A 72,089-nucleotide genomic window follows, 5' to 3' on the forward strand; every position below is an offset into this window, starting at 1 on the left:
TAGGGAGCCTGGAAAAGCCCCTGTCAGTAAAACATCAACCTGCTGCCAAAGAGAAAGCCACAAAGAAGAGGGGGAGGAAAGGTAAAAGTAATCCGATGGAATTTAAAAAAAGAAATATGGGACTACGCACAATGGCTTCAAGGTATGAGTCTTACAGTTCTGCATTTTTATGTTGAAGATATCCTCGCCATGCACCCTCATTTGAAAAATTTTAAAGCTAAACTACTGTCACACTTGCCCCTTGATATTTTTTTTTTGTCTTGGAAGGTGCTTAGGAAAGACCTACGAAATAGTAAAGGGAAAGGGGAGAAAGTGGAAACAGATGTTTCTATTAAGGTTACGGACAAAAAAAATCAAAGCAAAAAAAATGAACAAATTATTATGATGATAATAATAATAATAATGGAAACAGGGTTGCATGATGGCTTGCTGGGTAGCATTGTTGCCAAACAACAAGAGGATTCTGCACTGGTCTCAGTCCCTCCGTGTCAAGTTTCATGTGCACTAGTCTGACTCCGACAGTCTAAAGACGTGCATGGTAGGTTAACAGGAGACTCTATAACACGAAAATAGCCAAGTGCACATTCAAACCTCAGCAGGGCAGGTGCTGGATCAGGAATGCATAGCAGGCGAGAAAGTTATCCGCACACACAGGAATTAGAGCTCCCGTGTTTTATTCAGCAACATCTCCACCAGTATGGTCTTCGCCAGACAAACCTAATCTTAACCCTAAAGCTGGTTTGCCTGACGAAGACCATATTGGTGAAAAAATTGCTGAATAAAACACGGGCGCTCTAATTCCGGCGTGTGGATAAATTTATCTCCTAACAGGAGACTTTTAATTTTAAACTGGTGACTGACTCCCTACCTTCTGCCAAATGCCTGCTGATCCTGCCCCCTGTGCCCATATATCACGCGGACGTCAGTGTTTGAAAAGCTTGACCATTAAGGTTCCTAAGATATGATTTCCACAGCACTGTGTTCCAGATGGCTGCGCGGCGCTTGCTCGCTGATGACAAATGGATTTAGTTATGACATGTTTATAACCTAGAAAGAACTGTTTACTGTCCAGCCCTTTCAAGCTCAGTGTCTCCCTTCTGACAAGTGGAAAATGATACATCCTCTTTGACCTGTCCTCACAACACAATACTGGCAACACTTATTCCCACAATATACATGCAAAGCGTGCCCGTACACACACACAGACACACACACACACACACACACACATACACACACACACACACACACATTTGTTCCGTTGGCATGTGGACACTGCTTGGCATCCAGTGCATCATGTTCTTCATAAATGTTATGTCCATTATAACTCTGTTATCCACTTTCAATGTTGTATTGTGTAAATTGTGTGAACACAACATCCATTGCACGCTGTCCGTCTTGGGAGAGAGAACCCTCCTCTGTTGCTCTCCCTGCGGTTTCTTCCTATTTTTTCTCCCTGTTAAAGGTTTTTTTTTAGGGAATTGTTCCTTATCCGATGAGAGGGTCTAAGGACAGGATGTTGTGTTGCTGTTAAGCCCACTGAGGCAAATTTGTAATTTGTGATATTGGGCTACACAAATAAAATTGATTTGATTTGATTTGTCTTCCTATATTTGTGGGGCACCCACACTGACGACATTAATTCTCCGGTCCCTAACCTTAAACTTAACCGTCAAAACTACATGCTAAACCTTAACCCTAAATCCAAGCCCCAACCCCAAAAGTAGCACCCCGAAGTCATGGGGAATGACAAAATGTCCTTAGCACAAAGGTCCTCACTTTACTGTATTTTTGTAACTGTGAGTTATAAAAATACCAGAATTTGTGGGGACTTGTGGTTCCCACAAATACAGGAATAAAACACACACACACACACACACACACACACACACACACACACACACACACACACACACACACACACACACACACACACACGATCATCATCAAAAATGTTCATATCCAATTGTAAACACGCATGAATGATCATACACCGATCAAATTCGTATGTTCAAAAGGCTTTATGCACGCATACACAAACACATGTTTGTGCACATACACACACCCTCACACATAATGACGCATACGAGTGTTTAGACTTCATTCTGTGACGGTTTCATTGTTTATGAGAACACACATTGCAGCAATGGACCAGCCTTTGCTTAAAGGAGCGAAAGAGGGAAATTAAAGGGAATGTTTTACAACCTTGCAAAATTACCAACATATGGAGAAGAATGCTTGACCTCCTCTCTCCACTTGGCTCCACTGTTCAAAGACATATTTAGAGAAAGGAGATAGGAGCTTGGGGTGTGTGTGTGGGGGGGGGGGGTATTGGGAGCGTATGTGTGTTTATGCGGTATCATGTGCACATGTGTATGCAGTATGCATTAGTACTCCGTGTTAGTGAGTATTTGCACATGCACATATTCGTTTGTTATGACAGTGTAGAATGGACAGTGGTCCATTCTTTGAACAGAGCATGTCACATTGCGATTGAGCTGGCTAATATATACCAGCAGTGCTCCACTTTCCAGTTTTGGCTCCGCAACCTCGCTCACCTGCTATCCCCTTTCTTCCTCATAGTTCCCATCATCCACTTCCGCATATAATCTAATACAGTTAAAAGTATATTGCTCTCACAGTTATTTTCAAAAAAAGGCACGTTAATTCCACGATGTAAAGCGAATATAGACAGCTGACAGCGAATATAGAGTATAGACAACAGATTTAGGCAAATGGCGGGGTCCGGAGCTCAACTGGATTTGACATCAGCACCGAGCCAAACAGGTTTTTCTAATAATCTTCCCAGTCAAACATAATACACAACCATATACTGTCCGGCCAAGAAGGAAATAGTAAAGTGAAGTGTGAGAGGGATTCAATAGACAACTGGCAAAGGAACAGTGGAAACCCCCCCCCCCCCCAAAATATTGTAAAAATTGATGCATGCACAATAGAACAAAAGTCATTTGTTTTGTGCATTAACCTTATCTTAACGACATCATAGTGACTATTGATCTTCTCACTATTTTGGTAGAAATGAGTGGAAATATTTGCATGGCCTTTCTTCATCATATCCCACCAACCGAGCTGCAAACATTGTCATACATGTTTTTGCTCCATGCTTTGGTAACACAAACGTGATCTAACCACTGCCCCGGGTCCTGAATGTCTTTCTTTTTTTCCTTTTTTTTTGTTTGTTAGATTTCCCCCCCTTTTTTTCTCCACAATTGTACCTGGCCAATTACCCCACTCTTCCGAGCCATCCCAGCCGCTGCTCCACCCCCTCTGCCGATCCGGGGAGGGCTGCAGACTACCACACGCCTCCTCCAAATCATGTGGAGTCGCCAGCCGCTTCTTTTCACCTGACAGTGAGGTGTTTCGCCAGGGGGGACGTAGCACGTGGAAGGATCACACTATTCCCCCCAGTTTCCCCCTGCCCCCCTGAACAGGTGCCCCGACCGACCAGAGGAGGCGCTAGTGCAGCGACCGGGACCATACCCACATCCGGCTTCCCACCCACAGACATGGCCAGTTGTGTCTGTAGGGACACCCGACCAAGCCGGAGGGTAACACAGGCATTCGAACTGGCGATCCCCATGTTGGTAGGCAACGGAATAGACTGATACGCTAACCCGGACGCTGCTGGGGTCCTGAATTTCTGGTTGAGACGAAGCTCTCTCGTGATTTGCACATCTCTCGAACCTTCTCTCTCCAGCAACCAGCAGCGACCCACCAGCGTCATTTGCTTTAAGCACAGAGGCATCTCATCTAACACCTGAACTTGACCATTAAAATATTGACAAGCCCAATCGAGGTCAAACGAGGGCCAATGCTAACAGTTTGAATTGGCTTACCGTGATCCTCTTCAATACACTTTCAAAGCAGGACCGAAATCATTGAAAATATACACAGGCACCCAGTGCTAGGTGAGAACCGAGACTGTATGTGTGCTCTGAAAACACTGATGCTCCTCTCACTTTATTTGGATAGTTTCCTTGCTTATTTTCACTCCTAAGTGGCCCAGAGTAATCAAGATCCCAACTGAAATATTTTCTTTGCCGCCGGTGCCATTCCGCCTGTCGTTTACATTCTGGGGGACCATCTCGTCAGGCCCCAACTCTCTCCCCCAAACCAGGGATTTATGGAAGATTAGGGAAAACTATGTAAATGGACACTGCTCCAGCGGAGACAAGCGGAACGTGAAACCCCGGGAGAGGAAGTTGGGAGTCGGAAGAGAGCTTCATTGAGAGAAAAGAGGGGGGAGGGAGGGGAGAGGAGAACATCCCAGGGACATTCCCTCGGAAATCTGTGGATTATCCTGCTGGTTTTAATGAAAGTTGTCAGGATTAGGTATGCAGGTCCACCAAGGGTGCTGGGTGGGCAGAGAAGGAGGGAAGGAGGGAGGGAGGGCACAGAGGAGTGGGAAAGTGGGTTAGAGCTCAGGGATCTGTTCTATCCTACATCTCCTAATTGGAGGTAAGATCTCCATGGATGCCGAGGAGAAGGGCTTAGTGATGGGGCCTTGAATGAGAGGGAGGGGATGAAAGGATGTGATGACAGATGGGAGAGAGATGAAAGAGAAAGAAGATGATAGACAAAGAGATAAGAAAGACACTCTCATGCATGCAGGTGTAAAAATCATGCGTCCATTAGATTGGTCACTCACCCAATTAGCTCCTAGAGAGAGTATGGAAGGCTTTTTTAGTAACTCTGATTAGTGTAAACATCTCTCATTCTGTCTCCCCAGCTCATATTCTAACTTTATCTCTGTCTTTAAACTTGTTCTGTCTTTATCCTCTTCTCCATCCCTCCCCCTCCCTCCTTCTTCTCCATCCCTCCCCCTCCCTTTCAATCCCCCTTACATTTCCCTTTCGTTTTGCCTCTCCATCTCACTGCATCTTCTCTCTCTCCTCTCTCTCTCTCTCTCTCTCTCTCTCTCTCTCTCTCTCTCTCTCTCTCTCTCTCTCTCTCTCTCTCTCTCTCTCTCTCTCTCTCTCTCTCTCTCTCTCTCTCTCTCTCTCTTTCTCTCTGTGATGAGATGGTCACCTCACTGTCAGTGGTGATGGCTAAGTGGGAGCTTGAGCACTTCCTTAATCAATCTGGTTAATAGAGAGGAGCTTGCTCGCCTGTCTTTCCATACAGACACAATCACACCACACACACACACACACACACACACACACACACACACACACACACACACACACACACACACACACACCACACACACACACACACACACACACACACACACACACACACACACAAACCTGTCAACTGTCATACTCAGTCAGCCTCCCAGTGCAGTCAATGAGCTCTTCAGCACACAACACTGGAGAGGGGAGTAAACAGATTTCACATATTACTGTTGATGAACACACACAGAACGAGAAACCCATAAAAGCTGGGTAAGCATACTTAGGCCTGCACATGTGTAAACGTTTGTGAATGCCGAAGGACATGTACAGGAAATCATATAGCACATATTGACTAAAAGGCAAACACACACAGATACCCACAAACTATCACACAGACATTGTTATAAACACACAGACAGACACACTCACACATACACACACACACACAATCCACTGTCAGTGGAATATAGGGAGACAGCTGGGAATGTCACGCATGCACACTCAACAGGCTATCCAATAAAGAAGAGGACACCGAGGAGGGCGAATACCTTGATAAGCTGTGGTATGCCTTACGTAAACACTCAGGTCTTTTAAAACAGGCCATGCAGAAGATGCCCGTCAATTTATGCAACTCACAACACATGCGGTGTATCGTTTGCTATTGAAGCAGCAAAGGAGCAGGAGGGGCTGCCAAGCAACCAGCTGCTCATCAATATCACTCACAAGCATGGTATGCAGCTGTGTCCTGTTTTCACATTGTGTGTGTGTGTGTGTGTGTGTGTGTGTGTGTGTGAGAGTGTGAGAGTGAGTGTAGAGGCAGTGCTTCAAATGAAGATGTTTCTCCTGACACTTTATCAGCACATTATAAATCTGCTGTCGATATCCGGCCACATCTGCCCACTGTTTTGGATATGTTTTTCTCTTGCTAAGGCCCAACTCCTTGTTAATCTGTCTGCCTTTCTCTTTATCTGTTTGTCTCTCTGGTCAGCTCTCTCTCTCTCTCTCTCTCTCTCTCTCTCTCTCTCTCTCTCTCTCTCTCTCTCTCTCGCTCTCTATTTGCTAGTCGATATCCTTCATTTTCTGTTGCACTGTGAATAGTTTAACCATATGCAAGTAACAAACAGCACCCTTGCCTATGAACTGCGATATGTCTTTCTTTCTTAATTTCTTTCTTCTTTTCATAATTTTTCAAACATCTCTCTCTTCTTGTTATTTGCCCTCATCACTGTTCTCACCGTCTGACCCTCCTCCTCCTCCTCCCCAGCTACCCGTGTGCCATGTGCCACTCTCTCGGTTCCGTTTCAAGGAGGAACTTTCCTTCCTAATCCATCCCAGCTGTGGCACATTGCACGGCCAATTAAAGAAAAACCGTTTGGTTCGTCCCCCCCCCCCCAAACGAGGCGACCACATGTTTAAGTACAACCTCCCCTATGCTTGGCCTTCGCCCCTCGGGACTTCGCTTCTTAAGGCCAGGGGTCACGGCGCGGGAGAAAACCACAGGCTACAGACAAACAGGACAATTAGCCATGACGCTGACCGAGCGTCTGCTTGCAGCCTCCGAGGAGGTCAGCGGGGCCGTGTCCCTGCAAATCTATGGTAGAGGAGAGAGAATGGAGAGGGCAGCTGTCAACAAGGTGATTTAGCATTACTCTAGCCCTCTGCGCTGATGTCGTGTCGGCAAGGGGTGTGGGGGGGTGAAGGTTGAAACCACAGGGAAACCGCAGAGTTGATGGTGTGAATTGGTTTGAATGCTGAGTAGGAGCCATTCTCTAACCATGATGTGCTCATAGAGTTATTGTCTTAGAAGGTTTTGGAAGTTACCCTGAATTGGGACGTCCATAGCTGGGGTACAGCGTTGTAAAATGGAGGTCAGGCATTAGTGAGTGGGGGCGCTCTGTGGCTAGCAAAATGGCATATAAATTCATAATGATGTTGTGCAGTGAGAGGGGTTGCTGCTGAAGGAAAACAAGAGCTGGATAACTTTAGATGCAGGTCAACAGATAGGGGTATTTCCCACTATTGTGCTCTGTATGTCACTGATATGTGTGTAGACATGTCCATGAACAAGTGTGTGTCCATGTTTGCGTCTGTATCCATGTCCTCGACGGTATTTATTTTCCACTCTAAGCCCCATTGGCGTCCGCCTCATTTCAGAGGCATGAAATTGAAGCACAGAGCATTTTCTTCCCATTGCGCATGGCATAAACAGGAAATCTAATCACATTGCCACAGCAATACAAGTCTAAATATTGTTAACACACGCAACCTTGCAGTGTACAGAAAAATCATACATAGGGATCAGGAAAAGTACACCATATAGATTTTCCTCTTTGACACAGTAAAGCGTTCCAAGTCACCGAGGTCTGCACAGCATCATATAGGCTAGTAGAAACAGATGCACTCAACGTCCCCACATTTTATACAACACTTAGATAGTTAACAGTATAGACAAAGCACTGCCGCCAGCACTCCCAATAAACTAGCATATACACAGTGTATGTAAACAGACTGTACAGTACAAACGAATGGACTTAAGGTAGCATTTAGTTAAACAAGGTCAGTTTAACAAAGCCTGAATATACACCAAATCAGAGAAGCCCTCAATTCTAAGTTCCAGCTCATTTGAGCAATCTTGGAACATATCTATCTATCTATCCATCTATCTATCTATCTATCTATAAAACTTTGTTAAATGAAACACTCAGCGGTAGGGAAAGTGCTCAACAGATAAGGAGCAAAATAATCCAGTGATTCAAGTAAATTCTTTAATGGACAGCACAAGCCTGTTTCCTGCCATAAGCAATTATCAGCTGTTGTATAAACACACACACACACACACACACACACACACACACACACACACACACACACACACACACACACACACACACACACACACACACATACACACACATCAGCCACTGAGGATGCACAAGTCAGTGCATTCTTAGTGCTGGTCCCAAGCCCAGATAAATGGGGAGGGCTGCGTCAGTAAGGGCATGTGTGTGTGTGTGTGTGTGTGTGTGTGTGTGTGTGTGTGTGTGTGTGTGTGTGTGTGTGTATATATATATATAAAAACACAGATACAGGAAAAAAGTTTTAATGCATAGCAGTACAGGCCTGTTTTGTGCATCATGCACTCATCAGCTGCTAAGCTAATGAGTGCTATATATATATAGCTACCCTTTATCCAAGCCACTTATCCTGCTCTCAGGGTCGTGGGGATGCTGGGGCCTATCCCAGCAGTCATTGGGCGGCAGGCAGAGAGACACCCTGGACAGGCCGCCAGGCCATCACACAGGGCCAACACATGCACACACATTCACACCTAGGGACAATTTAGTATGGCCGATTTACCTGACCTACATGTCTTTGGACTGTGGGAGGAAACCGGAGACCCCGGAGGAAACCCATGCAGACACGGGGAGAACATGCAAACTCCACACAATGGATGACCTCCAAGGTTGGACTACGATGGGCTCGAACCCAGGACCTTCTTGCTGTGAGGCAACCGCATTAACCACTGTGTCACCATAGATAGATAGATAGATAGATAGATAGATAGATAGATAGATAGATAGACAGATAGACAGACAGATAGATAGATAGATAGATAGATAGATAGATAGATAGATAGATAGATAGATAGATAGATAGATAGATAGATAGATAGATAGATAGATAGATAGATAGATAGATAGATAGATAGATAGATAGATAGATAGATAGATAGATAGATAGATAGATAGATAGATAGATAGATAGATGGGAGAAGGCACCAAAGGTGGTTGAGAATGGCAGCGCTAAGATCCTGTGGGACTTCAAGTTCTAGACTGACAAGCAGGTGCTGGCTAACCAACCAGACTTTATGGTGGTCGACAAGGAACAGAAGACAACAGTAGTGGTCAATGTAGCAATCCCGAGTGATGGCACCATCAGGATGAAAAAGCCTGAGAAGCTAGAGAAATACCAATGGCTAAAGGAAGAACTAGATGGGATGGGGAAGGTGAAATCCATAGTAGTCCCAGTGGCAATAGGAGCACTAGGGGTTGTGAAGCCACTCTCTAAACTGGGAGACTGGCTCCTGCAGATTCCAGGAACAACATCTGAGGTCTCTGTCCAGAAGAGTCCGGTCCGGCGCCGAACCCTCAAACTCCCAGGCCTCTGATAGAGGACCTGAGCTTGAGGAAGATACACATCACCTGACAGCTGATGATAGCTTATGGCATGAAACAGGCTTGTACTGTCTCATAAAGAATTTACTTAACTCACTGGATTATTTTGCTCCTTACTTGTTAAGTACTTTCCCTACCGTTGAGTGTTTCTTTTCAACAAAGTAATATATATATATATATATATAGTGTCTGTGAATGTAAAGCTGCTGGCCAGACACAAGTTGCAGGCCGACAGCTAGTGTTAGCATGTCCTTGCTATAAATATATGATTGGCTGCACTGGAAAATATCAAGCAAGAGTCTATTTCTTGTAATGTCAGAAATGTAAAAAAAAAGATGTCTGAAACAAACTCTGTGCTGGAACAGAAGATAGAGGGGGGGGGCGGTAGCTAAGTTCACATACAGACAGAACCACCCAAAAACAAACGGACAGTGTTGCTTTTCCCATTACCTTTTCAAAATTTGATAAGAACCAGAAGGAGAGTGGTGGAAACTATATCAAACCCAGATCTTTGTTCCTCCCTCACTCATGCAGTCAACTGTGTAATAACTAAATGGATATGAATGAAATATACAGGCTTTCTCCACTGTAACTGTCCTTCTGTTAAATCTCGAATAAAAATGAGAACCGTTTGTTGGACCCTTGCAGAAAACTGGTTAAGCTGTGGGCCAGCTGGTTGACAAGCCTGATTTAACATACTCTCAAACTGGAAAATGCTACATCTCCACACAAATGTCAACGCTGTCCCAACAGCTCCTCTTGCCGATCTTCCCTCTCATTTCTTTCCCTCTGAACCCGTTTTCAATTCCACGTGTATGTTGACAGACGTTCTCATGTGGACGACCTTGGGTTATTTCCTGTCTCCAGTTGTGGGGGTTAGGGGAGGGGGTGAAAGGTGAAAGGTCAGCCTTATACCTAGTGCTGTCTCGGCCTGTCAACACAACCTCTGCTCCACAACACCATTTCCCCCGGATCATAGTAAGTAAAAAAAAAAAAGGAGGGGGGGAGTAGTCAAGAGAGTCAATTATCTGTACCTGACATTCCACATAGTGATTACACATGACTATTACACATGACTATTACACCACTAGAAAAAAATGGATTTCTCTCTCCCCTCTCTCTCTCTTTGTCTATCTCTCTCCTTTCTCTCTCTCTCTCTCTCACTCTCTCTCTCGCTCTCTCCTCTCTCTCTCAAATTCAAATTGCTTTATTGGCATGATCATAACAAAATACAGTATTGCCAAAGCATTGTACAAAAACAAATGTTAACAAATACACATACAGAAAGAAGACAATAATATGTACGTATAATACATAAATAAAAACGAAGGTAACTTAAAACTGAGGCCTGGAGTAGATCAGCAGGTCATTTTGATTCCCTCATGTGGCGGCAGGCAGAGATACACTGTCCTGCAAGAACACAACTTTCTTTCATTTCCCCCCAGTATAATTGTTAGTTTTTCGTTACCTGATTTCATAAATTGTGGGTGTTTATTGCTGAATTTTTGGGGAAAAATTATTCCCTGATAAGTTGAAATTTTGGGCACTGTGTGAGGAAGTTCTCTCGTTCTCTTGCACTCTTTTTCTCTGTCTCTCGCCCCTCTCTCTCTCTCGCACTTTCTCTCTCTCTCTCTCTCTCTCTCTCTCTCTCTCTCTCTCTCTCTCTCTCTCTCTCTCTCTCTCTCTCTCTCTCTCTCTCGCACTTTTTCTCTCCATCTCCCCTGTCTCTCTCTTGCACTCCTTTTCTCTCTCTCCTCTCTCCCTCACTCTCTCGCTTGTTCTTTCTCCTCTCCCTCTCTCTCCTTTCCCTACTTCAAGCATTTCTTCCTATATGTCCATCGCACAATATGTCAAAAACATTGAGCGTTCCATCACAAGCACCCGCTGATAGGAACTACAGCAAATGTGCAGCAGCTGACCCGCCAGAGGATTTCAAAAGGTTCTTGCATTCCTGAAATCTCCTATCGCCGCGGGTTTGACTTTTCACCTCCAAGTCGGGTTCACCTAGGGCGAGATCTAAAAACTCCCTTTTGCTCCCCCCATGTTTTTTTAATGAAACATCAAAAAGGCCATAGGTAGGATGAGGTCTTAACACATCCTAACCATGCACTCTTGACCTCAATGCTCATTCCAGGCTTTTTTATGCTTTGTTCAATAGATGGTGATCAATGTCGTTTTACTGTTTGACAAAGGACCTTCCTCTGTAAGGTCAAAGGTGACAGTGATTATGACTAAGTCATGAAGCAAAGTGACCTGCCCCTCTGAGAACCTCCTCCCCTACTTTTAATGCTGTCCATCCAAATATCTTACTAGTCTCAATTTGATTGATTGCTCCCTAAATATAGCAGGGTCCAATCAGATGCCGGTTCCCATGGTTACTCACATTAGGGTTTGTGTGTGTTTGTCTACGTGTCTGTGGTCCTTATTAAGGTTGGCCTTTCTCAAATACAAAAAGTCTCACCCCACACAGATCAGCAAACCAAAATATTGGTCCGCTTGTGTGTGTGTGTGTGTGTGTGTGTGTGTGTGTGCACGCGCGCGAATTGTGGGGCTTGGTGAGTGGGTGTCAGTGCATGCATGTTCGTGCACGAGTCTCTGTGGCTCGGCGTTTGAGAATGGCGAACTAGGTCTCAGCTATAAGCGACAGAAAGGGATATGTTTTCTTTTCCATTGCCATGAGAATGGAAAAATATGGGGTGTAATGACTCTCCGTGAAATGGGAGTTAAACCATAATAATCATTACAGGCAACCACGCGCACACACACACTTGCACACAAAGGCACACATAGACATGGCCCCACATCAGCTGTGTCCTTATTGCCACCATATTTCCTCTGTGAAAACGATTGACTTAGCTTGTTCACGCACTCAACACAAGCACGCTTGCACTCGTTCACCCACAGTGATATGGACGCAAACAAACACATAGTTATGGATCCAAAGCAGCGAGTGTAAGTGGGTGCAAATATCACACATAAATCATGATGAATATCCAACTTACCACTGCAGTGTACACACAAAGCCTACAAGGAGAGGTACATATATTGGAAGAGAAACCTAGTATTTCTGTTGTGTTCATGCACGTGCATATATGCATGCATACCTGTGTGCAAATATGTATGCTGGTTCATGTTAAGGCGTCCCCCAGTACCGTTCATTCAGTGTCTTTGTCCACATCTGCGTCTAAGTTTTGCCTTCGTTTGATGGCTGGGAGAGGTGGTGCTGAATCGGCTGGGAGAGGTTGGTCTGCTGCATCCTGTGGGCCCAGGGACCACGGCCCTGCCTGGAGTTGCGTCCGAGGAGGACACACCGAGGGTGGTCTGACAGGATGCAGAAGCGGGGCAGGCTAAGCTAACTGCTAGCCCATGCAGACTGGCAGTTCCAACAGTCACCCTGGCTGGCGTTTGTTCCCTTGGACAGTGATTTTTTTTTGTTTAGTTCGGATATATGTGTTCTTGTAGTTTTTGGATGTGTTGCACTGCTGTGGGCTGGGGGAAACGACAAATAAGTGGTCCTGATTCCTGAGGTTTTATTGCAATAGCAATGCATTTACTGTTTACTGTGACACCGAGGACAGCAGAATTTGGACAGGGCAAGGAAGTGATGCTAATGGCCTTAGAGTAGTTTCCTGAAAACCTGCCATCGGCTGGGATTCCTGAAGTGACCACCGAGCCACCATCCTGACAGTTGTCAACATGGAAATAAGATTACCATACCATCCAACTCGGGTACCTGGACATCTTTTCTCTCTTTCTGTCTTAGGGCTGTCTCTTACCTGTATATATTCTGGTCGGCATTAATCAGAGATAGTGCACATGAGATTTGCTGGGTATGAAAAAAAGGAAGAAAAAAAAAGAAATGAAAAAAAAGACCATAGGTTTCTCTGTCATTTGTCCTTTTCATTCCGTCTCTCTTTAATCTCGTTTCATTGCTGCTGTCCAACCTTTCATCCTCTCCTCTGTACCCTTAACTCCTGCCCTCGCTTTGTCTATTCCACTGCTTCCTTTTCCATCTGTCAGTCCAGCCCTCACTCCCTCTGTCTCTGCCTGTCTGTCACCCCACCCCCCAACCCACAACCACCCCGCCATCTCTCTTTCATCATAGCTCTGTTTTTCTGCCGAGGTGAGTGTTGATAGCTCCCATATTGTCTCCGAGCGCGTCCCAGCTCTCTCCTCTTCTCTCCATTCCTCCCCTCTCATCCAATCCCATATCTTCCTCTGCCCTATGGATCTCCAGATCATCTGGTCCACATCAGACACATCACGGCCAAATGTGGAGCAAATAGAGTTCTCATCGTGACACTGCACATCGTCATATCAGGGCTGTTTTTCTTTTCTTTCTTTTTACTCTGCAGCTCACTTATTGCGATCCCCCCACCAGTTTAACTCATCTTCAATTTTGATTGAACTTTTTTCTTTTCTTTTTTTTCCCGTCCCGTGTGCATAGGTTTTAATATTCATATGCACTATTATAAATCAATGACACGAGGATTCCCCTGCACATTAAATTAAAACAATTGGACCAGCCGACACGGGCTGTTTATTTAGACAGGCATGTCCAGGGCAGCCCCCCGCCGATCCGCCAACTTCACTACATGGCTTTATACATGACTGTGAACATCCATCACAGCCATAGGTTGAAGGGGTTGCACCATGCGCAGACAATATCCCTCTACCAGGGTTTCTCTCTTGCCACACTGTCCGCGGTCGTGTTTCCCAGGATCCCCGGGAGCTCTGTCAACAGGGCGTCCAAGCGAGAGAGCACATGTGCCCGCATCTGTCTGCCTATGCAAGAGCTTGAGTTACACTTCCCTCTGCCAAAGACAGCCAGGAAAAACAAATGACATCCTTTTTTGAATTTTTTGAATCCAGGAAAGGTCTTTTTTTTTTCCTCCCTCCCCTCCTCTCCTCCCTGCTTCGACTGTGATAGATCCATCAACGTCGGCTTCCCGGTTTGAGCCAATTGTTCAGCCTTGCCATGGCTTGAAATGTTCCATATGAGTGGGTATCCTCTTTTATTACAACGGTAACTGCAATCAGGGTCGGTGTGCGAACGATGGCTGACATCCTGCCATAAAGTGCATTGGCCCATATGCTTGCAAGCCCTGGCACGTATAAAGAATAAAAGCAGACACACACGCCTACGTGTGGCGGCGCACGCGCGCACACACACACACACACACATATATCTATACTCATGCTTCTCAAGTATTGCACTTAAATAACAATTTCAGAATTTGTAAAAGTATGCACATCCATACATCCTGTTCGAACAGAGTTTATAGACTCAACCATAAAACACACCCACACACCCACCCACACACACATACACACATACACACACACACACACACACACACACTGTCCATACAGTGTGCTCCTATTCTATTAGTGGTGCCATTCTTCATCTTATATCATGGGTTTGGCGTCAGAGGGGATTTTAGCCCTCAGGAAGGGGATAGTTTTGGAGAAAGCGTTCAACGGTGAGGTAAAATGGTCCTGTCATTCCCAATCTGGGCTCAAATCCATCAGTGCAGCCATTCTTCTCAGCACAAGAAACCGTGGCTGCTGGGAGAATGACGACCACTACCTTGGCTGGTATCGGCTTCAGATATTTTGGGGAAATGTGAGGAGCCCGGGACCCTTCCAGTGAAGTTTCTTCAACAGCGTGATGTCGAAAAAGTAACTCGCAAGCAGAAAACTTTAAAAAAAGCAGAATGAAAACAGCAGAGCTCACTGTTAAATAAAACCAGTTTAAAAAAAAATAATTTTTTTTTGGCTAAGGCCAAACCATGCTAGCCCTCAAAGAGAGGTCATTCGTGTATTGTCTAGAAACCAAGATAAAAAACTTTTTTTTTCTCACAACGAACAATTTTATTAAAGTTTTTCAAGGAGAAAGACAGGACAAAAAAGGAAATAATAATAATAATAATAATAATTAAATAAATAAATAAAACTACCCCTCAAATTTCAGTAACAATACCACATACCGCATTCAATGCACAATTCCACCTCTATGTCCTTGCTGACCAAGCCACAAATGGGCCCCCAGGTAAGCTCAGACTGGCCCATCTTTTCCAAATAAAAAACAATTCTACTCACAAGCACATAAGTAGAAGCACTGGGGAGAGGAAAAAAATACAATTTTGACACGATTCTTAGGAAAGTCAGAATTCGCTTGCTCTGGGCTTCAAATAGTCCCCAACATCATTAAAGGGGTTCCTGTAAATAATTAACTCACTAAATAGATAAGGTAAATATTAGGAGTTCAGTAAGAGTTCTGTTTGGGTGGGTTGACCCGAGGGTCTGTGATAGGGGCTGTCGAATATCCCTCACACACAGCTGAATCTGGGTCATTATCACACACTAACTCACAAACTCATAAATCTTCCTCATGACTCAGATGTTAGCCGTTGTCTGTACACATACACACGCACACACACACAAACACGCACGCACGCACACACGTATGCATGCACACACACATGCATGCACACACACATGTACACATGCACACACATACACACACACAAATGCACATACACATGCACACATAGTGTTAATTGCAACTGAGGCAAGATATTTCACAGTATTCATTTCAATACTTCGCCAATGCCAAAGTTTGGGGCCCTTTGAAGTTGGACTAGAAGAGCAGCAGAGAACTAGTTTAATTTAACTTAGCTTAAAGCGTGCCAAGGTCCAACAGCGCTTTCGAAAATAGTCAGACAGCCACTTAATAAAACCCCATTAACAAAAACAAAAATTTGAAAAAGCAGCGAAAATATTTGCACATGTTCACGACTGCACTAAAAACGTGAGGCGAAACGTGAGCGTTCATGGGTCGGATTGTATTTCAGCACATTTTTTTTTGCATCTGCACCAGGAACATAAAAGTGTATTGATCTGTTTACCATACATATGAGGCTATAACATAACTCAGTGTCGTGTGTGCATAGAATACTTTGACAGGTGTGTGTATCAAAGAAACCCTTGGGACAAAGAGATACAACATATCACGGCGCAAAATACAGTGTGTGTCTCAAATCTATTGTGGATGCAACTATTTCCAATATCTGTGAAATAAAGGGCAATAAAGCTATACAGTGAGATACTGAGAAATGTTGAGTGAAGACATAGAGCATAAAAGGAAATAAATGAAACGTATACGGAGCCTTGAAAACATGAGGGTAGCATTGCACTTAAAGCCAACATCTGTAACTTGTGAGAGGAGTATTTAGAAAGACTCATACTCCGGCTGGCGTAGCGGTCTATTCCGTTGCCTACCAACACGGGGGGATTGGCAGTTCGAATCCCTGTGTTACCTCCGGCTTGGTCGGGTGTCCCTACAGACACAATTGGCCGTGTCTGCGGGTGGGAAGCCGGATGTGGGTATGTGTCCTGGTCGTTGCACTAGCGCCTCCTCGGGTCGGTCAGGGTGCCTGTTCAGGGGGGTAGGGAAAACTGGGGGGAATAGTGTGATCCTCCCACATGCTCTGTCCCCCTGGTGAAACTCCTCACTGTCAGGTGAAAAGCAGCAGCTGGCAACTCCACATGTATTGGAGGAGGCATGCGGTAGTCTGCAGCCCTCCCCGCATTGGCAGAGGGGGTGGAGCAGTGACCGCAACAGCTCGGAAGAGTGGGATAACTGGCCGAGTACAATTGGGGAGAAAAAGGGGGGGAATCCAAAAAAAAAAAAAAAAACAACTCATATTGCAATACATATTTTACTAATATAATCACACATATGATGACACCTGATGACACCTGATGACTGTGGGTGACATGACTCAGGAGGTAGAGCGGATGGTCTAGTTATCAGAAAGTCGCTGGTTTGATCTTGGGCTCCTCCACAGAGCATGCCGAGGTGTCCTTTAGCAAGATGCTGAACCCCCAACTGCTCCTGATGAGCAGGTTGGAACCTTGCATGGCAGCCTCCACCACCAGTGTATGAATGTGTGTGTGAATGGGTGAATGTGAGGTATGCATTGTAAAGCACTTTGAGTGGTCGGTAGACTAGAAAAGCGCTATATAAATGCAGACCATTTACCGGTCATCCCTCCATTAAAAACTCAAAAGCACTTTCTGTCATTATTGTTCATGAGAACGATGACGATTTGACATGTTGCAAATCTGTTAAGTTACAGGGGTTCTAACAGCGACTAAGTTGCTTCAAAACGTTATGTGTCAGCATAGCTGTGGCCGTGGGCTCGTTGTTATGAAAATGCATGGAAGCAATCTGAGGGAGAGTAGAAAATAAAACAAGCAGTCAAGCTGGGTGTAGAAAAAAGGTAGAGTAAATGTGAAAGCAATATCAGAAGAAGTGAGTGAGAGAGAGAGAGAGAGAGAGAGAGAGAGAGAGAGAGAGAGAGAGAGAGAGAGAGAGAGAGAGAGAGAGAGAGAGAGAGAGAGAGAGAGAGAGAGAGAGAGAGAGAGAGAGAGAGAGAGAGAGAGAGAGAGAGAGATCTGATCCGCCTCCCATTGGTCCCTTGCACATTAATTGAGTTTGGATGGATTGGAGATCGATGACGGGGAGGCCCCCTGATTACTTGGTGGTAAGAGGGATTACAATTTAAAATCAATGAGTTTTGTGTCTATAAACTCCAACCTCCTTGGAAAAGGAAAATCAATTAAGGAAATTAAAAACTGAAGCAACGACAAAAAAAAACAAAAAACAGCAATACTTTTCGACAAGCATCCCTCCTTTCCTCTCAGCCAGGGCTTGGGTGCACAGCAACACAGTTGATCAGATTGGGGTTTTACCTCTGTCATTCGGATATCTCTCGAAGGCTGATAAAAGAACCCGCAGAGAAAGGTATGCGACCTTTGAACTTGGGAGTCTCTTGCAAAAATATTTGTCCGTACAAAGGAGTGAAACTGCATATGCTTGGGTACGGGTGACTCTGCACAGTAGCAGCACACAAAGCCCTGCAGCTCCCACTGTACCCTCTCCGGAGCTGAATAGCCCATATCCTTTTATTGTGGATTTCAAAAGAGAACGAGCATTTATAAACAAAACTCAAGCTTCGAGACTTTCAGCTTCGGGTTTCATGTTCCGCGGTCACCTTCTATTGAGAAATAGTCCTGAAGTGTACTACATCACACAGCCTGCACTCACACAAACCAGCGGTTCAATGCACCAACAGCTCCAAATCCCTTGGTGAAGAAGACACACACAGAGCAGGAGGCAGAAGGTGAAGATATGGACGCGAGATAGCAGGTTAGGGGTAGGGAGGACAGAGAATTACTTTGAGGATGGCAGTGTATTCCTCCACTCGGCGAACCACACAGTTCTACCAATCGATTACCATCATCCTCTCAACAGGAACGCGTCGCGAGGAGTCAGAGGTCAGCCAATCAGAGAGCAGCAATAGGGCTGGTGTAACATGGAGTAGCAGGGGTATTTTTAATCACTGTATAGGAGGAGCATTTCGTGTAATAGTGCACGTAAATATACAAGCATTCACACACTCTCACACACACACAGAAATGCAGAACCATTACATTTGGATATACAGACACGGATATGCAGAGAATTATGTTCGTACAAAATTTATAGAGGGCAGAACTCATACATACAGATAGAGAGAGAGAGAAGGAGAGAGAGAGGGGGGGGTCTTTCACTAACTCCTATAAAAGAGGCAAAATGGCTTTGATATATCTGAAAAAGTTCTCTCAAAGCCCAGTTGGAAATAATCTACTCAGTACATATAAAGACACTGGGCCATTTCCCTGCCCTATACTGATCCTAAAGTGGAGTGTCTTTCCCAAATGAATGGAGGGAGAGGGGGAGAGCCAGAAGAAAGGAAAGTGATGGAATGAAAAGAGGGGTACAGGCTAAGGCGAAAAAGGATACGAGAGGAGAATAGGAGCTGGGAAAGGGGAGACAGGACCAGACAGAAAAGGAATTGGAGGAGTAAGGTTGAGAGGTTAGGGGGTAAAGAGAGAGAGAGCGAGAGAGAGAGTGTGTGTGTGTGTGTGTGTGTGTGTGTGTGTGTGTGTGTGTGTGTGTGTGTGTGTGTGTGTTGGGGGGGGGGGTGAAGAAAAATCATCTTATCCCAAAGTATCTGCACCTGAGAGCAATTTGTCCCCAATTTTGGGAGCTTAATCACACTATTGAAGTGCACACACACACACACACGTACCAACACACACCCTACACACAGACAGAGAGCAGGGTCCACAGGGTCTGGAGGGAGTTAGACACGCGGATGATATCTTCTGGGAAAGCTGCAGGGGTCTTTGAAGAGATACCCAGCTCTCCACTCTGCTCACTAGACAGTGGGGGCCCTCTCATTTCTAGAACGGCAGCATATGTGTGTGTGTGTGTGTGTGTGTGTGTGTGTGTGTGTGTGTGTGTGTGCGCGCGCACATACGTGCGTGGGTTTGTGTGTGACCCAAGCTCCTCCATCATCTGACACAGAGAAGGTTTTTTTTTTTCTTAATACTCCACAGGCTCTCTTTCATGGTCTGGGCGCTACGCATTTTCCCTTCTCCCTCCCTCCCTCCATCCTCTCCTCTTTCCTTTTTCTCCCTTCCACCGCTGGTGAAGTAGCCTGGGTGGAGCTCCTTATGTGGGCAAGTGGGATGTGGAGAGAAAGAAAGAAAGAAAGAATGACAGAAATAAAGAAAAAAGAAAGAAAGAATGACAGAAAGACCGGCAGAGCAAGAAACAAAACAGAAAGAAAGACCCAAAGAACAAGAAAGAAAGACCAAGAGAGAGCAAGAAACAAAACAGAAAGAAAGACCCAAAGAACAAGAAGGAAAGAAAGAGCAAGAAAGAGCAAGAAATAACACTACAAAAAAGGGCAATTTTATTGGGTTTCGCAGTTGTTCGGTGGAAAGGCGTTTGCCTCTCCGTTTCTGCCTTATCTGTGTGTCGGAAACAAGACATTAGGTCCTGGAGGGGAGCCAGCACTTCTTCTTTTTTTTATGATTGGGTTGTAATAAAAAGTGCTTCCAGATCAGATGAGATGCGATGATTGAACAGGCATTTAAGATGGAAGGAGTGAGGGAGGGAGTGAGTGGAGAGGAGGAGGGGGGGGGGGAGTCTGTGGTGAGCGAGTTTGCTTAAAGCGCTGAGCTGTTATTGCAACAGGCGGCACAGGAATGCGGCTACTCGCTCTGCCAACCAGCGAGAGACAAAGAAAGAACGACAGACAGAGAGAGAGAGAGAGAGAGAGAGAGAGAGAGAGAGAGAGAGAGAGAGAGAGAGAGAGAGAGAGAGAGAGAGAGAGAGAGAGAGAGAGATTGGTAAACCAGAGTGCGACCAGGCTGACCACATTATGTCACTGGGGCTTTATGATCTGCTAATAACCAAATCGCATTGGAGGAAAACATTCTGGTTCCAATTAAGAGTCCCCAGATACTGTGTGACTTCAGCCATGTGCCCCATCTTGCAACTCAAACCATGGGAGTTTTAACTTTTTAAAGAGCGCGAAACACGGAAAGTTGGAGACGGGCATTAACTAGCACTACGGGTTATGACAAACATTGGAGCGGGTCCTGATTCGGAACTGTACGACGTCCAAAAGAATGCATTGTTTACGTTGTATGTTGTCCGATGTTGATGCGCCGCGGCTCGAAAAAAATTACAGCTTGTGTGCCGCGCATTAACTTACACACAACGGCACAAGAAATCTGGCACCGTCCTTGTAAATGGATATCTATATAAACACATTAAGACGCAACTGCAGAGCACCGCCGAAAAACATGAAAACGGACCCCGGGGACATACCCATATGGGAAAAGGCATCGTAATGGACTTCAGTATTCTGAACTCCATACACACTATAGTATATTTCCTCTACTGTAACAATAGAGGCCAGGAACAGGTCACGGAGACGGCCCCCGACGTTTCGCGGCAAACCCTTCTGTGCGAGTGCATTTGTTAGCAGTTGGTGAGTCAGCTTCGATCCCATTAATGTTTGATCCCGTTTGGCCCTCGGAGAGCAAACTGGAAAAGCCAAGACTCGGTGGTACGAGAACTATTTTCCTTCAGGCTGACTGAAGTTGATCATTCGACGAGGTACTTTTAATTAGTGGCAAACCCCGCAGACAAATGAGCCAAAGACAAATCACTTGGGGCACTCAGAAAGAATGGCGGGAGCAGATAGGAGGGAAGAGGGCGGTGCTAACCCATCCATCACTCTGTCGAAAAAAGGTCCCTAATTAGCCGGGGCCAATCAACAGACGCCATCCATCAGCGGTCGCATCAGCCTCGACCAATCACAGAGCTCCATTAGTCACCGTCTGTGCGGGGTTAAGCCAATGGCATGCCAGAATGATAGAGGGGAGTGAGGCTGGCTGCCAGGCGTGCGGGGCTTTAGAGGACGAGCAGAGGAATGGGCCGTGACAGCTTTATTCATCCGACGCTTAAACAGCCTCTGAGGAGGGGCAGAGAAATGTCAACGTGGGAAGGATGATTACGAGCGATATCGATCCCTCTCCTTCCCTGAAAAACCTCCCCTGCTCCGCCTCCCTATTCCCCAAGGCCTCCTCCTCTCGAAGTTGGAAGACAGGCAGAGCAGGGCGGGGGTGTGATGCCCCCCCATTCTTCCTCTCCTCCCACTCAACTCCGTCTCCCACTCTCTTCTTTTTTTCTTTTTTTTTTGTGCTGGCAGTGCATCTGCTTCACAGCAATACAGATAGTGCTTACCTAAGGCTCTCTCTGTCTGCAGCCTCTCAGAGCAAATGTGGCAGGAGATGTAACAGTGTACATAAAAAAAAGGAAGAGAAGAAAAGAAGAAAGAAACTGAACAGGGACTATAGACCCCCCCAAAAGGTAGGGAGATGGATGTATAGTGCCATAAAACACTAGTACCTGGTCAGGTTGTTGCTATAAATCAGTGAAGCAAAAAAACCACTATCATTATATTTCATTAATGGTAATTGCTCACATATTCCTTTCTAAGTGTTTCTTTCTGTCCATTAAAAAGCCAGACAGACTTAGAGGAACAAATTGGTGGCGAAGAAAAGACAGCTCCAAACACATTGCGTCTCTTGCCAAGCAGTGTGTCCTACTCACACACGCACACACACACAAGCATACATTTTAAAACTGCACGGCTGCTATTCATACTCTAAAATTAATTGCAAACATTTCATATTTGCATGCCCCCCCCTTCTTCTTCTCTGTTTCTTCAATTCGCACACCCCAGACACTGCGCTGTAAGGTGAATCTGGGCACTGTTTTCTGATGTCATTAAGTGTGGTTTCTCCAGGGCCACATTTCACTTCACTACAGCACCTGATCAAGCCAAGTTCAGTAATCACTAGTTACCAGACACATGCAACCACAAGCGCTCCGACGCAGCGCTCCAGGACCTGTATTATGGGCCAACTTGCTCAGCCCATGTCAATCAAGGCAGCTCAGAAATGAACTCGATACCCAATATAGTTCCCTGGGAGAGCAATGCATTACAAGGAACGAGAATGTTACCTCATTTACATGAACTGGCAGCATCTGCGAACAGATAGACTGCTTTCCAACACTGAGCTCAAAATGGCATTGTTTCTCTCATGATTTTGCCAGCCAGACATTTAGCCTACAGGAAAAGTTGATATGCATGGCGAATTTCATGCCTCAGTTTTGAAAAGAATTGTCTAGTAAAATGGTGGACAGCTAAACCTCAAATTCCAATAATGTTTCATTGAGTTTCCCTTTGGTTCTGTGGCTTTGTTCATTTATTTCCCTGCTGTAGTTATTGCAGCTGACCTCTCACCTGTATGACTCAAAGTTTCAGAGATCTGCTGGTCAGCTACGTAATTCACCTAGCTATTAGCTTAAGCCTGTTGGTTAAATATTCCTATGAACAGGATCTGACCACGCAGACGGGACATGTATTATTCATAGCAGTTGAAAGACAAATGAGGGTCTGTTGAAACTGGTAGCTAAAATCATAATTTTTTGGCATATCCAGATTGGAATCAAATTGCTTTTATCAAGTCTGCACAGCAAAAAATAAAAAATAAATATGGAAATATTGCAAATCTTATTTAAACCACATTCACAGATGTCTTGAACTGCGATGCAAATCTAATTCTTAAATATATGTCTCAGCCTGGCCACTCAAATTGGATTTCAAACTGTCCTTTATGTCCCTCACAGTGCTTATGGCACCACAACTCACTGCAAGGTGTCACTGTGCCATGGCTTTATAAGTCACTGTGCCATGGCTTTATAAGTCAACCTCCTCCATTTCTGATGCTGCCTGATATGACGGAGGAGGTTTGCGACGCAACTTAATTGCGATGAAGAGTGAAAAGACACATCTGCATTCTTCATCGCTGACAGTTTGCTGTTTTGGTTGTGGTTGGCATACCCGTGCATGCCTACGTCATTACCACAGCAATCCATGCAGACGTCTGAAACACACATCCGACCTGATTAGTTCAAAATAACAATGTGGATAGTCAGTCCTGAAGACTGGATTTGATAAACAAATTAGATTTGCTTGCAGTCCAAGCTTGGCATAAAAGTAAACTGTGAAAGATTGTGGAAGGGGTGTGGCTAGTTAGGGGGAAGTTACAATGAGGAGTGGCTCATCTGTGCAGTTACGAAAGCCTGTGTCGGCTTATACCTCTCTGCTAATGTGTAAATGTGTCTTACAGCAAAGAAAAGAAAGCAGAGATGCGCTGAAGAGCTGACACACTGCATGGCGTATGTGGTTTGGATTGTCAGTGCTAAAGGATGTGAACTTAAAGAGTCTGAGAAGGGGATAATGAAGGCTGAACTGTTTGTTAAGGGAAACCAGCATTGACTGATTGCCAGACTTCTGAAGTGGGTTACCTAATAAATATTGTGATTTAGAGTACTGTCTCGCCTGTGGCCTTCCAGCTGAAGTGCCTGACCCTCGTTCCATGCGGGTGCTGTGTAGATATGCTAAGGTAATACTGGTGCCTGATCCTAACACCCCGCATAGGCTTATTCATCTAGCATGATTGCCCAATTTGCTCCGATTTTTCGGTTCTTTATTCAAGAGCTGGCATACACGCAGCTCAGTCGACAGGAAATGTACAGGCCACGTGCACTGAAACAACAGAACGAGTGTTTCATATAGCTTGCCAAAAATAGTGCTGTTATTGTTATCGGCATCTGGCTGGAAGTGAGGTAGTTTGTTGGAACAATAGGGAGATGTATGATTATAGTACAGTATGTACATTACATGGAGGAGTGTGTGTGTGTGTGTGTGTGTGTGTGTGTGTGTGTGTGTGTGTGTGTGTGTGTGTGTGTAAGATACTATGTGTTTACATGGAAGGGTGTTGTGTTTGTGTTTTTACCTGAAACTGAAAACAGGGGCAGCATGTGTTTGCCCGTCCTTCGACCACCACTTTTCAATTCAAAACTAATTCAAATCAGTCACATTTGATACCCACAAGAGCCATTTTCAAACCATAAAACACGATTAGTTTTAGCCATAACTCAGATCCAAAACATTCCACGGACGAGAATGGAATCAGAGGGAGGACAAATGGAAATAAAGAAGACTTAGAGGAAAGGAACGAATCAACAACAGTCTCGGGTTTATTGCCACAACAGCGTGAGGGGCTGGAAGTACAGGACAGTGCCGGGACGTCACGTATCACCGACAAAGCTTTTACACGCGCTCTGCTGACGCTGTTAAGGACAAGAAGAGGAAACCCAATGAAAACAGAGGGAGAGAGAGAGCGATTTAATTTCATCGGTCCAAGTGCTGTCACACCAGCGAGCACATAATTCACTTCTGAGATATGTAGAGGATGCCAGCGTGCTGCCCTCCTCCCGTTCTCCTGTCTTCACATCGCCTGAAAAAGTCCTCTTAAAAAGTTTATTTCTTCTATTTATTTTACTCAGAGGACAAATATAGATGTCTTAACTATTGTCGAACATACGTCAAGTCAAAAATGCATGGGTGATTATAGCTTTATCTGTGTGATTTTATCTGTGTGTGTGAGAGAGAGAGGGAGAGAGAGAGAGAGAGAGTCAGTCAGTCAGTTCAATGGGTTATTGTGGCAAGCTCAGGAAGTGTAAAGGGATAAGCGACATTTAAATGGCCAATAGTTAACTATCCAATTCCCCAAAGATAAGTTCCGGCAATTAGGGAAAAACAAGACAAGAGGGACACACACACACACACACACACACACAAAGAATCCCAACACACACTCACATGAAGTGGACATGTGAATACTCAAACACACATATAAAGCCCGAACTGAAAAGCGTGCGCGCGCACACACACACACACACACACACACACACACACACACACACACACACACACACACACACACACCTCCCATTTCATCGCCCTGCAGTCTTGTTAAAAAGCAGTTTGCAGCTTGCAGTAAAGCAGTGGTACAAGTTGCCGTGGCGATTCAGGTAACAAGTTGGCAGCGCTGCTTTCCGCTGGTGATGATTGTAGGGGCTGGGTGTTCTCAGCGGCTGTGCCGAGTCTCTCCCTGCATGCCTGCCTGCCTGCCTGCCGGTGGCCTCGCCTTTGCTGGAGCATGAATGAGGGGGAAATGATAGAAACAGAGGTAATTTGTTCCCACTCTTGTGTTTCTTCCTCTGTTTCAAGCTTTCTTGTCGTTCCTCTCTCTCTCTCTCCCCCCCCTTCCCTCCCCTCTCTCGCTCTCCTCTTCCCATTTTCTCATTAGCTCTGTCTCCATAGCACTCCCCGCCTGCTTCTCGCTAATTTTTTTTTCCCTCTTCACTTCTCCGTCCGCGTTTCTCTCTCTCTCGGCCTGAGGGCCCTGGGCAAGTCATTAATCTATTAAAATCCCATTCTCATTCTCTTCTCATTTACGTTGTCATCATGCTTCCTCTGCTTTTTTTTTCTCCCTTTCCCTGCCTCGCTCCATCTCTGTTTTTAATTTCTAAATTCTAACGGAGTCCTAGTTCAGTTTGGAGAGAAGAGGTAAGGAGGACGGGGGAAGACGGCCATGAAGTGAAAGGAAATAGCTGCGATATTCGGAGAGAGGCTGATAAGTGAACGCAGACTGGAATGTGGAATTCCCGCGGCATGCCAAACTCGAGACGACAACAAAAATAAAGGAAAAAAAGGAAAAAGAAAAACTACGCAGTAACTTATCAGCGGTCTGTTGGTGTTGGCTAAATATGAAAACCAATTCTTAGGAGAAATTATTAAATATTTATAAAATCAATATGGGAAATTGCATGATCTCTGCTGGGTATTAGTGGAAAAACACTCAAAAAGTACAACTGGTAATTCAAAGAGCAAGAAAGAAAAAAAAGAAATCCTACTACGCCGTCCAACATGAGTGATGATAATATTAGCCTTTACAAAACTGACCTCAAAGTTAACTTTTAACGCTCGTAGTTACACACTTCCAGGAAAAACCGTCACGCTGAGTCCATCGCAAGCATTCAACCTTCCTCACGTGGTAAAACCATTTTAAGTTGAAGGTAGTTTCAGTTAAACCCCTTCGGGAAAGGCTTTCAAAACACTACCAAAGCGCGGGGGTATTTACAGAATCAATCTCCCGGGATAAAAAACAACTCCTCAAGACTTCAAGGCCGACGTGTAGATGAAACAGAGTTTGCACAGCCTGCTTGTTATGACTCTGTAAAGTGCATCCAATGCGTGACCCACAACAAGAGCTACCCGGTAACATGGTCTAATGTCGCCATAAAAGCCCAAATGGGCTGCGCAGAGGAAACCAGAGGAGAGAGGCTCCGTCTGAAATCCTAAGCCTGCACCACCACACCATTTCCTTATGGGCAATCATTTTCCAGCCTTCACTCTTTCTTAAATGTAAAATGTGTGTGTGTGTGTGCATGCCTATATATATGGATATGTACGTGGTGTGTGTGTGTGTGTGTGTGTGTGTGTGTGTGTGTGCTTTTACTGAGTCGTATGGGTGTGCACGTGCATTGTGTGCATGCCTATATACACAGATATGTACGTGGACATGGTCTGTGTGTGTGTGTGTGTGTGTGTGCGTGTGTGTGTGTGTGTGTGTGTGCGTGCAGAAGTATATCTGTGTCTGAGTGATTGGACGCTCACCTCCCAAACCATCTATATGATTACAGCCTGGCTCTCCAGCCTGTGTAATGACTGCATGTCCAGACAGAGGATGACTGGCCCTTTGATTGGGCGCAGGACAGAGCCGAGAACACGGCTGATTGGATGCAACAGGCAGACGGACAGACGAACAAAGCCGCGGAGGCAGAAGAGGATCCTGCTTTCAATTCTACAAGTGCCTTTCTCCATTTCCCCGTTTCTCACCCTTTCTGTCTAGTTAACGCAATTTGCCAGATCTTTTCTCCCTCCTATCCCTCCCCTCCCTCCCCGTGAGCTATCATCACCAGCAACATCAATAACCAGGCTTGTAATAATGCCATTTACAGCGCTGTCTCCTTCCATGCGTACACGCGCGCGCGCGCGCGCGCGCGCACACACACACACACACACACACACACACACACACACACACACACACACACACACACACACACACACATGGTTGCACATGCCGTGTCATACAGAGAGGCCATAACTCTGTGTGCTGGTCCTGACAGGGTATAACATAAAACACTCTATTTCAAGGGCATAAATAGCTTTTACTGCATTATATGTCTGGGTACGCTCTAGATGATAAGGGACACAGTTGCACACACACACATGCACACACATACACATGCACACACACACACACGCATATATATATATATATATATATATATATATATATATATACACAGCCACCTCACAGCATCCGAAATACTAGTTCTCCCAGTGGATGTGCAACATTGTCTTTCACCGTACATTAGTGAGGCAGAGGGAGATGGGGAGAGAAAGAGGGACAGGAAGGGAGACAGAGGAAGTTGAGAAGTCTAGGATCAAGAATTTTATACTTTATGTCTCCCCAAATTGGAGCCCTTGGCAGTTCCTGGGTTTGCTCATACATACAAGGCAGAACACCAGCCTCTAACAATGTGCCACTCCCTTCCTCAGCCTCAAGTGTTGAATCTATCTGCAACTGTGAATCTTCATATTTGCATGAGTGTGTGTACATGCCTGTGTGTGTGTGCGTTTGCGTGTGTGTGCATGTCCACGCATGCATACACAAACGTCTTTTGTTTTGTGTTTCTGAGCCAAGTTAAGGGCAGGGAGACGAGAGAAGAGCAACAAGAGTAAGGGAAACGGACAGGGGGAGGGAAAAAAAAGAGACTGAAGGAACGAGAGCAGAAAAGCTGGTGCATTGAGAAGTCACTTTACGTCTCTCCAAATTGGAACACTTGACTTTTGAATGTTGGCTCATTTTTCATGCCACAAGGCTGCCAATTCAGATTCTTCTCCGCCTGCACTTGGAAATGAGCAGCGCCGCTTGCCTCTGCCAGTCTGCTGTGACTGGGATAAAATGGAAGCTTCGGGATGCTACATGCAAGTGACTGTGGCAGGGGCAGAGTATTGTCGATTCTCCCTCCTCCATGCAATCAAGGAGAATTCATTTGGCTGATGGCACGTTTCTCAATTCCTTCATTAACAACTGAACACACTTCCATGCCTAACGGTCTTATTTTGGCTTTCAGTGTAGCCTAATGGCGGTGTGTTGGGGGCTTTTTCTGTGTGTGTGTGTGTGTGTGTGTGTGTGTGTGTGTGTGTGTGTGTGTGTGTGTGTGTGTGTGTGTGTGTGTGTGTGTCTGAGCTACTTGCAGCAGCATTGTGTTATTTCTGGCAGGGCTACACTTCTGATTTGGCACATTTTTTTTTAACTCATGTCACCCCTTGTATTCATGTCCTATAGAGCTGGGATGTGCGCAGTAAAAGACACTGAAATGCAACGAGAAAACAGGGCCTGTCGCAAATGAAAGATGCAACGAGTAACTGCTCATGAGAATTGCTCCAAAGATCAGCGAATTAACCTGGGGGGGGGGGGAGTGGAGCACAGCCTGAGGATTTTTTTCTCTCTCCCCCTTTTCTCTCCAATTAAACTTGGCCAATTACCCCACTCTTCCGAGCCGTCCCGGTCGCTGCTCCACCCCCTCTTCCGATCCGGGGAGGGCTGCAGACTACCACATGCCTCCTCCGATACATGGGAAGTCGCCAGCCGCTTCTTTTCACCTGACAGTGAGGAGTTTCACCAGGGGGACATAGCGCGAGGGAGGATCACGCTATTCTACCCAGTTCCCCGTCCCTCCTCGAACAGGTCCCCGGATCAACCAGAGGAGGCGCTAGTGTGGCGACCAGGACACATATCCACATCCGGCTCCCCACCTGCAGACACGGCCAATTGTGTCTGAAGAGACAACCGACCAGGCCTGAGGTAACACGGGGATTCGAACTGGCGATCCCCGTGTTGGTAGGCAACGGAGTAGACCGCCACGCCACCTGGACATCCCAGGACGTGTTTAATACAATGAAGAAACCCAAGGAAAATGGTGTTGTTGGCTAGCTGGACGCAGAACAACCACATCAGCAGCCTCATTAAACTTACATGGCCATTTGGCAGCGCTGGAATGAATGCACTTTATTCGTCGACCTGTGGCTATTAAAAATATTAATTTCCCAAGTGGAAGAGAAGTTAGTAGTTTAAGTTATTAGGATTAATTGGGGCTTTGAGAGTTACTTACCGTAGATACTTTCGATTTTTTTAGCTATATATATATATATATATATATATATATATATATATATATACATCTGTGTGTATGTGTGTGCGTGTGTCTTGTGTTGCCTTTAGCTAAGTTTGTACTGGCTTCAGATTTGTTTATCCACTACTCACACACTTAACAGGGGACTACTATTTTTTCCAAAATACCAATATGAAAGTACACAACCTACATAAATCTCATAGGCGGCACGGTGGCACAGTGAGTAAGTATGGTCGCCTCACAGCAAGCAAGTCCTGCGTTCGAGTCCCAGGGTAGTCCAACCTTGGGGGTCATCTCAGGTCGTCCTCTATGTGGAGTTTGCATGTTCTCCCCGTGTCTGCGTGGGGTTCCTCCGGGTGCTCCGGTTTCCTCTCACAGTCCAAAGACATGTAGGTCAGGTGAATCGGCCATACTAAATTGTCCCTAGGTGTGAATGTGTGTGTGTGTGTATGTGTGTGGGCCCTGTGATGGACTGGCGGCCTGTCTAGGGTGTCTCCCCACCTGCTGCCCAATGACTGCTGGGAAGCTGATGTGTTGAAAATTCTGGCGCAAAATGGTTGCTGTGCATGCATCACCCAGGTAGGGGCTACACATTGGTGGTGGTTTAGATGAGTTTCCCCCCTTCACAGTGAAGCACTTTGGGTATCAAGATAAAGTGCTATATAAATGTAATCTATTATTATTATTTTTATTATTATTATTATTATTATAGGCTCCAGCATCCCCATGACCCTGAGTAGGATAAGCGGTTTGGATAAAGGATGGCTAAATCTCATACGACATCTTACCTGCCAAGGCATATGCCATGCCATGTTGCTGTATACTTGCTTGACCAGATTATTATTCTGATTTTGATTCTGAGTCTGTGTGAACTGGAACTAAAAGACATATCTTGCAAGCTATCACCCTCTTTCTTTTTTGTTTTTTCCAATTTTCCCCCTTTTTCCCCCCAATTTGTATCTGGCCAATTACCTCGCTCTTTTTGAGCCGTCCCATTTGCTGCTCCACCCCCTCTCTGCTGATACCAGGGGCGCCCCGACCGACCAGAGGAGGTGCTAGTGCAGCGACCAGGACACATACCCACATCCGACTTCCCACCCGCAGACACAGCCAATTGTGTCTGTAGGGACGCCCGACCAAGCCGGAGGTAACGAAGGGATTCGACCCGGCGATCCCATGTTGGTAGGCAACGGAATAGACCGCTACACTACCCGGGCGCCCAATATCATCCTCTTTCTGATAAACTCAAACCCTTCTTGTTTGTCTGTCTGTCAATGTGACCCATCATTTGCAGTCGGGCCCAAAAATAAATGTTCACTTTACCAGTCAGGACAGTTTTGTAAAATATCTTCAGACTGAACACAGAAAGTTGTGAGTTTGTCAGTCTCAGCTGAAGAGGTCACTGAGATGAGTGATGAAACGTTCCTCCAAAGAAATTCTTGATTCAACTTTCTGTGGTTTCCTTATTATTACTGTAACCTGGATATTGAGCATGCATAAAGACATCTTAAGACTGAAAAAAAAACAAGACATACATTTTTGCAGACACAAAGCACTGCTGTTTATGGATCCATGCATGCAAGTAAAGACTTCAGTAAGGGATCTGTGCTCTGTGTGTGCACTCAAGCACTGGAAAAAAAATGTCTGCATTCTGCAAATTCTTTCATTAGAGAGGTCACGCTTTGTGCACTTTTAACCCAATATGGGGACCTGGTCTTATTTTAGAGCTTACTACCAAGAACACTCAGCCCTGTGATGCCCTGGTGGCCTGTCCAGGGTGTCTCCCTGCCTGCTGCCCAATGACTGCTGGGATAGGCTCCAGCATCCCCGCGACTCAGAGCAGGATATCAGCATCAGCATCCTTCAACCGCAGTCGAGCACACATTCACAACATCATGCCACTATTCTCTGTTTCCCATTTGATTTGGTCGGTCTTGAACATTTATTTAAGTGTCTCTTGAAATCGTCTATGTAGTGGAAAGATCGCCTTGCCCTGTTAGGACACGGGAGATGCATACAGATAACATCGGATAAAATCTGATCTTTTGCTCTATAGCAATGTCCTGCAAAACGTGTTCTCTGTGCAACCGTGGTTGAGATAGGTGGTGTATCACCATAGATTTCAGCTTTGGTTTTGTGCTCCCGCCAGGGGATGTTCTTAACTCTCACAAGGAGGTGTATGTTCTGTCAAGTCTCGCCTGAAGATCTTTTTTCATGGTCCATGTCTCCGACCCATAAAGTAGGATACTTTCAACACATGGCCTGAATAATGTTAGTTTTGTCTTGTCAGAGATGTCAGACTTCCATATATGATGTAATTTATTAAAGGCATTCCAGGCTTGTCCTTTCCTTGACATAACATCTTTCTTACTGTCGGCAACAAAAGATCCAAGATATTTGAAGGGAGTGACCTCGTTGAGCGGTGTTCTATTATTGGACATGATTGGTTGGTGCATTGTGTCTTCATTGACTGACATGTACTCAGTCTTTTTGGAATTAATACTGAGACCAATTCTAACTGAAGCTTTTTCAAGACTGGTTAATAGCTCTTGGGCTCCTTGAAGAAGTGATGCTGTTACAGCTACGTCATTAGCATAATCGAGGTCTGTGAGAAATTTGCTACAGCTTCTGGCTGTCTTACTTGGCTGAACATACAGGCCGCTGCTCTTCTTTGTATCAGCTGACTGTCGCAGGATGTAATCGATGACTACAACAAAGAGGTAAGGTGCAAGAGTGTCCCCTTGCAGTATTCCAACAGTAGTCTGGAATTATTTTGTTGGACTGTCTGCAGTTTGCACATAGCTGGAAGCATTTTCATACATAATGGCAATGAACGATTTCTGACAGAATTCCAGTTTAGAAGAATGTGCAGAATTACTCTCCGGTTTACACTGTCAAATGCTTTGGAAAAATCAACAAAAATAATGGTTGCTTTTCTCTTGGATATTCTAATCTCTTCAATAATTCTTCTTAGAGCCGGGATCTGAGGTGTAGTCGATCTGCTTTTGTGGAAGCCATTTTGGTTGTGTCTTAGAATAGGATCGAGATTAACTGTTATTCTGTTCCAAAGCATTGAGTTGTATATTTTTGAAGCTATTGCAGATAGTGTGATACCTCTATAGTCCGTTGGAATAGAAAGGTCTCCTTTCTTTGGCAGAGGGAGAATATAAGAAACTGAGAAGTCTCTTGGTTTATTACCCATTTTCGTTTCGTTGCAAAATTTGAGTAACTGCTCATGGAAAAGTGGGTTTTTCCAGATGATGGCTGGAATCTGGTCTGGGTCTGGAGTCTTAATTTTACTAACTTTGTTTAAGCACTTGCGCAGCTGTTCCATATCAGATTGGTCCGATCTGATTGGTAGATTTTCTGCCACTTTATGGCTGAAAAAAGGATCACTTGTGTTGATGTCATTTTAATCTGCCTTACCCAATAGAGATTTAGAGTGTTCGTACCATGTCTGAGTACGTTCCATTGCTGTTTTTCCTTTAATACGATTCACAGGGGGCGTTCTTTTGTTGGTGAGGTCCCTTAGTACTTGCCATGGTGTTGAGTTTTTATGTTTGTGATGTTGTTTGTCGAGTTCATTTGTTTTGTTTTTCATGTGTTCTTCAAGCAACTTAGTGTACACTAGTTGGTCTGTTTTGGTGCTTCAGCGATGCCTTCTTCAACTTCTCCCTGGCTGTCTGAACACCATTGTGGTTGGCTAGAAAGGTTGTGTTCTTGCTCCTTTTTGGCAGCATTTCCAAAGCAGCGTCTTTATTTGCAGTAATTAAGGCATTGTATACTGAACTGATGTTCTGCTCTTCCATGTCATTGGTGAGTGCGCTGAATCTGTTAAAGACTGAAACTGTATATTGCTCAGATATATTGGTGTCGTTTACAACTCTTTTCCAGTCTATTCCTATTCTACTTAGAGCAGGATAAGCGGTTTGGATAATGGATGGATGGATACCAAGAACACTCAACCCTTTCCAAAGTTGAAACAATTTTATCTGTCACTAACTGCTAAAGCAAAAAGCTCATCAGAGTCACCAACCAATAAGAATGAAGGAGGAGCAGAACCATTGAGGAAACAAAAGCTATATCTACTTTGTCAAAGCAGAGCAAAGTATTCTGTAAATTGTGTAAACACAACATCCATTGCACGTTGTCCGTCTTGGGAGAGAGCTCCCTCCTCTGTTGCTCTCCCTGAGGTTTCTTCCTATTTATTTTCCTACTTTTTGTCCCTGTTAAAGGTTTTGTTTGTTTGTTTTTTTAAAAGAGAGTTGTTCGTTAACCGATGCGAGGGTCTGAGGACAGGATGTTGTGTTGCTGTAAAGCCCCCTGAGGCAAATTTGTAATTTGTGATATTGAGCTATGCAAATAAAATTGACTTGACTTGACAAGGAATAAACTGCCCTTCTACATCTCCTGCAGCATCCAGATTCTTCTTTGCAGGAAAGAAGGATGGAGGACTTTTTCACTGTATTGACTATCAAGGCGAATGACCACACAGTAGTTTCGTTACCCATTCCCACTGATCCATGTGGCCCTAGAACAAGTCCGAAAGGCCAACATACTCACCAAACTGGACCTTAGAAGTGCATATCTCACACAGATACGTGAAGGGGATGAATGGGAAAACTGCCTTTATCACCACTAGGGGCACTACGACTACCTGGTAATGCTGTATGGTCTAAGCTTAGCAAATGTCCCTGCTGTGTTACAGTCGTTCATGAATGAGAACTTCCATGAGATGATCATTCGGTTCCTGATTGTATATATTAATGATATCCTTATCTACTCTTCCAGCATGTCCAGCAGGTGCTGCAATGGCTCCGGGAACTTACTTATTTGCAAAAACTGAGAAATGTGAGTTCCACCAGATCGCCATTCCTTTTCTAGGGTACGTGTTTGGTCCCGATGGAGTTCGTATGGATGACAGCAAGGTTTCAGCTGTTCACAATTGGCCAGAACCAAGGACAGTGAAAGAGTTACAGCAGTTAATGGGCTTCGCAAACTTCTCCTGTTGTTTGATATGGAACTTCAGTTCAGAAGCTGCCCCACTCACAGCTCTGATCGAAAAGACCACAAAGACTCTTCACTGGAATGATTCGGCCTGTCCTGCCTTTCAGTATCTGAAGGAATTATTTACCACAGCACCTGTACTGAAGCAACCCGACCTAGTTCTGCCATTCATAATGGAAGTGGATACCTCAGAGGTAGGGGCAAATACAGTTTTATCACAACGTCATGGCACACCATTTGAGTTATAGCCCTGTTCCTTCTACTCCTACAAACTGTCTTTAGCAGAAGGAAATTTAAGATGTAGGGAACAGGGAGTTACTGGCTATCAAATTGGCACTGGAAGAATGGGGACATTGGTTAGAGGGAGCTATTCACCCATTTGTTGTGCTCTCGAATCACAGGAACCTTGAATACATTCATGAAGCAAGGAGACTTAACTCAAGAGAAGCCAGATGGGTTGTTTTTTATTCATTTCAATTTTACTGCCCCTATTTTCCAGGCACAAAAAATGTTAAAGTTGATCCTCTTTCCAGACAGTTTAAACCACCGAACAGGTCTTCAGTTCTTGATACGATCATACCATTGTCCTCTGTGGTGGCATCGGTCAGATGGGAGATGATGGACACCATTCAAGATGCCCTGCAAACAGACCCAGGACCACCGGATTTGCTACCTGACAAGACATATGCCCCAGCCACCATCCATCCTCAGCTCCTGCAGTGGGTGCACACTTTTCTCAGCTCTGGTCATTCTGGAATATCAAAAACTACAGAGCTGATCTCCTGGAAGTTCTGGTGGCCATCACTTATGGATGATATCAAAGCATTCATTCTCCCCTGTCCAGTTTGTGCCCAGCCTTACATGTTGGAACCCTCTCTCATTCCAGATAGACCTTGGCCACACATAGCAATTGACTTCATTACTGACTTGCCCCAGTCAAGTGGTTATACCAACATTTCAGTAATTGTGTATCATTTTTCTAAAATGTGCTGTCTGATTCCACTGTCAGGCCTTCCTATGGCCATGGAGCTGGCTGAATGTGTGCTCAATAAGGTATTAAGGTTTTAGGGGATCCCAGACGAAATAGTCTCAGACAGAGGACCTCATTTCACTTCTCAAGTTTGTAAGGCCTCTGTGAGTACTTGAGTATCAGTGTCCGCCTATCCTCGGGCTACAATCCACAATCTAATGGCCAGACAGAGAGACTCAACCAGCGAAGGGGAAAAATGGCATCCTTGATGACAAACAAAAGTCCTGCTCCTTGCAAGCCAGCAGCAGCACAACAGTCATTAAGGGAGTCTGCAGCCAGGTGCGATGTACAATACCCGTTGCCCTCCACTAACGAGCAGACTAACAGCAGCTCCACATAGCCACTTCGCAATGCTAACAATTGAGGAAGCTACACTTTCATTCACAGTACACTTCATTACCACTTACAAAAGTATTCTAGTCCGCTTTTCTTTTCTTTTTCGTTTTTTTTTTTTACAATTTACAATCACTTTGGAGAAAATAATGAAACACATTAATTACAACTTAATAGCTTACAACTGACTCGCTTTGTTGCTGCTTATCATTTTCCACCAGACTACTGCCTATTCTCTTTCCGCTGAGCATTCCGCATCCCATAATACTCGTCTTCACCCTTATTGATTAATCACACTTGTGCTTGGTTTAACGCTTCCAAAATAAAAGTACGACATCAGGAATCAGTAACACTGTATTTTAATGAAACGAAATGTCGTTTCTCCCATCACACAGCAGTGCAACACAAAGACAAAAACACATATCCAAGAACTGCAAGAATACACATATCCAAACTAACACATTTACCCAAACTAAAAAAAAAAAAAAAAATACTGTCCAAGGGAACGAACGCCAGCCAGGATGACTGTCGGACGTGCTGGTCTGCGTCGGCTAGCAGTTAGCTTAGCCTGCCCTGCTTCCGCATCCTGTCAGACCGCTCTTGGTGTTTCCTCTTCGAGCACAGTTCCAGACAGGGGCTGTGGTCCTTGGGCCCACCAGACACAGCAGATTAGGCTCCCTTAGCCGATCCAATACCAGCTCTCCCAGCCAGACACCCTCGACACACCTCCCCGCACTTCACACGACAACACGAAAAACACCACAGTCAACGCCAGGCGAGGCTGCCGCCAGACCGTCATTAGTGTTATCGGAACTGTCGGTCTGCATGGGCTAGCTAGCAGTTAGTTTAGCCTGCCCTGCTTCCGCATCCTGTCAGATCGCCCTCAGTGTTACCTCCTCGGGCACAGCTCTGGGCAGGGCCGTGGTCCTTGAGCCCACAGAACACGGCAGACGAAGCTCTCCCAGCCATCAAACAAAGACAAAACTTAGACCCAGATGTGGACAAAGACACGGCATGGACGGTACTGGGTGAGGCCGCCTCAAACATGAATTCGCGCCGCCATCTCCCACATGGTTACTGGGTAAGGCCGCTGCAAACGTGAATTCGCACTGCCATAAAGGACCCAGTGCCCATTAACATTAACCGTATATAATGCATATTATCATAGACAACCTTTGCGAGGTACTGACTTTTTTTACCTGTTTGCCTGGCTTCTTTGACCCAGCTCTTTGTCTTTTGACTTGGATTGTTGTAATGGGCTGTCAGACAAATGGCCTTTCGGACCAATGGGACATTTTTCGGACTATTGGGGTTTTGGAAGAATGTGCCGTCGGAACAATGGCATGGCACCCATAACACAAAATTGTAATTTTTTACATTGTGCTTGTTTTTTTGCAATTGCTTGGATTTCATTGACTAGCTTTTCTTAAGGTTGTGAATAAGTGTATGAGTGAGTTCTTTCCCAGATCAACAAATTGCTTCACACTGAAAAATTATCAAATAGATATGATGAATTCATATCCTTTATTTCGAATCAAACAATAGCACAATTTTTTTCTTTTTTGTCAGAACAGCAAATTGTAATGTAGGCAGCCCTACTCCAGCTGTAAAATGGCGTGGGAAACTTTCAATTGGGAACATTGATGGTTACATATTTTTGTGAGCATGAGTTCATATATCCTGTGTGTGTGTGAGTGTGTGTGTGTGTGTATGTGTGTGTGTAGTCCGAGTGTGTGTGTGTGTGTGTGTGTGTGTGTGTGTGTGTGTGTGTGTGTGTGTGTGTGTGTGTGTGTGTGTGTGTGTGTGTGTGTGTGTGTGTAGTCCGATAGTGACTCAGGGAGATGATATGGAGGGCCTGGTTTCTGTCAACAGCAAAGCGGAGGGAGGTCAAGGTTCAGCCTGGAAGTTAGAGAGTGATGTGCTCTCTGTGAGATATATGGACATACAAAAGGAGAACTACAGGGATATGAGATAGGAGGGATGGAAATAGGTGATACTGAAAAAAATACTGGCGCTGCGGCTGCACATGAAAGAGATCAGAGTGTTGATTAAAAAAAAAGAAGAGTGGCACATGGACATACAGAATTAAGTGATGAAATTGTTTGCTGAAGAGATATACATGCCCATGCAACAGCGTGTCACCATCAGTAAAAAGGATGAGGGCTGTTTGTGTACATGCATCAGTAGCCAGAGTAGACGCGGGGGGATGCTTAAAATGTTCAGACTCCAAGTAGACAGCAATGACATTACTGTAATTAAGAAATGTTCAAGGGCTTGTACGGTTTATTCTCTGACAGCTCCATTTAAGCTGTGGGAAATCAAATGATTCCCCTTGGTTTGTGAACAGTTTCTCGTAAAAAAGGGGGAAAAAAGAAAGAGAATTCATAAAAGAATGCAGAACATAATCATCCAATACTGTGATTTGTATGGGACACAAGTGGTTGCAATGTGTTGCGGGGTTTCACCATATGTGGCTGAAAACATGGGAGTGCTGTGTTGCTAGTTATCACACACAGACCACACAAACACAACCTAATTCATGAGTTTGACAAGGCTGTGTCACCGTGGGGGCTTGGACAGAGAGACAGAGGCAAATGTCGACAGTACCAGTCACATTTATTACGCCGCATACAAAGAACATTCAACACAGAGCCAGATGCTTGGTGCGTTCGGATCGCCTACTATTTCCCTGCGAATTGGACTACACACGGTATTTAGCCAAGGTAAGTAAGATTCCAAACCTTAAGGAGCAAAAAAAGTTCACTTCAAAGAGGACTGTGCAGGGAAGAATTGAACAGTGGTTCATCAGTTCCGCTATAAACTGACCAGAACGATTACCCATCAGCACTTGCGCCTCGCTGGAATGCCAAAAGCAAGCAGTGGAGTAAAGAAGCTTGTCTATAAGTATTGTAATTGTAACCATCGTTGTCATTATTGATGTGACTATTTAAGCGTTTAAGTGACCTAAAAAATACTCAAACTGAATCAAACACTGTAATATCTCAAGGCAAACGAGAGCAACGGTAGTTGACGTCACGAAGTAGTCGAAATCAAACACTGCCATTTTGGCAGGAAAGCGGGCCTGTTGGTGGGCAAATGGCTGCTAGCTAAGAGCAAGTCTCTTCGACTGCTGTATTTATAATGAATATGGTGGATAGCTGCTGTGCGCTGGGATGCCATAACAGTCGCGGACAAGTAAAAGGGACAGCATTTTATCAGATTCCTAAAGATCCCGAAAGACGACATAAATGGATTACTGCCATAAAACGTGCTAGAAGCGAACAGAAGAAAACTGAGCGGTGGGACCCCACGAGCAACGGATTCCGCTTGTGCAGTGACCACTTCATATCAGGTACAGAATACAACACTTCCTAACGTTATTATATTATTTATTTAACAGGCTTTTATTACGGTTTCTGACAATTTTATTACACTAAAAGGCAAGTTCGACCTATGCATTATGGCGTGGATTTTGCGGGGCTAACAAAGGCTAAGCTAAAAGAACTAAGCCTGTTGCTCAATAAAACGTGACTGGACATTTTTTATTTACTTATGTTTTAAGGAAAAAGAGTGATAACCCTGTGTCACCCGACTACGTCCCATCCATCTTCAAACATGTACCATCCCCGGAGAAGAGAAGAAGAAGAATGTGGTTATTCAACAGAAGACAGAAGAGCAAACTCCAAAGAAGAGAGCAAGCAAAGAAGTCATCAGCTGCAGCAGTAATCATTCCAACAGATTGTCCTCAAGACAGCAGCAAGCATCCTACTGCAGACCAGATTTTCACAGGAAACTCTTCCGTGAAGGAATCTACCCACAAACAACTTGAGGTACAAGTTACGACACCGATTACACTTACACTGCCCACTGCTTATGCTAACTTCAGCTAACATGAATTGACACTTACCGTACCAGTGACGAGAAAGCAATTTTTAGTCGGTAGACTCCAAAGCTGAATATTTGTCACGAATCCAGATTTCGCCCATTTGTACTCCTCCGGGCTTTGGTAGGCTTTCAAAGACTCTCCTGAGTAGGACGGGGGAAAGTTGATCAGGTAATTGTAGATGTCTGGAACGTTGCCCGTTCCGACTGTTTCATTACTCGCGAAAAAGCACCCTGGGGGCAATATAAGGGTCAGTCATGTTTAATCTGTCCAGTTTCGCAATATAGCGTTCAATGTCTTTGGAATTAAAATGCGCAGTGAACTCTGATGGCTTGAAATCGACGCTGGCGCCAATCATTTTTGCTCAGTGCACACGCTTTTCTTCCTGCCAAAATGGCCGTGTAAACAAAACTAATCACGTGACGCCCGGAGCTCTGTTGTTGACCTTATAACTACTAGCAAGCTAAAAATACGGTGGTTTGGCTAGCTTAGCCTTGTAACTTAAATATTGCAACAAACGTTAACATTAGTTGTCAGTGCTAATGTTAGCTGCTGTAGTTAGAAACATAAGTAACCTAACCAACAGTTGAGTACAGCACTCATTATGCACGCCGCAGCTGGCGTTGTGCTCTGGAGACTTCGCTGTTACATGTGTATTGCGGAGTTTAATGATAATGTTGTTGACATCTAACTATTAATTCAGGCTCCCGCGAGGAGACCACCGAATTTATTTAGCGCCGCAGCCAAAATGAAAGTTTGTTCACGGGGAGGCAGAATGCGGCCAAGACTGGATGGGGGTAAGTAATTATGGATAACATTTATTCCCAAATTACAATAGATTTCAATAGATTGTTTTGTAATGGTATCAGTTTTTGTTTCAATATATTCAATACGTTATTTCATTAGTGTAAAATTTTCCACAGTAGCAGCAACAGGTATCCAAGGTGTTAATGTTAATGTCGGGGAAGTAGGAAGTACTGTTTATGTACACTGTGGAACGCTGTGCTGCCCGCGACCCAGCACTCTCTTGCGGCGTTTGTCCACTCCGGTTTTCCATCGATCCCCCTCTGGGTCCGTGCCAGCTTGTTGCCGCTGCCCCTTCCGTTCATGTCGTGTATGTGCATCCGCCAAAGGGAATACGATGGCTCAGCGGGGAGGATAAATGATGCATTCCATTCAAAGTCCGAAGTCGGTCAAATTTCCTAGATTTAGTTAGGATTCTAGCTGCATCATTCTGAACCATCTGAAGACTTTTGGTACAAGAATGTGGCAGACTTTAAAACAGAATATTACAGTAATTAAGTCTGGATGAAACATGCATATATGAAGAGTCTCTGCGCCAGCCATTGACACGAAAGACCACATTTTAGCTATGTTATGTAAGTGGGCGAAAAAGGCAGTCTTGGTGATTTATTTAATGCGCTTATCAAAGGAAAGGCTGGGATCAAACATAACACCGAGATTTTTGGCTGCCACATTTTGAGAAATCAGAGTTGTCGATTGTTGTCGTTACTTGATCAAATTGGTGTCTGTCTAGCAGGGCCAATGACCAGCATCTCAGTTTTATCCGAATTTAAAAGCAGAAAGTTTAGTGACATCCAATTTTTCACAGCAGCCAAGCGGGCATCTAAATTAGTCATTTGAGTATGCTGATAAACCCTTATAGGCACATACAGCTGAGTATCATCAGCATAGCAATGGAAATGTATTCTATAGCTGCATATCATTTGGCCAAGAGGTGAAATATAAAGACAGAAAAGTAGAGGGCCAAGAACTGAGCCATGAGGCACACCATATTTAACGTGATGTAATATTTCTATAGCAGACACAATGTGTTCTTCCAGATAAGTAGGACTTAAGCCAAGAGAGAGCTAAGCTAGAGACACCAAAATTACAATTTAATCTGTCTAATAGTATATATCATTATCATTATCATATATAATTTGCATTGCCTTTGTTGATGTTTTGCCTTTAACACTGCGCCTCCATGGGTGCTGCCATTGTTGTGTGACGTCAGACAACTGCTTCTCCATGAAGTCAGGGTAGATGGAGTGGTCCTGAGTTTACAAGAAAGAACTCCAACTTTAAGTGGTGTGGTGTTCCATTGTAATTTTTATGGTAGGAGGTCAGAAAATCTCAATTTCCAAGTTGTCTGGAACGCAGCAAAAGGCTCCACAATCATGTAAACTCACCTCCCGCTGGCGCTAATAAGCCCCACCCTCACCCCCACAATAAGAAATCGACCACCATAATCAATCATCTTCAAACTTTTGTTTACCGGGGAACAGTGTATGACTGTCAAGATCAGCCAGCTGTCTGCAAAAATGTCTAAATCCACATTCACCACGCACTTCCCGCAAATTTACAGACACAAATACATACTCCCATTAAGGATACACAGATGTGTATATACTTGCAAACAGGCACATGTAGAAGCATGTGTGCTTATACACAAGCAGATGTGTGCACATGTGAATGTATATGCATTAGCGCAGAAATGCATGGACAAGTAGCATATAGTATATGCACATGCACATACATGCTTGTGTATACTCCATGTAAACAGGCTATCCGTAGCACTCATTACCAATGAGGTGTGATATTTCCTATCCTGCTGACACATATTCATGCTTATCCACTACATCCCATCTCACCCCAACCTCCCTTAAAAATACATAGACCATTGCTCCAGATACATAGGAGCATTACAGAAGTCTTACAGTAACATAGAGGGGGAACACTGGAGTAAACGCTGACACATGGTTACTTTTATCAGCTTCTCTCACAAAACTATTATTAAATATGAAGGGAAAAGGGTAATCTAAGTTGCCTAAATTTGACTCGGGGGGGGGGGGATACATATTTCAGATAAATGCAGTGCTTTCTATGCAATGCAAATGTACGTAAAGTTGTTTTGTTTTTTGACAACAGTTTCACCAAAAATAAAAAAGCACACACAGAGGGGTTCTGGTGTCATGGCGGAGTAAAGACGCGAACTCAGGTGCGCCTCACGTATTGCTAATTTTCATTTCATTATTATTTATTCAACTCATGGTAATGCACAGCTCCAGACAGAAAAATTAATTCATAATAAAACACAAATCAATTTACACATTCCATGATTGAAAAGGAGCAGGGAGAAGAAAATCTTATTTTATCTGCCCCTTACTCAAACCTAAATAAACAGGAGAATAGATGGTCTGTCAGTCAGTTACTCAACAACTAATAGAACAACATGAGAAATGAAAAAGAATCACAAAGCCATACACAATAATTCGCCATCAACTGAAAACCCGTTACCTGACAACTCCATATTGTCTAATTATTCTTTCCTTATACATTTTCTTAAACTGAAAGATATTTATACAACCCTTTAAATCGTTCTCTAACGAATTCCACAGTTTGACACCACATACCGCAATACACATCTGCTTTAAAGCAGTACGTGCACACTGATGTTTAAAATTAAATTTCCTTCTATGGTCCTCATCCTCTGAACTAAAAACAAATAATTTTTGTAAATCGTCTAGTAATACTCTGCTTTTTGCCCTGTACATAACTAACAATGTCTGAAACTCAACTAAACCTTATTAAGTTTCATTAATCCTGACTTAATAAACAGTCCGTTGTTGTGTTCTCTTGGATCCACTTAAATGAATAATGCTTACTGTTCTTTTCTGTAATATAAACAATGGCTCTTTGTTGCTCATATACTATGTGTTGTCCCACATTTCCACACAGTAACTGAAATATGGCAAAATATGTGAACAGTACAGAATTCACATTACCTTGTAATCTAACAAGTACTTTGCTTTGATCAAAACATAAATATTCTTAGACACCTTTTGTTTTTACATATGCTATATGAGATTTCCATGTTCACACCATCATCCATTATTACACCCAAAAATCTCAACTCAGATACTCTTTCAGTATCAACTCCATCTATAGACATTAAAACATTTTCATCCTTTTTCTGTTTAGCAAAAACCATAAACTTAGTTTTGTTCACATTTAATGATAACTTATTTTCATCAAACCATCTTTTCAGTTTGACCATTTCATTTACAATGCTTTCTGCTAAACTTTTTAAGTCATCTCCTGAACTAAAAAAATTAGTGTCATCTGCAAACAAAACAAACTGCAGTATCTTTGACACTTCACATATGTCATTGATATATAAAATGAAAAGTTTCGGCCCCAACACCGAGCCTTGAGGGACTCCACATTCAATCTTCATGCACTCAGATGTATTGCCAGCAAACTGTACAAATTGTTTTCTGTTATCTAAATAACTTAATATAATAATTATTATTAATAATAATAATAATTTAATAACTTACATCGTCAAATTATTTTAATCGAACACTATTTTTTTTATAAGAGTTTGGTGTAAAATTTGGCTTATACTTAAGAAAGCACGATGAGTGGTAAGCCCAGTAAGAGAGCAACAAACCTAAGCAAACACGCGGCCTCGGCTACCGATAACCACACCACACTGCCAGCCACAGGCAAAGCTACAGAAGCGAATGCTAGTCTGAAAGCTACCACAGATAATGCCCTGAAGCCGCAGTGGATAACCCTCAACAACCTACCCGTGGCGATTTCAAGGGAATGCTCAACACAATGAGGGATGAAATCCTTTCTGAGCTCCGAAGCACAGACGCCACATTGCAATCCATAGTCTCCTCTCATGTAGTGAAAATCCAAGAGGTGGAACTTGGTTTGAACAAGGTGGATAGCAGAGTTGCGACATTGGAGCGCTCCTATGCGGACCTGAAGGCTGAAAATGAGAAGCTTCATGCTCATCTGGATGATCAGGAAAACAGATCACGGGGGTAGAATATTAGAATTGTTGGTCTCCCAGAAAAAAATTGAAGGCCCCCTCCTATATGGAATCCTCCTTGGTCGAGGTATTCAGCACAGACAGCTTCCCTCATAAACCAGAAGCTGACCGTGCTCAATGCGATCTCAGACCACCGCAGTCAAACGGGCTCCCTCGAGCCATGATTGTACGCCTGCATGGAGCTAAGGAACAGATTCTGCGCCTATCCTGGGAGAGATCGCGGCAGCTGACATATCGTTGGACAAAGATTAGCTTCTACCCGGACCTTAGCACTTACGCAGTGTGGAAGAGAGCTGCGTTCAATCCAGTAAAGAAAATCCTTTGCGAAGCCGGCCGGAAATACTCCCTCGCGTATCCTGCAATGCTCCGGCTCACATTTTAAGGGTCCAAACAAGAGTTCAAGTCACCGTTGGATGCATCTACCTTTGTTAAGGCTAATATCGGCAGGACTCTGGAAGCGCTGAGTAGCACAGGGAGTGAAGCTATGCCCCCGCTGGAGAAATAGCCGGCTATCTGCCCTTTGAAGTGCAGACGGTCCGTCACAGTATGCGCATGGGTAAAAAAAAAAAAAATTCCCCATGATCATCTAGACAATCATTTGTAAATTGTGCCTATTCCCTAGGTCAGCCAATAATAGATCTGTAAGATTTGTTTGACTCTTTGAAAGCCTTTTTCAGTTCACAATTGTAATTTGTGTTTATTATCCATGCCAGACTGTTGCCAATGACATGATCCAGTCTTAGATAAATGTTAATTCTCACTCATTCCTATGTTTGTTGGCTGCCTCTAATAGTGAAGGCTGGGTGTTCTGTTCTTTTTTTTTTTGACGATATAAGTTTACACCTCCATTTCTGGTATTTAGTGAGGAGTACCAAGATGCAAGAGTGTTAGGTTGAAGGCATCTTAAGCGGTTGTGTACTATGTCGGGCTTTATAGCACTTTGGGTAAGTGCTATGGGGAGGGGGGTATCCTTTTGTCTGAATTTTGTTCATCTTTTTGTAGTCTTTTGCTTTGTCTTTTGTAGAGTTCATCATTAAAACTTCAACCATACTCACCTACATCAATCTCTCGTTGAGCAAAAGACTTTTCCTTCCCTGGATTTAACCAATCTATGTATATGGTTCCACTGCCCTCATTAATGAATAAATTCAGGAATAGACAACTTAATCTGATCTCTTGGAATATGAAGGGCTTAAACAACCATAGAAAAGAAACAGAGTACTCACTCACTTCTCTCAGTTAATTGTGAGTATATAATTTCTTCAAGAAACACACTTTCGTAACGCTGATGTCAACAAAATCTGAAAAAGCTGGGTAGGGAAGATTTTTCATTCAAAATTTAATTCAAGGGCTAGGGGAACTGCTATAATTATACACAAAGATATTTCATTTGAAACTGAAAAAGTTGTAGCTTACCCGAATGGTAGATATGTGATAGTTACTGGCAAACTTTTAAACAAACCCGTAATCCTGGCAAACATATGTGCACCTAACAGGGACGACGATGCTTTTACTATTTATTTTTTCTCAGCTCTACCCAATGTGGACAACCATTTTTTAATTATTGGTGGAGACTTTAATTGTGTCCTCAATCCCATGTTAGATCACTCCACCACCAGACCTCTACCACTGTCCAAGACAGCCAAAGTAATTATTAATTGCATTGAACAATAGGGGTCATTTGACCCCTGGAGGTTTAGTTTCCCAACCAGAAGACCATTTTCTTTTTTCGTCATGATTCACCACACCTATTCCCGAATTTATTATTTTCTTCTTGACACTCGGCTTATACCCGTCACTGATCACATTAAGTATCATAGTATTGTCATTTCTTATCGTGCCCCTCTTTCCTTTGAATTGTCTTTCCCTGAACAACCCACGCCATGCAGACCATGGTGCCTGAACTTTCTTCTACTCCCAGACTCTAAATTTGTTAGGTACTTGAGCACCCAGATTAAGTGTTTTATTGAAACAAATTTTACACCAGATATCTCCCATGGAACTCTCTGGGAAACTCTGACAGCCTACCTGTGTGGCCAAATTCACCTCATATAATAGTAATAATAATAAAAATCCAAACTAAAGGACCTCAGTGATACCATAACCCAATTAGAAGCACAATATGCCACTTCACCTACCCCAGAACTTTACCAAAAGAGGATCCGTCTTCAGACAGAATTTGACTTAGCTTTAACAGCTAAGGCTGAACATCTTCTTTCAAGGGCTAAATACACTACCTATGAATTTGGGGACAAAACAGGCAGACTCTTGGCTCACCAGGCATGCCAGGCATACGTGTTGCATCAAATTACACAAATACAGACCACTTCAGGTTCCACCGTTAGAGACCATAAATTAATGATACATTTTCTAAATATTATGATAAACCATATCTTCTTCGGCATTCCATCGAAACAATGATGACTGTGATGCAGTTTAAGCTTGGCAAGCACGCCTATGGGCCATCAGGCATTCATTAGAGCGACAATATCGTCCACAATTTGTCACAGATGAATGTTGTTTGAGTTGGTCTGTTATGTCTTGCATGGTGGGCCTTATCATAGGCTTCTTGTCTCTTTCGTCCAACAGCTGCTCTTGATTGCCTTACTGTGGAGTGCCATCTCTGTCTGTCCAGGGCCACTGTCTCCCAGCTGGAGTCATCTATGCTGCAGATCTTCATGTGGTGCTTGAGCACATCTTTGAAGCGTAGCTTCTGGCCTCCCTGCTTCCTTTTTCCCTGGCACAGCTCCCCGAAGAAAACCTCTTTTGGTAGGCGGTTGTCTGGCATTCTTCTCATGTGGCCAGCCCATCTGAGCTGGGAGGCTGTTATTAGGGTTTCAACACTGACAGTACCAGCACGTGGTACACTATATACATCCGAGTGTAATAATGGTCCTGATGAGGCAGATTCCCTTTTTCAAAGATTGAATTTACCTACACTTCGAGATGCAGAGAAGTCCAACCTTGATAGCAATTTGACGGTGGAAGAGGTTCAGGAAGCCATCAAGTGTATGCAGTTGGCGAAAACATCTGGGCCAGACGGATTCCCAGTTGAATTTTTTTTAAGAAGTTTTCAAATGAACTCTCCCCATTACTCCTGAAAATGCATAATCAATCCCTCTCAGATGGCCAGGTACCACAAACGCTGAGGCAAGCCTTAATATGTCTCATCCCCAAAAAAGATAAAGATCCTCTGCGCTGTGAATCCTATTGTCCATCTCCCTTTTTTCTGCAATAAGGTTGATGAGATCTTAAACAAAATTAGTTCTTCAACTCCATCTATTCCTGCATATCCTGTCTTACTAAATTCATATCTACACAATTAGTCACTGACAGTCCCAGTTATTACAGCTTTTGAGACTATCTCTCTTCATACTTTGACTAAATTCGTGTCAGTTTCTAAACCAACTGCTTGCCTACTTGATCCCTTACCAGCAAAACTTTTTAAAGACATCTGGCCTTTTCTTGGACCTACAATGCTAGACATTGTTAATGTATCCCTTACTACTGGCATTGTTCCCAAAAGTTTTAAGACAGCTGTGGTTACACCTCTACTTAAAAAACCGCACCTCGATCCAGTGTCTCTTAATAACTATCGACCAGTCTCTAATCTTCCATTCTTCTCTAAAGTACTAGAGAGAGTTTTGTATCAACACCTTTCGACCCATATAAAAGAAAACCATCTATATGAACCTTTTCAGTTGGCTTTCAGGCCCTGTCACTCCACTGAAACTGCTCTGACCAGAGTGGTGAATGATCTTTTACTAGCTATCGACTCGGATTCCACTTCTGTACTTCTGCTACTGGACCTCAGTGCAGCCTTTGACACCATTGATCACTGTAAACTATTAGATAGATTAAATTGTAATTTTGGTGTCTCTGGCTTAGGTCTCTCTTGGCTGAAGTCCTACTTATCTGGAAGAACACATTGTGTCTGCTATAGTAATATTATATCAAAATTTTCTGACGTTAAATATGGTGTGCCTCAGGGCTCAGTTCTTGGCCCTCTACTTTTCTCTCTTTACATTACACCTCTTGGCCAAATTACACACAGTTATGGAATAAATTTCCATTGCTATGCTGATGATACTCAGCTGTATGTGCCTATAAGGGCTGATGATCATACTCAAATGACTAACTTAGAGGCCTGCTTGGCTACTGTGAAAAACTGGATGTCACTTAACTTTCTGCTTTTAAATTTGGATAAAACCGAGATGCTGGTCATTGGCCCTGCTAGACACAGACACCAATTTGATCAAGTAACGATAACAATCGACAACTCTGTGGTTTCACAAAGTGTGGCAGACAAAAATCTTGGTGTTACGTTTGATCCCAGCCTTTCTTTTGATAAGCACATTAAAGAAATCACCAAGACTGCCTTTTTTCACTTACATAACATAGCTAAAATTCAGTCTTTTCTCTCCATTGCTGACACAGAGACTCTAATACATGCCTTTGTTTCATCCAGACTTGATTACTGTAATGTTCTGTTTTCAGGTCTGCCACATTCTAGTACTAAAAGTCTTCAGATGGTTCAGAATGCTGCTGCTAGAATCCTAACTAAATCTAGGAAATTTGACCATATTACACCAATTCTTGCTTCCCTTCATTGGCTTCCTATCCATGTTAGATCAGAATACAAGGTTCTTCTGCTGATTTATAAAATCCTAAATGGGCTTGCCCTATCTTACCTGTCTGATCTCCTTAAACCGTACATTCCATCTCGAGCTCTTCGTTCTCAAAATACAGGGCTCCTGTGTGTACCCAAAGGTAAAAAGAAGTCAGCTGGTGGCAGGGCCTTTTCCTATTGGGCTCTTTTCCTGTGGAATAACCTGCCTGCTGCCATCAGACAATCAGAGTCTGTTGAGTCCTTTAAATCCAAACTTAAAACTCATCTTTTTGCCTTAGCTTACAATTATAGTTGCCTTAAGTTGAGTGCTTCACAACCTGTACTGCATGGCGGGTTGGTTTTCTGTCTCAACGAATTTACCAACCACTGTTCTGCCGACGAGATTATAGCATATAGATTATGACTAGTTGATGACTTAATTGATTATGACTAATGAATATTGCAAACTGTTCTCTTCTCTCACATGTCTTTTCTCTCTCTCTGAATTATGTCTTCTCCTTTCTCTTTTTCTGTGTTGAATGGTGTCATGTGAGTCTCCCTTGTGTGCACTTGCAGTCGGTTCTCCTCCCAGGTCTCTGTGGTGATGGTGGTTGTCACTTGGCAGGCCAAGTGGCAACTTGGCAGGCCTGCCATTCCGCGCCTGCCATTCCGCTCCTCAAATAATTTTTTTTTACATGATGATGCTGGTCGCGTGGCTTGGGTCCTGGACTGTTCTGATGGCGTCAGGACACTGCTTGGCATCCTGTGCATCATATTCTTCATACATTTTACAAGTCCAATATAATTCTGTTATCCTCTTTCAATGTTGTATTATGTAAATTGCATAAACACAACATCTATTGCACGCTGTCCGTCTTGGGAGAGAGATCCTTCCTCTGTTGCTCTCCCTGGGGTTTCTTCCTATTTTTTCTCCCTGTTAAAGTTTTTTTTGGGGGGAGTTTGTCCTTATCTGATGAGAGGGTCTAAGGACAGGATGTTGTGTTGCTGTTAAGCCCACTGAGGCAAATTTGTAATTTGTGATATTGGGCTATACAAATAAAATTGATTTGATTTGATTGTTCACCGTGTCCACCTTAGCAAAGCTAAATTGGCCAAAATTTACCCCAACATCGACCTCACTTGTGACACATGTAAATATGCACTGGCTACCTGGTTGCATATGCTCTGGACATGCCCTGAGCTACATACGTTTTGGTCAGCAATATTTAAATTCTTAAGCAACATTTTTAGTACAACTATTGATCCGCATCCATTAACTGCCATACTTGGTGTGAGACTGGAAGACTGTGACTGGCCATCTAACATATATAAATTGGTGGCCTTTACTACACTACTAGCTCGGCACCTAATACTCTTAAATTGGAAGCACTCAAGACCCCCATCCCATGTCAGATGGATCAGGGATATTATGTTTCATCTCGAGTTAGAAAAGATCAATTTTACCTTAAGGGGTAACAGGTAACAGATTTTTTTTTGTGTATAGGTGAACCATGCTTTTTTTTTGTCTTCGATTTAGTTTTCAGTAATTTCATTATTTCTTTAATCTATTTCTCCTTGAGGATCTAGGAATGTCGGGAGGGGGTTGGGGGGTGAGGGGTTTATTGTGGTAAATTATTCAATATGTGACTTGTTTATACTAAAATTGTAAATGCCAATAAACATATTTTCAAAAAAAAGCACACATACTGCACTGCTGCACTGTCTAAAACAAAAGTAAGTGGTCTCTCTTAAAACTAAATCGATTTCAAACTTCTTATTTAGATACACTTAAAAGCACCTTATGTAAAGCTCTTAATGGGCTAATGGTTGACAACTAAGGTATTATGTGTAAGACATTCGCAGATTTCTTTCATAATTTATAACTCTTAGCTTGTGTGTATGTTTGTGCAATTTCTCAAAAAGTCACCCCTCACACTGAGTACATGTCAGGGAAAGTCAGTCTAATTTAATATAGTATGAAATGATAGTCATAATTTACTGTAACCTTATGACCTTAGGTCATTCACAGTGAAACTGGTTTGAAAGACAACGTGACAAGGCACAAAACACTTGGCCATGACTGGGAACCTGCATAGGAAAATCTAGCAGTCAAATTCATGCGTTGAATTCAAGATGGTTGTCGTTTATCTTTCATTACCTTTCATCGAATGACATAAAACCCAATAAAAAATAACCAGCAGCCAAGATTGAATAATAAACTGCTAATATATTGTGAAATAATGTATTGCTATCTAAATCCCCAATGTTGAAATGAAGAGGAGTGAATCTTTTATCCACTCTTTTTTCCACTCTTTTCCACTCCAGCTATTGTGCAGCTGCAGACCAGCCCCAAGTTTTCAAATTGAATATAGGGCAGACAGAGAAATCTCCCTTAGCGAGTTTTAGTATGTGTCCATTAGTCAGTCATACTAGGTGTATAGTATACTCACAGTCAAAACCCGTATTGCAGCTGCTTGGAGAGTGCTATAAAATCAGTCACACAGAGGGAAAGGTTTTCCCCAGTGGGTTTGAGCAGTCTGGAAGATGTGAAGCCTGTCCTCCCAAATTAAAGCCAGTCTTGGAGAACAAAGCATCTAATTTCCTGTGGTTATCAGTAAAGTTGATTTTCAAAAGCTGAGAAAGCACGAGGTTGGTCTAGTTTGCTTGATCGTCCTCAGTTGAACTGTGGAGAGCACTTATCGAGGTCTTTCACTTCTGTGGCAAAGATGAATTTAAACCTTCATTTAATTTTTGATCAGTTATATTCACACCCAGATCCTTGTGAATATTGTAGCCGACCGATTTTGTCACTTTATAAGGGGATAAAATGTTTCTGAAAACCACCAAGCATTCATTTAAAAAACACCTGCTTTCCAACAATACCACAAATAAGTTATGGTATATGTAATTTTAGTTTTGTTTTTAGTTTTGTTTTTTTGGATCCCCCCTCCCCCCCTTTTTCCCCCCAATTGTACTTGACCAATTACCCCACTCTTCCGAGCCATCCCGGTCGCTGCTCTGCCAATCCGGGGAGGGCTGCAGACTACATGTACATGTGAAGTCGCCAGCCGCTTCTTTTCACCCGACAGTGAGGAGTTTCACCAGGGGGATGTAGCGCATGGGAGGATCACACTATTCCCCCACAGTTCCCTCTCCCCGCCCAAACAGGCACCCCGACCGACCAGAGGAGGCACTAGTGCAGCGACCAGGACACATACCCACATCCGGCTTCCCACCCACAGACACAGCAAATTGTGTCTGTAGGGATGCCCGACCAAGCTGGAGGCAACACAGGGATTCGAACCGGTGATCCCCATGTCAGTAGGCAACGGAATAGACTGCTACACTACGTGGATGCCCCGTAATTTGTTTTTTATGCCACAAAAATCTTCACTGAATTATACCGATTGTCACATTATATTACATATTGTTGTCCGATGTCATGTCACGTATCTAAATGCTTAGACCGCCTCATGCAAATTAGGATGCAAACTAGTAATCTGGGGGCAGGAAAATATGAAGGGGGGGGGGGACAAACCCATTTGACCTCATGCATACAGGTATCTTGTAAACAGACACTTTGCATGTGTCTGTGGTAAAGGAAAAATAATATATCAAGGCTTTGAGATTGGCACAGGGTGCATTTGGGACATACAGACCCACACACACACACACACACACACACACACATACACACCTAGACTGATTTCCCCCAAGACTTCTTGTCCTCTGCAGTCGAACACATGTCATTTGTATGCCGCCCTTCCGGCACACTGACAGAGCGGCATTTGGAAACACTCATCTCCTGATCACATCCGTGCTCTGTGCGGCGTTATTCCCAGACAGGTGTCCTTGTCCACGTGCATGTGCACAGACAGTGATAAACACACAAAAAAGACAAGCCACGTGCACATACACAAACATAATCAAATACTGTATGTCCGCATATTCCAATTTAATCAGATTCAAAAATTCATGCATAGGCAAACAAAAACTGAAATAAACAAACAAACAAACAAACCCGTAAATGCATACACATACACCCATCTCCATTATGACTGCTGAGTTACTTCATCATAATCCTCTCCCACTGTTGTGGGTGATGGATGGGCTTGACACACACACACACACATGCACACACACAGCCAAAGAGCCACGGATACATGTGTTTAGGGGTCTTCTTCAATGAAAGGTCTTCCATTCTACTTGACTAATGTCTCCCCAATGCCTTGTTAGGTCGCCGCTTGTTAGTATTGTGAGTGTGTGTGAGTGGGCGGGTGCGTGTCTTCATGGATGTCTGCGTTTCTGAATGGTTGTGTGTGATTATGTGTTCCTTTGTGCGTTGACATGCTAGTATGTGGGGGAAAAAAATTAATCGTGTGTGTGTCCCCTGGAGCACACATGATGCCCATCAACCTGTCTGTGCTTGCATATGCAGCATAAATATACCCGAATGCCCTATCCTGTTTGTGTGGGATTATGTGACTGTGTGTGTGTGTGCGTGCGTGCGTGCGTGTGTGCGTGCGTGCGTGCGTGCGTGCGTGCGTGCGTGCGTGCGTGCGTGTGTGTGTGTGTGCTTGCCTGCGCATGTAGTGCCCCCCACCCTCCTTAAATCTGCTGTGAGCCAGGGTAATGTGCATGACTGCCTCTAACCCAGGTCACTAGAAAGGGCTGCCTGGGTGATATGGTGATATGTGAGGGGTCATGCACAATCTCCCACCCATATGGAGGCTCTCACACACACATACAGACACACACACACACAAACTCGGACACACACCAAAGGGAAACTGAGTAATTAATAACCCTTCTACGCATCATTGATACCCCCCAGAGACCTGGCAACCAAGAGGGGTCTCACAGACAATTATCACAGCAGGTGTGTCAATGATGAGGGGAGAGTGAAGCAGGGTGGGGGTCATATTGTGTTCTTTAAGGAAAGAAAGAAAAACACTTAGATCGTAAGAATGATTCAAAGGAATTGTCAACTCAAAATATCCATTTATCAGGACATCAAGGGAAATAAACAATTTGGTCAATATACTGTAATCACAATTAAGAAGGGGTGGTGTTTACAATTGGTGGTGAGGGGGGGCGACAACTGCATATTTCTGCAAAAAAAATTAAAAATCCAATATTTGCAGGGCAAAGATTCATCAATACTTTAAATTCTGTGCAAGGGTCTGCAGCATTTTATAATATCACAAACATCACAAGGATTCATACAGCTTCTATCATATTTATCCCCCCCACCCCATCCCCATCCCCCTACCCCTTTTGCATTTTGGTTCAGTCTGTCAGCTGCTGGGCAGATAGGTCTGGAGGAAGTTGGGGGAGAGAAGGAGAGGAGGCAATGTGGAGAAACTGAAATTGAAATTGGCCAGATTAGATTGGCTGATTGAGCAATTAGTTATCATCCCCATCATTTGGCTGGGGCTGGCGACATCTGCCACTGTGGGGTGCACACCGAAAAAGTCCCACAGCAGCACCGCCACACACACAATGCCACACACATAGACCAGCAGAGAGACATACATACACATTCACAGCTAATTTAGTAACACAGGGAGAGATATACACACACACAGCCTGTGAGGGCTGTCTGCATGAGTAATTCAAAAGAGCGAAACCCACCAAATGTGTTCATCTCATTCCAAGTCTTCTCCAAGCGTGCCCGGGCGTATGTGTGTGCACATGTGTTCTTGTTGTGGTTTTCATCAGAATAGCTAACACAGCGCCTGTCATCCCTACCAATACCACACTCCCAAGTTTCATTTTCTTAATGCTCTTTTAAGTGTATGTCTCTCTCTCTCTTACCCCCACCTTCTTTTATTCCTCTTCAGTGGGCTGTTCAGCCGCTGCTGATGTATCCTTTCATCGCCACCACCCCACACTAACCCGTTCCCTTTAGCGCTCAGTGATTCATTTTCTGCCTCTCTCTCTCTCTCTCTCATTCCCATTCATTTTGTATATTACACCACTTAGCAATTTGGACATAAGCCTCCGTGCAAGACCTGATTGCTGGGTTGATTGTTGATATCCCTCCCAGATAAAACAAGAAACGGGTCATGAGGAATCCAATAAGCAAGCAAGCTTTGTAAAAAGAAAATGGGTGCAAGCAAAACTAGTGATCCATCCATCTAATTTTAAACACTCCCAGGGTCAATGATATCTCAAACAATGCTGAATGGCTTTTTAGCTGACAAGCTGGCCATAACTCATGGTTAGCACCCTAAGTGTTGTCCCACATCCGGAAGAGTACTGATAACTCTTAAGAGGGATTTTTAGCTTTTTACTCCACAGAGGCCCACTAGAGTATGTTTGATAAATTGGTCTCCATTGGCGCTCACTTATTCTCACATAAAGGGTTTTTATAACCCAGGAAGAGAAGCGAAAGAACACAGACCATTTCTATGCATGACAAATGAAAACTCCATCATGAGGAGGGCTAGGATGAGAGAAAAAGTCTCTGGAGATTAGGTGTGTGTGTGTGAGAGAGAGAGAGAGAGAGAGAGAGAGAGAGAGAGAGAGAGAGAGAGAGAGAGAAGTTGCAGCTCATGCAGACGAAAGGGAAGTGACAGCGACAGCAGAATAAGAAATGGTTGTAACAGCAGCTGTAGTAAAAGAAAAATCAGCAGCAATGTTATTCAATGAGGGGGCTGTGCCAGCTGTGATAAAGAGCTGTCTCTTCTTTTGGGGATAGAGCCTTTAGTGTGGCAGCCCCCACCATTTGGAACTCTATTCCAGCAGAGATCCGCAATGCTGCTTCTTTGGACAATTTTAAAAGGCCACTGAAAACCTACCTTTTTACTAAGGCCTGTGGTCTGTAGTCTTCTGATCTTTGTTTTAATCTTTTTTTCTTTCTTTTTTTCTAGTGTAAAGTGTCCTTGGTTTCCTTGAAAGGCAAAACTAAGTTGTTGTTCTTCTTCTATGGTAGCTTGGAGGAGAAGGGTGCAAGCAGCTGATTAAAGCTGGAGGAGGAGGCAGGGCTAGTGGATGAGAAGGAGGATTCCTGCTGTCAAGGCAGGAATTAAGGCTGGCAACATCAAGATCTCCTCTGGTGAAGCAATGGATCTTGAGGAGCATGTTAGCGAGCGTCGGGCAGAGGTTTTGGTGAAGTTTGAGCGGCAGAAGCGTGTGCGGCAGATCACTGTCTCCACTGATGATGGTGAGGTGAAGGCCTGCCGCCGCACCCTGGGAGAGCCAATAACCGTCTTCGGTGAGGGCCCTGCCGAGAGGCGCGAGAAACTGAGGAATATCCTGTCGGTTGCTGGTCCCAAGGTATTGAAAAAAATCCGAGCAGGATGAAGAGAAAGCTAATCACTTGCAGGAGGAGTCCTCGCAGACCTGGTACTACAAAGGTCTGATCTCCTTGAAGGAAGCCCATCTCTGGTTAGCCAATTACACCCTGCCAAGGGCAATGAAGAGGCTAGAGGCAGCGTGGGCCCAGGAGGAGGTCGACGAATTTATGCGGATGATTCGCCACCAGGAGTTCCAAAAGAACCTTCAGAATCTGAATAACTTTTGCAGTCAGATTGGGGATATTCGCCCTATCCCCTACTGCCAGTTCAGCCCTGACTCAAAGATGCTAGCCACTGCTTCCTGGAGTGGCCTCTGCAAGCTGTGGTCTATTCCCAACTGCAGCTGTGACCTAGAGGTCACAACACCAATGTGGGTGCAGTCATTTTCCGTCTACTGGCATCTCTGTTGATCAATTAGATGTCAGCCTGGCATCCTGCGCTGCAGACGGCTCCATAAAACTCTGAAACATGGAGAGCAATGAGCCGGTTGCCGACAGCAAGGGTCACTCAGCGTGCGTGGCACGTGTCGCCTGGCACCCATGTGGATGATTCCTCGGCACTGCCTGTTATGATCACTTATGGCGCTTGTGGGATCTGGAGGTGCAGCAAGAGATCCTGCACCAGAAGGGCTACAACAAAGGAATCCATGACTTCCACTTCCACCCTGACAACTCCCTGGCTGCCACCAGGGGTTTGGATGCATTTGGTCAGGTGTGGGGTTTGCGAACGGGGTGGTGCATCATATTTCTGGATGACCACCACAATCTATAGCATCTATAGCATCCAGTTCTCCCCTAATGGCTTATACAGTGACCGGAAGTGGTGACAACACCTACAAGGTGTGGGACCTCTGCCACAGGAAGTGCATCTACACTATCCCTGCCCACCACAATGTGCTGAGCTCTGTCTGCTTCCAGCCCAACAATGGCCACTTCCTGCTGACTGGTGCCTACGACAACACAGCCAAAGTATGGAGTCACCCCATATGGTCTCCCATCAAAACACTGACCGGGCATGAGGGCAAGGTGATGGGCATAGATGTATCTCCTGATGGGCGGCTGATTGCCACGGCATCCTACGACTGCACCTTCAAGCTCTGGGTGTCCACGTTACCACAGAGACCAAGGGGAGGATTCAGCTAAGAGACCGCATGACACTCCTGGTTAAAGGGACAACAGCTTTCCATCATCAGTTGAAAAAACAAAATGGCTGGCGTGTCACTGTTTTTATGCATCACATTTTATTGCAGTCATTTTTGAGAATTGGTCACCAATGTGTGTGTGTGTGTGTTTTGCACAGGGCGATGTGATGCGTCTAGTGTAGTAGTGCAGTAGTTGGAGGGACGACGCATGCTTGCTTCCTGCCTGCTAACCTCTTGCTTAGAGCTTGCTGCCGCTGGCTAGCCCTTGTGGTGAACAAGGAAGCAGCCCAGTGCGTAAGCCTTCCCCCACCAGTACATAGCCTCTCCTTCGCCAAGACCTCTGCCAGGCCTCCTCGTGGCCACATACGGTAACTGGGCATGTTCCTCGGTAACTGGGCCGTGTTCCTCATGCCGGGACAAACTGCAAGAGCATAGAAGCCATGGTCACTGAACACCAACTGCGCTGGCTTGGGCATGTCATCAGGATGCCTCAAGAATGCCTGCCACCTCAAGTCCTGTATGGACAGCTTCATCTGGGCCACCGGTCCGCAGGTGGTCGGAAGAAGTGATACAAAGACCAACTAAAAACATCACAGAAAAAATGTTGTATCGACCCCTTGAGATTGGAGCAAGCGTTCCAACTGGCGATAGATCCGCCACAGAGGTATAGAACAGCTGGAAATGGAGAGAAATGTGAAAAAACAACAGAAAAGAATATAGTGTGGTGCCAAAATTGATTTTTGTGCTGTTTTGGCTTCTATAGGGATCAAACTAACAGAAAATGAAGGGTGCCAAATTTTCTGACCCCCACCCCCAATTCTGGGGGGCCATCTATTTTGGGACCTCCCAGAACAGTAAAATAGAAGTCCGCCTGGGACTACTCTTACTAAAATGGCTGTAGAATTGTTATGCTTCAGTTGTATAACACCAAATTTGGAGGAGATGCAGTTGAGAAGTTGTAGAACAGATCCAAATATCTGTGGCCTGCTGGTAAATGGTATTACTGATGTTATTCACACTCAAATTGTAAGTTTTGTTTAGGCGAACCTAAAAAATTGAATTTCTGCTGTAGTTTATCTGCAGTCCTTCTGTCCTGGTGGATGGTACAACTAAACTTCCACTTGAAGTACATTTTTCCAGGTGTTACCCATACATAGACACCAGAATTGTGCATCTGGGCCCTGTACTTGCGGAGCTATTACTGAATTATTTTGGGCATGTAATTTCGGGCGAAAATTCAAAAAAATTGCCTGGGGCTGAAGTGGTTTTTAATGTCCAATTTTTACAATATTATAGTTGTTTTGTAGGTTTTAAAATATTCTGAGTTGATTTATAACACTATTAAAAGAGCTAGAAGAGTATTTGTCTGACTTTTGGTTCCTCACCTGGGACACCCCGGACTGACCCTTGGGCCTATCCCATTCATCATTACTCTCCTCTTTCCACTCCTGCTCTTTTCTTGGCCAATATAACTTTTACAATTATTTTTCATGGGCATCCAGTGACAATTAATACTTTACTGAAGGTGTTGACCATTCTGAAAGACATTCCTGTTCTGACTCTGAAAAAATAAGGGTTGAAATGTGGCCATTGTAGCATAATCCTTGTTAATTTGGTTCATTTCAAACAGGTGAGATCATAATTAAAGCACACCTGTGTTTGTAGCTGACTGAAAACAAAAAAGAACAGTACTCAAGATAAAATAAAATAAAAATAGGCCAATACGAAAACAACAACAACAAAACAAACAAACACCACAATAGATTTGAAGAGTCAACATTTTGAGAATCACATTCATGGAATTGCTGAAAGCAACTACCTGGTAAGTGATACTTTTATTTTAATTTTTTATCATTCAGGTGAAAATTAAAACAAGCCTGAAAGATGTATAAGCCAATGTTTACACATATTTTGACATATATTTACATTGTTTTCCCATTATTAGGTCTAATCTTTCAGTCTGACATGCCCTGATCCAACAAGTTTGGACTACTAACAGTAAGCTAAGGTGGGCTAAATTTAAACCATGCCCGCTAGATTTAAAAGCCAACATTTGCACATATTTATATTTACATTGTTTTCCCATCATTAGGTTTCATCTGTCTGGCATGCACAGATCCGACATCCTACAACAACGAACTAGAAAGCTAAGCTAAACAGTAAGCTAAGGTGGGCTGAGAATGATCTGGTAAATGCGTCATATTTTTCTGATGAAATTTAAACCAAGTCTTCTAATTCAAATATATATTTACATTGTTTTCCCATCATTAGGTTTCATCTGTCTGGCATCCAACAAATTGGACAACTTGTGAGCTAAGGTGGGATGAGATCTGGTCAATATGGCAGAGGAATGCAACATTTGCGTGATCTGCAAAGAAGGTGCCACCCCTGGCAAGCGACTAGTTAAAAATCCAGCCATGATTGATGACCTACTGCAGGCTTGCAGGGACAGAGTTTCTTTAGGTCAAAGTGATTTTGAGGAACTTTCCGACTACTTATCTGGCCTAAATGAAGGGGAACTGAAATTGGTTCATTATCATAGTGAGTGTCGAAAATCTGTTATAAACAAGAATAAAATTGACCGTCTCAGGGCTAACCAATCCCGACCTCAGTCAGCTGTCTGTTCTAGAAGAGGACCTGGGCGCCCTTCAATTACTACAGGATCTGTTAGACCTAAACGGTCGAAATCTGTCCCAAAGGAGCAAGTGTGTTTATTCTCACCTTGTGACTTTTGTTCCAAGGGTGATTCAGAGCCACTGCACCGTGTTCTTTCTGATGCAATGGGTGAAACGCTTCTTGAAATAAAGCAGCAGACCCAAGATGACCAAGTAAGAATATGTGTAGCAGACCTAGTGGATGCTGGCGACGCTTCAGCTCTTGAAAAGTGCTGTAGCGAATTCGGGGGACAACGCAACCACAGGAACTGCCGCGGCCGGGAAGCAAACCCGTATCGCCCGCGTCTCAGGAGACATCGCTAACCGCTCGACTAAAGGGCCAGACCCGCCGGCCAGCAGCCAGCGTGTCTACTTATTCATGCACGTTACACTACCCCCATCCTTCGGGAAGCGCGTCCCCGCGCTTAAGCATATCAGCTCCTTCACGCCTCAGGGCGCATACGCTTCTGATAGCCTTAACGTTGCCCCATCCCACTTCTGACACCAATGTAGCGAACGTAGGAGCAACGACAAAGGTAACTTTGCAGCCCCTTTATTGAACTCGAACAGAAACAAGAACTTCACCAATGTAGCGAATTCGAGGGACAACGCAACCACAGGAACTGCCACGGCCGGGAAGCGAACCCGTATCGCCCGCACCGCAGGAGACATCGCTAACCGCTCGACTAAAGGGTGAGACCCGCCAGCCAGCGGCCAGCATGTCTACTTATCCATGCACGTTACAGTACTATCACAGGGATTGCTTGCGGAATGCAAAACGTACCACAACAATAAAGAAAGATCATGATAATGAATCACTCATTCGCTCTTTATGTGACGAACAGTTAATCCTCGCCATACAAAATACCGTCACAGACCATGTTACTCTTGACATGGCTCAGGTCAATGATGCTTACTTGTTGATCCTGAAAAGATATCACATGGATGTCGATGAGACTACAAACTATCGCAAGCATCTGAAAAAGATCATTGGTGAGCGACTTCCAGATGTCCAGTTTGTAAGCTCACTGCAACGAAATGAGCCAGACAAGCTTGTTAAATCAACTGTAGTTAGCAAAGCTATGAATGATTGTCAGGTTATTGGCAACCTGAAGAAAGTTGCTTACCTACTGCAGGCAGAGATCATGCAAAAGCGCAGCTGGTCATTTGCCAGGATATTTGATAACTTTAAGAATCCCTCTTTACTCCAATTCTTCCTAAGTCACATTCTCTTTGGCAGTCATGTTGTCAAAGTGTTTGGAATGTGGGATGAAGAAGTAGACAAAACTGTTGATGTTGCATGCCAGTTTCTAGTCCAGAACACTCGCACTGATCGTCAGGTGAAACATCAGCCAGAGAAAGACGATGCCTTTCGGCAAAATGTCCAAACACCCCTCTCAATCGGACTGCCCCTTGCTATCCGCTCTAGAGTGCGTGACAAAATCCTTGTCCAGAACCCCTCAGATGTATACATTGGAAGTGACTACTTGAAGATCATTGACTTAGAAAAAAAGTGTGGAGCAGTCTGTTCTTCAATGAATGAAGGATACTGGCGGATTTTGTCTCCCTGACTTTGTGAAGAGGGGTGTGAACATCTGGTTTGCTATTGACAATATTGATCTTTTGGAAGACACAGCCACTGGGCAAGAAACCTTCCATGGCACAGTGGTTGTAATCAACCAGCAGGATGAAGATGGAGACCTGATGAACCAACCACTTGTTATAACAGAAAAACCTCTCACGGCATCACCTCTGGCATTTGATATAAACTTGCTGCAGGAGCCAATGATCAAAACCACTCCATTGAGATTTGAGTCTGTGATAGGAAACAGAAACAATCTCATTTCCCAAGACTTCACTCACACCTGGGCATTCACAAACTACCTTGCAACTGATGATAACAGGGGGGCAACCTCAACTGAACCGCAGCTGGCAAGCAAACAGACCCAGAACAGTGAAGAAGAGAGAAGCCATGCTGAATCTAATAACGACAGAAATCAAGATGACTCTATTGTGTCGATCAAAGAACAAAGGCATAAATCAGTGAAATTGAAGAAGGAAGATGTGATGCCAACTTGGGCTGCAACTAAATCTCTACTGTTATCTCAGTCCTCTAACAGTTGCACCTCAACAAACACAGGGGTGATTGCTCCACTGTTTAAGACCTCGCCAACAGATTATGCTACCCTCTATACCGCTTTGAAGTTAACCCAGGGTATCTCTGCCACTGTCATTGGCCCTCAAAGAAAAACACTGATAACCCTAGATCTTGACCTTTACTCCCGTGCATTGAAGATTCAGCAGTCAGTTGGAAACACCAACTGGATCCTAAGAGCTGGAACTCTTCACATTGCATTTGCAGTGTTGCATGGTCTAGGTAAAACAGTTGATGGAAGTGGCCTTGACATATGTGCTATTGAAAGTGGTGCATACACATCAGCAGCTCTTCGTGGTATCTTTGGTGGCAAAGCTTACAAATGAGGCCTTGAGTACCACATCACTATGAGCCTTGCAATTTTGATGTTGCGGTTTGATGTCATCTTGTCAAAACTTCCAAATTGTCCAATTCAGATGCAATGCATTGCTCTCAAGGACAAACTCCATGAACGTAACCCACTGATGGTAGAGATCTTTGAAGAAATCCAATCCTGGTACACAGAAAATGTCAAGCCACTCGAAGATGAAAAAGACATTGGTGAGTTCACTCAATTCTTAACCCAGTATCTTCACCAGGTAGAGAGTCTTCTTAATCTCATCAGCTCTTGCCGCTCAGGTGACTGGGAGGGATACTTGTCTTCATTAGAGAATCTCACCAAGTATTTCTTTGCTCATGATCTCCTCAACTATGCCCGCTTGATGCCAGTCAATCTTGCTCAAATGAATGCTCTTGAAAAAGATGACCCAGAAACATGGGATGCACTGAAGTCTGGTGCATTTGTGGTGGCAAAGTCAGAGATACCCTTCACTCATCTCTTCACTGATCAAGCCCTCGAGCAGGAAATCAAGAAGCTAAAGGGACATGGTGGGATGGTAGGACTCAGTAGAGATGAAGCAGCTCTGGACCGGCTGATCATTGCCACACCTCATCTTGCTGATCTAGTGAATCAGTACCTCAAGAGCTTCCCAAAAGCTTCCAGATCTACTTCAAGGACAGAGCATTATCATCTCTCAGGAGAGATTGCACTGAGGTCAAGAACAAATGCATTGAAGCTACGCGACTTGATTGAGTTGCAATGTGGAGGCAATCCATTCAAAGAAAAAACACCATTAAAGAGTCTTGTTTCATCAGCACTTGTGACAGATGCGGCAAAGCATGATATTCTCCAGTTTGCGGAAAAGGGTCAGAAGCGCTTTGAGGAGTTTGTTTCTGAACGTCTGATCGCTATGTCAACACTCTCAGTGTGGGACAAAATGAAGAAACTCAAGTTGAAGACCTTTTCAAACTGGATGGAGAAAACAAAGGTACGTGTTGGAGACAAGGTCATCAAGTTGCGTGAGGAACATGAACTGCTTGGAAGATTTCTCATCATCCAAGGCAGTCGACCAAGTCTAATTCCCAAACTTGAGGAGACAATTGGAGACTATGAAATGTCAATGGTTCCCCGCTCTCTGTGTGCTGTGGATGGAACCTTGTACATCCCTACAGACAAAGCTAGTCTCATGCATGCAATTGAAGATGCCAAGGCAGAGCTCCTTGAAGCTGTCCCAAAGCCTGATCCAATGCAAGAAGATCCTCCAGGTGTCCCTATCAAAGTTCTAATAGTTGATGCCATGGGTGTGCTTCACAGCATGAAAAACACACCAACCATGGGTAAGCTGTCAGACCTTCAGGGCGCATTTAACAAACGCATCAAAACAATGATGGCTGGCTATCATGAGGGTCGAGTTGTCTTTGATCGATATATGGATGAGTCATTAAAGAAGAAAACTCGACAGAAGAGAGCGACTACTTCTGTAGAATACGAAATCCATCCAGAGATGAAGCTCACTATGTCGATCAAGGATCTCCTCTCTGCATCATCGACCAAGAAGAAGCTGACATGTGAGTTGGGCCAGGGACTGCTAGAGTATTTCTCAAAGGACAGTTCTTTCCTACTGGTTGTCATCTATGACACCTTCATCAAGGGACGTGATTTTGTGGAGGCACACACACATGAAGAGGCTGATACCCTAATACCTCATCAGGTCCTTGCCTCTGCTGCCAATGGTGCCTCACGAGACATATGTGTTTGGTCACCCGACACTGATGTCCTCTTACTGCTACTTGATTTACACTACCGTTCAAAAGTTTGGGATCACCCAAACAATTTTGTGTTTTCCATGAAAAGTCACACTTATTCACCACCATATGTTGTGAAATGAATAGAAAATAGAGTCAAGACATTGACAAGGTTAGAAATAATGATTTGTATTTGAAATAAGATTTTTTTTACATCAAACTTTGCTTTCGTCAAAGAATCCTCCATTTGCAGCAATTACAGCATTGCAGACCTTTGGCATTCTAGCTGTTAATTTGTTGAGGTAATCTGGAGAAATTGCACCCCACGCTTCCAGAAGCAGCTCCCACAAGTTGGATTGGTTGGATGGGCACTTCTTTGAGCAGATTGAGTTTCTGGAGCATCACATTTGTGGGGTCAATTAAACGCTCAAAATGGCCAGAAAAAGAGAACTTTCATCTGAAACTCGACAGTCTATTCTTGTTCTTAGAAATGAAGGCTATTCCATGCCAGAAATTGCTAAGAAATTGAAGATTTCCTACACCGGTGTGTACTACTCCCTTCAGAGGACAGCACAAACAGGCTCTAACCAGAGTAGAAAAAGAAGTGGGAGGCCGCGTTGCACAACTGAGCAAGAAGATAAGTACATTAGAGTCTCTAGTTTGAGAAACAGACGCCTCACAGGTCCCCAACTGGCATCTTCATTAAATAGTACCTGTTAGAGCCTGTTTGTGCTGTCCTCTGAAGGGAGTAGTACACACCGGTGTAGGAAATCTTCAATTTCTTAGCAATTTCTCGCATGGAATAGCCTTCATTTCTAAGAACAAGAATAGACTGTCGAGTTTCAGATGAAAGTTCTCTTTTTCTGGCCATTTTGAGCGTTTAATTGACCCCACAAATGTGATGCTCCAGAAACTCAATCTGCTCAAAGAAGTGCCCATCCAACCAATCCAACTTGTGGGAGCTGCTTCTGGAAGCGTGGGGTGCAATTTCTCCAGATTACCTCAACAAATTAACAGCTAGAATGCCAAAGGTCTGCAATGCTGTAATTGCTGCAAATGGAGGATTCTTTGACGAAAGCAAAGTTTGATGTAAAAAAAATCTTATTTCAAATACAAATCATTATTTCTAACCATGTCAATGTCTTGACTCTATTTTCTATTCATTTCACAACATATGGTGGTGAATAAGTGTGACTTTTCATGGAAAACACGAAATTGTTTGGGTGATCCCAAACTTTTGAACGGTAGTGTAGTATCATGTGAATGCATTGCAACTCCAACTTCTCTGACATTTTCAACAGGCAAAGGTGCAAAGAAACGGGAAATAAATGTTTTTGAGTGTGTTCAAGTTATTGGATGTCAGAAATGTCAGGGATTACTTGGCTTGCACAATTTTTCTGGTGCTGACTGGGGAGGAAAATTTGTTGGAATCTCCAAAAAGACGTGGATCAACGCATACCTGAAGTTTGATGATGATGATCCTGCCATTGACTGCTTCAAGGACCTTGGCAAGGGTTCCATTCCCCCTGAGCTTATCAATGGTGAGCTCCCATCACTGGTGAAGGCATTAGAGAATTTTGTGTGCTGTGTTTACAACTCAAAAGGTCCAACAACCCTGCCATCACTCAGATGGGAACTATTCCGATCAAAGAACCTGGAGGGTGAGATGCTACCTCCAACTCGTGCTGCATTGCTACCCCATATCCTACGTTCCAATTATGTCACAATGCGAGATAAGTCATACAAGACGAATTGCCCTGAGCTTCCACCAATCGAACAGAATGGATGGAGCTCAGTGAGTGGTGGATATGTTACAGTCAGGTGTCTTGCCCTCCCTGCACCACAGGCAGTACTTGAGCTAATCAAATGTGGCTGCAAAGTAGGTTGCAAGGGACAGTGCAGCTGCTCAAAGAATCACCTGCCTTGCACTCCTCTCTGCAAATATTATGGTGGAGACTGTGCAAACACAACAAGTGAGTACATTCCAGAAGATTACAATGCTGATGAATAGATCATCAAGTATTATTTAAATTCCTTTATCATCACCTGTATTTGTTTTGTTGTAGATGTTTTGGGGGAATTTAGCAGCTTTTTCTTACTCTCTATTTACCTACTGGCACAACATAAAGTAACTTTTTTTTCAATTGGATACTAAGTGCAACTTTTTACTGCTGCTTGTCATCATGTATATGCTGCTATAAACAACATACAGTATGCTTAACTGAAAGATAAACCTGTCTTACTGGATTACTCGACTACTGTGTGGTTATTTACATAATAGAAACATATTTAATAAATGTCTTCCATTTTTCACATTAAATATGACAGTTATTATGTTCCCTTTCACAAAAAAAAGGTAAATTTGTTGTTTTTACCTAATTTAGTACAATGGGACATCGCCGTAGGATGGACACCATCTTGGATTTGACAATAAATAAGTAAATGATGGACATTTCACTTATTCAGTTGAATTCCTTGAGCCCAAAAACCTAAGATTATACACCAAAATCAGCTTTCTAGCTTGAATAGAAACTGAGATATAGCCATTTTAAGCTCCTGGCAGCCATATTGGACGCCATCTTGAAAATGATGCATTTCCAGGAGGTAGATTTTCCTAGATTTTTAGTATGTTCTTAAGCATGCCTAGAGGTGACAGAATCAATAGAAAAAACTGTGCTATCTATTTTCTTGGGATTAAGTTTTTTTTTCTTCACATATTGAACCATCTATTTTGGATAGGGGGTGCTCAGAAAGGGGGTGGGGGTCTGAAAATTTGGCACCCATCATTTTCTGACAGTTTGGTCCCTATAGAAGCCAAAACTGCAAAAAAATCAATTTTGGCACAAAAACCCTACGGGAGTACATACCATACTGCGCTACTAAGGAGACACACAACTATGCCTGCCCCCCACTAACTCAGACTTCATATGCCCAGTGTGCAGTAAAACTTGTGGATCAGTGTTGGACTCTACAGTCATCAAAGAACACACAGTTAACGAGGAGGGATGTTGTCGGACTCGATGGATTACCAGCAAGCAAGCGTGTGTGTGTTTGCATTTTGTCTATATCAGCACATGTATGTAGTATATGTCTTAACATTTGAGCATGTTAGTGCAAGACCACATGAGCGAGTAAATGTCAATGTGTGTGTGTCAATGTGCTGAACGTAATCCGTGTGACGTTACATTCGTATTCATCCCACTCTGTTTTCAGGCGTATGCACGCACACGCACGCGCGCGTTTGTGTGTTTGTTTGTGTGTGTGTGTGTGTGTGTGTGTGTGTGTGTGTGTGTGTGTGTGTGGTCACAGCTAATCGACAAGCAGGCAGTGAAAATGAATGATGGTGGCCATCCCTCTCAGACGGTGGAGAGTTCATCTGTCAACATGGACTACCTGAAGACGGATGGACATCTGGAAGCCATTGGTCTACAGCTGTGCAGAGCTGGACATGACAAACAAGCTAACACACACACAGTCATTCACACACATGCACACTTACCCAAAACAGACATAATCACATACTATTTCTACAGTTTAAGTGCTAACACAACTGTTTTGAGCAGACAAGAACCAATACAGTATTTGCATAAATTGAAAAGTTCCCTCTCTCTGTTTATCTTATATTTATATAAGGGTGGGGTTATGTAGTCAGTTCAGACTGAAATGGTCCTTTAGATGAGTGATGAAACGTTTCTGTCAATGAACGTTGTATCCAGGTAAACTGATTCAACTTTCTTTGATTTTCTTACCTTTCTTACCTCCCCCTTTCTTTCTGTCTCCTTGTTCTCTCGCTTTCCATTCTCTAGTTTTCTTCCTCCCCGTGTGTACGGTCAGTCTGATGATAGAAGACATTATTAACAACATACACAAATATGTACCTTAAAGACACAAAGAAATCCACACTCACTCACACACACACACACACACACACACACACACACACACACACACACACACACACACACACACACACACAAGTGCAAACTTCCAGCTAATAAGAGAAAGATGAGTCATTCTCTGTTTGGGTTCCCTCTTATGAGGCTGGGTCTATAGATGATAGGTGCTTCCATCGTTGAACTGGAAGAAAAAGCAAACCGAAAGAGGAAAAGTAAAGAGTAGTGATGATGATGGAGCGTTAAAGGAATTTCGATTATATCCAGATTGGCACCAGACTGTCCAAACATGAGAGTGACTTTGACAAACGTTGCTAACGAGCTGGAACAAAGGCACGATTGAGCAGAGGGGATATTAGAAATAGATTCAGAGAGGCCATTACTTTTCTTTTACCCCTTAATAGGTATTTGGGATATTTTCAGTTGAAGCGTTCCTTCTTAGATCAACACAGCCATTTCTCTCAGCCTTTCCAGCAGGAACACCTTCTCTACAATCCATTGAAGTTAAATGAGAATACACACACACACACACACACACACACACACACACACACACACACACACACACACACACACACACACACACACACACACACACACACACACAAAGATCCCAATACACACACATATGATTAATATCAATTTACTCTCTGGAGTTTAGATACTGTCTTTCACACTCACGCCATCCCCAGAGTGCACTAACAGTCCACCATGATATCATATATCCTTGAGCTGTGATTGATCCCACCCATATTCTCACACACACACACACACACACACACACACACACACACACACACTCTAAGACACATACACAGTTTTCAGATTGTGTGTGTGTGTGTGTGCACGCACGCTACAGAGTGCAGGTGGTTGAGGGCCATCTGGCTCCGTATCTGCTCCATAAGTGCCACATAAGTGAATCTGTTAATTCATCCATGCAATTCTTAATTAAAATACTTTTTTTCATTCATTCGGTCGTTTATTTTTTTCATTTATTTTAACAGTATTGCAAAAGAATGCACATATATACATATATAAATCATAACAAATTATATCAAACGGAGAAAGAAACATTATTGACCGAAAAGGTGTGGGCTGAAGCTGTAGCTTACATGCCTACCCTTTTTCCCTCATACAAAAAACAAACAATACAAACCAACAGACCCAAAATACAAAATCAAACGTTTCATTTGTCATATGTCAATCATCACGTCATTCCATTATGTTTATACCTCCATTTTATATGTTATTATTTCTGAGCATTTTTTTAATTTGTGAAGTGTACTACACATTTTTAATTCCCTATCAGTTATTCCATGAATTAACCCTTTTGACAGTTATACATCCATCCGTCCACCCATCCATTATCCAAACTGCTTATCCCAATTGGGGTCGCAGGATGCTGGAGCCTATCCCAGCAGTCACTGGGTGGAAGGCGGGAAGACATCCTGGACAGGCCGCCAGACCATCACAGTTATACATCTATTCTTTACATTTGTCCTAGCCCTTTTTTTTTAAAACTTGCAAACTCTCTCTGTTTTTAAACACGTTTTGTAAACAGTCAGGTAGCAAGTTATTTTTTACTTTTTGCATTATTTGTGCAGTTTTACAGTCAACCAAATCACCGAATTTTAAAGCATGATAGTTAATAAATAGTGCATTGTTTGGTTCATAATAATCCGTGTCTCAAATCCATCCGTACATATTCAAGACCGTATACAATTCGGAATATGAGAGTGTGCAGCACAAACATCCGCAGCAACAAAGATTACTAATCCGGTGGCTTAGTGAAATGATCGTTACGGAGCGGATAAAAGTACCATTTTTGGTAGGATGGTTCCTTAGGGTCAGTTATTAGATTTTAGGGTAGGAGCCCCTGAAAAACCTCAATTTAAAATATCAAATTGCAACACTGTCAATGTCAATGAAGTATTTGAAAATCTGCCTAGTATTTTTCAGACAATATGCATCATAAAATCATCAAATCACTTCCAAATGTGATAAAGTTGGCAACTTTTACAGAAATAAAGTCCCCAAACATTAAGTATTATGAACAACACATTTAATGCAATGATGAATACAAATGAACATGCATCTTAATGTGAAAACATGGGGTAGAAGTGAGTTACTGTTTATTGTGTCTATCTGTTACAGTTGCATTTGCAAAGAGGTGAGCAGTCCAAATTTCCAGTGCTGCATTTGCAAGAGCTACAATCCCCTTTACATGAGCATCTGATGAGCTCTCTGCAAGCTCTGGAGACCTCAGGAATTGTTAGCCAGACTGGCACCCATGATCCCGATTCCTTGGTCCATCCGTAGCTCTCTGGAGAAGGAATGGCTTGGTGGGTTTGTGTACTGGTGGTCCAGATGCCTGCTTGGTAGACTGCCCGTTTCACGTGCTGGAGGAGTGCATTCTGGGTAGGAGGTAGTTCCTCCATTGTTCTATTTTCTTCACAGAAGAGTTCTTTTCTTCTTTGGTTAATTGAGTTCGAAGGACTGGATTTGTCATACAGGATGACAGTCAATCTTTCAAGCTCACTGAACTGCTGGCTATCTACGTTTAGTTGCTGGAAGGGATGCTTTGCCAGGTCAATGAATGTTTCTGTGGCAGCATCATAGGCTTGCCAGGCCCACCAAGCTGACTTTTTACCTTTTCCATTGAAGGCAGATGTAGTGTCACAGCCGGAATACGCATGAAACATAAGCAGAGCTCTGGATTTAGGTTCCCCCAGGCTTTTGCACATGATGTTGATGTGGTAAAATCTGTACTTTTTGCCCATCCCAAAAGCCACCCAGATGTCAGTCAGGGGTTGAATTACCAGTAAATCATGAAACAAGCCTGCAAGGATGACAATGACATCAGTGTCCACAGTGCACACAAGGACAGTTTTCGCTCCATGCTCCAGCGCATGTTGTACATGGACCACAATCCTAGTGTCAGCCTCCTCATGATTGCAAGAGTTCATTGTGCTACTGGAACCAAAAGACGACACAGCTTGCCCTGATGTGACATGCAAAGCTTTGGTTTGTGGCCAGCTGAACAGTTCAATCTTGGATGTCAAAAAGTCAAACAGCTCCTTCTTATTGCTTGGATCACGGAGAAAATCCATCCAATTTCCGGGCAGCTTTGTCGGGCCTGACACTTTTCTGCGAACACCTTGTCCTCTCTTTTCGCGGGTGGACTCCTTCAAACTGTCTGGGATGTATGCGTCCCATACAACATCCAGCCGCTTGGTCTTATGTAGCTGCTTCTGTAAG

The 72,089-nt window shown here is 43.8% G+C and overlaps 1 pseudogene; it reads left to right on the forward strand.

Moving 5' to 3' along the window:
- Positions 1-6,667: 6,667 nt before the first annotated feature.
- Positions 6,668-58,066, forward strand: LOC130115194 (U4/U6 small nuclear ribonucleoprotein Prp4-like; annotated as a pseudogene).
- The last annotated feature ends 14,023 nt before the right edge of the window (positions 58,067-72,089 follow it).

Source organism: Lampris incognitus, chromosome 7 (genome assembly GCF_029633865.1).
Source record: "Lampris incognitus isolate fLamInc1 chromosome 7, fLamInc1.hap2, whole genome shotgun sequence".
NCBI classification, from domain to species: domain Eukaryota; kingdom Metazoa; phylum Chordata; class Actinopteri; order Lampriformes; family Lampridae; genus Lampris; species Lampris incognitus.